Below are 72089 nucleotides of genomic sequence, written 5' to 3'. Positions count from 1 at the left end.
CCACGGCCCTCTTGTCTGAACCCGTATGATATCTGGTTCTCTTTAAGTTGGCTGTCCTGAGACAGAATAATAATACTAAACATAGTAGTGAGTAGTGATTTTGCAACACTGACAAATGATCTCATTTTGCTGGATAGACTTCTAAACTCACAAGTTCATGAATTTAGTCACACATTCATTCTAAAGGATCATACATCACAGATAGATGGAATTTGGGGGTTTGATGCTTCTCAAACTTGCTATCTTGCCTCCTATTTTAACTGTTCAAAGAGTATATGATTATAACCAGTGTTTTGAATGTGGACAATTACTTAGTGGTAAGCTATTTTTGATTTGAAAGTATTTTCTGAATTCTGAAGCCCAATTTCATTATATTCAGGGTCCAAACTGATTTTTGAAAGAATCAGATTTGCAATGTTATGATGCAATTTAATGGACAAATAGGACTCACCTTATGGAAATGATTTGTGGCCAATCTAACTCTAACATATTTGTTTGATTAAACAAGGGAAGTCTAAATTAAGATTCTGTTTGTTTTGGGATAGTGGTTGATGGTGTCAGAGCATCAACATGGATTAGGAAGCTGGGACCTGAGAGTAAAGGCTGAATCAGAGTCTTCACGAAATAAAAGCTGTAGTAACACTTACTGGACACAGACTGTGTCCTCTCCCACACAGGTACTATATTTCTATTTAACAAAGTTTAGAGGACTGAAGTGACTTGTCTAAAGCGTGCCACTAGCAATAAGTAGGATTTGAATCCAGGCTAATCCAGAATTCAATCACTTAATCATCATAGTAAATTTATAGGTAGTTAGGAACTGAGGGCAAATGTAAACTGAGATCAAGGTGAAGCAGAAATTCAGACACCAAGCAGACGAGCGAAATTCAGGGCATGTACCAAGCAACTAGGAGTCAGGAGACGTCAAGGGTCAGAACCCTTTCATGTAGATGAAAACCAGAGAGGGGGTCAAAACTAGTCTAATAAAAGGAAAAAAGTAAACTTGGCTAGACAAACAAGGGGGTTAGGAGAACAACTGTAAGGCCACAGCCACAGAGAAGCTTTGGCAGAAAGGTATTTTCCATCTTTGCCACTTGGCATCATCAGAGACAGGAACTACCTTAATGATGGACCCGTTAGGCCCAATCATAGGAGAAAATATGTCAGTACCTGTTGTTTAAGTAGACTTGTGAGGTCAGAAATAAAAACTGGTTTAAATTAATCTTGGGGGTCAAAGAATCTTCTTTTTTGTTACATGTCATCTAGCTCATTTCCCTACTCAAAACAAGAATCTCTTCTATGGTGTCTTTGACAAGTTGATCCAATCTCTGCCTAAACATTTCCAGCGGTGGTGAACTCGCCTAGTCAGATTCTTCCTCTGGTTACAGCATTCCAATTCTTGGAAAGCTCTGACTTGTGAAGGCTCAGAATTTGATCTGTCTGACTGCTATCCATTGTCCTGACTCTGCTCCTGTAGTCACACAGGAACACATCTACCCTTTTTCTACCTGACAATCTGTAAAATGAAGATGTTTAAAAGTATCTAAAACACAACATTTCCTAAGAGGTAAGAAAAAACAAGCAAACAAATCCAGAATTCATGAGCAAAAGAACTACAGGATGGAAAAGATGTCATCCCCAACAGCAGTCCATTGTTACTTTCAATTTTCATCCCAAGAAAATGTCACCCTCCCAGACCCCGCCACCACACCAAGTCTTAAGCAGTGCCCTGCTGTCTTTGCAGAATATGAGGAGTTAAGAGCACTTTCTTTTTCTTACTAGTCCTATGGAGATAAACTAGCATTTCTCAAAAATAAGTGTATTAAGAGACAGAATACAGAAGAAAGCTGATGAGCATAGCATGTGATCAGTAGACATAAGACACAGATTTGGCTGGTGTTTCTTTCAAGCCAGAGTGCCTCCCTCTCTATGCTCTCTACAGGAATGGAGAGTAGGAGGGTGCAGTAGAATCGCATCTTCCTTTTGCAGGATTATGGCAGTGTTACGATGTGTGGAGTAAGGGGAGCTGTGGTGATTTTGTGTTCTGATAGGTGGTGGAAAGCAAAGTGGTCCTTACTTCTACCGTACAAGGAGGACTAGGATAATCAGCATTTACAGAGTGCCTGCTATGGATCTTACTCCTCATGCTGCTGCTGCTGCTAAGTCGCTTCAGTCGTGTCCGACTCTGTGTGACCCCATAGATGGCAGCCCACCAGGCTCCCCCGTCCCTGGGATTCTCCAGGCAAGAACACTGGAGTGGGTTGCCATTTCCTTCTCCACTTATTCCTCATAGTAACCTAGAAAGAAGACAGGCATTACAAAACTCATTTTACAGACAGAAAAATGGAGGTTCAGAGAGCGTAAATTGCTTTAGGTACCCATAGCTAGTATTAGTAACTGTAATACACATAATGCAAATACAAATAAAAGTGACATCATTTACTGAATTTGTCATGTTACTGGTCACATATAACAGTCACCATTCTCTTCCATTCATTCTTTTATTTTACTTATTAGTTTTTTTAAATTAAATTTAACATAAATTTTTTATTGTGCTGCACCTAGGCTTGCTTTAGTTGCGTTGAGTGGGGGCTGTTCTCTAGCTGTGCTGTGCTGGCTTCTCACTGCAGTGGGTTCTCTTGTGGAGCACAGGCTCTAGAGCATGCAGGCTTCAGTAGCTGCAGCAAGCGGGCTCCAGAGTGCTCAGGCTTAGTATGCGAGATCTTAGTTCCCAGCCCAGGGGCTGAACCTGTGTCCCTGACATTGCAAGGCAAATTCATAATCACTGGGTCACCAGGGAAGACCCCATTCATTCTTTTAATCAACAAACATTTATCATGTAACCTATAGCCTACATGTGGCCAAGCTAGAATTTGAAAGCAATCAAATCTCAGTGCATAGAGATGGAAGGCCTATTGACAAACCAAGCCAATGCGAAGTGTGATATTTGATCAACAAAATACAATCACACTTTCAAGGAATTTACTGTTCAGTAGCTGAGATCAGCACACACAAAGGCAATTGCAATAGTGAGTGAAAATGCTGGTCTAAAGGGCATGTTCTTTCCCCTCCCACATATTGAGAAACCTGGACTCTGGGAAACAAATTAATGGCTGCTCAGGCTGAGTTCTGAAGAATTTTTCCTTTTAAAGTCTCTCCCCTGCTTACCTTGCACAGTGTAGACCCAGAGTGACCACAGAGGTGGCAGTGGGGTTCCTGGGAATGTTAGCAGGCAAGGACTTGGAAGTGGCCACTGGTCCACGTGTGCTGCAGGAGCTCCCAGACAGATTAGCCCTTCTCTGAACTTCTTGCCAAGGAAGGCCTGAGTGAGCCCTTCTGCAGGGCCCTGGAGGATTGGCTGGGCCCCCGGGGTGGGGTGAGGGGGAACTGGGGGAACTGGCCTGCCGGGGTCCACAAAGACAGCAACATAAATTTTTTTCATTAAAACAATCTTGAAATTGTTGGCAAGCCCATAAAAAGGATTGGTTAGAGCCGTCTTGGGGCAGCTTTTCTTTGAGTTCAGTTTATTAATGTAGGTTTTTACATGGCTTTTTATTAAGAAACATATGGTACTTTAGGCCATTTAACACCAAGGAAAAAGCTTCATAAAGAAACATTCTGAACACCAATGTAATGTAAACTTGTACTCTTGCATTTTACAGAAAAGCAAGTTATTGGGAGATTTGTGAATCATTTCTAATGTTCAATGACAAGATATTTAATCTTCCTTTGGAAATACATACATTAAGCCTTTCAACAGGGAAAAGAAGAATCTGGGTAGGAAAGGGTGCGTGTGCTAAAGGAGGATGGAAATTTGACAATAGGGGAGTTTATATGTATTTCCCCTCCCCCAAATGCCTTATTGACCCTTTGAGGTGTTTTCTTAAAGCAGCTGAGGAGGATGTCTTACGTTGCTTGAGTTTAGGGCAAGATTCCATAAAATGAGATCTTTCCAAAACTATTTTTTACAAAGAAATGCAGCCTAATTAGAAAAAGAGCCTTAGGGTTGACCTTATTTTCTTCTTCTTCTTCTTTTTTTTTTTGCCTGTTGCTGGGCCCTGGTTCAGAGTGCTAGACTCAGGCAAGAGGGGTCTCAAAAGAGCACGCCTAACCTCAACAAATCATCTGCTGGAAACATGGCCCTCTCATCTTTTGTTCTGTGTGGGGACCAATACCAATATCAAGATGATAACCTAGCCACCCATCCTAGAGGCAGCCACCCAGGAATGTTCCCATACCAGAGGGAGCTTGGGCACGACCCCAAAGACAACATGTAACTGATCATCAGAAGACTGGGACCAGTGGAATCTTAACAGGACAGGGCTCGTTTATACGGCAGTTTTGCCTGGAAAACCCCATGGACGAAGGAGCCTGGTGGGCTGCAGTCCACGGGGTCGCTAAGAGTCAGACATGACTGAGCGACTTCACTTTCACTTTTCACTTTCATGCACTGGAGAAGGAAATGGCAACCCACTCCAGTGTTCTTGCCTGGAGAATCCCAGGGACGGGGGAGCCTAGTGGGTTGCCATCTATGGGGTCGCACAGAGTCGGACACGACTGAAGTGACTTAGCAGTAGCAGTTACCTATGTCAGTGGTGCTCAACTGGGCAGAGATTTTGCCACCCAAAGGTATTTGGCAATATGTGCTGACATTTTGGGGTGTCACAACTGAAGTGGATGGTGCTATTGGCATCTAGTGAGTAGAAATCAAGAATTCTGGTAATTATCCTGCAAAGCCCTTATGATACCCTTACAATAAAGACTTATGCAGGCCCCAAAACCAATGGTGCTGATGTTGAGATACTAGTGCCCTCTGGGGATTAGACTGGTGTGCACTCATTGGAGTGGGGGTGTTGTTTTCACTTTTCTACTTTCCCAGAAAAGCCCCAGAAACTCATTTGGCCATACCTGAGAGTCCTTGAAGGCACTCAATTAACTCTACTCTGCCATAGGGGCAAGAGCTACAGACTTTGCTGATAATTGGGTCGTCACCTTAGGAGAGAAGACAGGTGGCTCTGTTGTATTTCTGAAGGCCCTAAAACAAGTTAGGAAGATCTCCTGGAGAAAAAAATGGCAACTCACTTCACCCCAGTGTTCTTGCCTGGGAAATCCCATGGGCAGAGGAGCCAGGCAGGCTACAGTCCACGGGGTTGCAAAAGTGTCAGACACACCTTAGCGACTAAAACAACAACAGAACTATGAAAGCGGAGACAACAGAGGCAGGTAGGAATGGGGAAAGATGATGTTTTGGGCTGTAGGTCCTTAAGGTGGAAGACTCCACCTTTTGGGATGGATTTGAGTCCAGTCTGGGAGGCAGCTGTGTCTGTGACCAAGGGGAGAACTGCAGCGGGAAACACGCCACTGTCCCAGATCAGTGGAGGAAGGCAAAGGCAGGTCCAGAAACTGACACAGGACACCCCCCACCCCAATAAGGTCAGCTGTGCTCTCCCAGCATGCCCCCTGTGGCCATGGTACAAGGTGTTGATTCGTTGCTTCCCTAGTTGATGTGGGGTTGGCATCCTGTCCTCAGGGGATGACCTAAAGTGGATGGTGTCCCACGAACTGGGAAAGAGGAGAGAAAATACTTAGTTCACACCAAGTTCAGATTTTCATTGTTCTCACTTAGCAATAAAAATTGCAAAGACTCATTCAGCTCTTGCCTTTAGTAAGACACTATCCTGGGTTTTGGGGGAGAGATATAAAGAGGAATGGACCACGGTCCCTGCCCACAAAGACTCATTCTTGTGGCTGAGAAGACAGACATATCTCCCACACCATGCAATATAACTGTAATAAAAAACAGATCATTGCAAGTGCTATAATGGAAGTAGTACAAGTCAAACGTGGTGGGACAACAAGAAGCAGAAAATAAATTTATTCCAACTGGAGGCATGTGGAAAGATCTGATGGAGAAAGTGGCATTTATTCAGGACTTTGAAAGTGGTAGGACTTTGATGGATGGAAAGAGTTGCATATGTCCAGAGGCAGGGGAGCATACGGCCAGTTTGAGAAATCACAATTGATTCAATACAACCAGAGCAGACAGAACATTCAGGGGGTACTGTAAATGACACCTACAGGAGCTGACCTCAGAGGACTTAGATACTAAGATGAGGAATTTGTGTTTTATCCTATCTCTAGCAGCAAACTATTTGAAGGTATTTGAGCAGGAGGATGATACGATCAGCTCTTTTCTCTAGAACGAGAATTTTGTTAGTAGTATGTAAGATGGAATGGAGAGATGGGAGTCTGGACAATCAGGCAGGGACCTTTGAAAGCAAAGATGAATCGGAAACTCCCAGCCAGTGTTTGAGAGGCTGGCAGTGGAGCGGGTAAGAGCAGGGCCACTGGAGCTCTATGCCACGTCCAATTCCTGACTGTCACTTGGTTATTGATTGATCTTGGTTAAGTTACTTAACCTGTTTGTGCCCCAGTTTGTCGTATGTAAAGTGTGGCTAATAAATACAATCTTTTTACAAGTTTTTCACTTCAAGTATATTACAGAAAATCACTTAGGACAGAATTAGAGCTAATTATTAAAATTTTAGGAATGTGGCAAGCCAGCCGATTTCATTTTGGTAGGCTGGTAGGCTGAAATAATTACACGATGGAAATTGGTAAATGCTACAAATGCCTGGGTGAGAGAAAGAGACAGGGAACTCATCCATGAGCTCTAGAACGGCCTCAAATATCACACCCAGAATCTTAAGCAACTTTGATTGTTTCGGGTGCTACTGAACACTTGATGGAAGAAAGGGGTCTCAAAATTAGGTATTGTAAGATAGTCTGCATTGTCTGCCTCATGAGACTCAATATATGTGGAAAATGGAAAAGTGGAATTTGAAGAGACTTGAGGAGTGAAGTCAGGTGGGTTAGCTCAAGCAGCAAGTGCTAGAAGAAATGCTTTATTGCTACTTAATCCTAGAACCACACAAAATAGATGACACTATGTTTTAACTGGAGATGAAATTCAAGGAAAACATAGCTAGTTTGGAAATCACACTGCTGCTAAGTCACTTCAGTCGTGTCCGACTCTATGCGACCCCATAGACAGCAGCCCACCAGGCTCCCCCTTCCATGGGATACTCCAGGCAAGAACACTGGAGTGGGTTGCCATTTCCTTCTCCAATGCATGAAAGTGAAAAGTGAAAGTGAAGTCGCTCAGTCGTGTCCGACTCCTAGCGACCCCATGGACTGCAGCCCCCCAGGCTCCTCTGTCTATGGGATTTTCCAGGCAAGAGTACTGGAGTAGGGTGCCATTGCCTTCTCTGGGAAATCACACTACTTGAGTCTGAATCCTTCTTCTATTACTTATTAGGCTGGTCAAGATATTTATCCTTTTTGTGCTTGAGTTTCCACATCTACAAAATAGGGAATTAATAGAATCTTTTGCAGGATTGTTAAAAAGATTAAATAAATTATAGTATTTTAATAATAGACTACACAGAACAGTGCTGGCCCATGGTAAATACAATAGATTCATCAGCTACTATTATTATATTTTCGAATATTAAGGATGCAAATTTCAGTAAGTCATGCAATTTCTTTGAGCCTTGGTTTTCTCATCCATAAAATGGAAATATTAACAACTAACTCATTTATCTTGTAGGGTTACTGTGAAGCTTGAATTAAATATGTTGAATATGAAAGTGCTTTGGACACTATAAAAAAAAAAAAAAACTAAAGAATCACCTTTGGTTATAAGAATAAATATAGTGCAGAGAAGTGGTCTTGGGATTCAGTTCCAGGGAATGAGATAGCTATTTCTGAGCAAAATCCACAGGCAGATTGTGGACATAAGAGACAAATTGCAACAGGCTGTGCAAATCAGGAATGCTTCTGCCAAGCACACATTGGCAGGCACCTGTGTTCAGCATGAAAAAGAGTCTGACCACACAATGGTCTTCTGGCTACAAACCTATAAACAGTTAGAAAACATTGTAAGAAGCACCAGCACACCATAAAAAAAAAAGTTCTTTGTCTGATTATATCTGAAACTGGAGGAGTTACAACATAAGTGAGTAATGTGATGTTATGAGCTCTAGGAAAGCTTCTAGGATCCCATTCCCTTCTGCCAAGCCCACCTACCTTAGCTGAATAATGTCTGACCTCAGAACTCAGTACATCATTCCTTCCTTTCTAGGAAAACTAACAGTTGAATCTCTTATCAGCTATTAAACCTCAGGGTGAATGAAGAATTAGAAAAGTATCTTCATCCAGATCTGAGCATGCTATAAATGAATACTCTTCACAATTCTTCTTCGCTCACTTCTCAGGTGTCATCTCTATGTTTGATAGACCAACTTCATCTTGAGATTGGCACCAGTTAAGTCTTTTACCCCCACTCCCACTCGTTAGCACTCTCTTTTACTTGAGTTCTGTAACATCACTTGGTTTTTCCCTTTCCTCTCCAGCCATTCTTTTTTCATTCCCTTTATTGATATCGCTGCTTCTTAAATGTTGGTATTCCTCTTGATGTATTTCTCAGTTCATCCTATAATCTCTTCTGGGTATTCTCAGTTATATATCTATGTCTCCCACATGTAAATCTCTGGCCCATCTCTCTCTGGTGAAATCACTCTTATTGTGGATGACTTGAAAGCAAGGCAAATGTTTAAAACCAAACTCAGTTTTTTTCCTCCTCTCCCCCAACTTTCTCTTCCAATCCTATTCCCAACCTTATCAACCATCGTCAGGTTTTTCAACATCTATTTAGTAACTTAAGAGCCTCACTATCCTGGATGATTTCTTCTTTCCTTTCATCCCACACATTTAAATAACTACCACCACACGTCTTTTCTCCTGCATATATATCAACAAATTCTCTTTCGATGCTTCTCCCTTGCTACCTTCATTTACGTCCTCCTAATGTTCTATTTTGCATAATTGCAACATTTTCTTAACTTGTTTTCCTAACTTGAACCTCTCTCTCCAGGGGAATTCATCTTTCCACAAAGCCAACACATTTTCTTTGTAAAGTGCAAATGTTGCTATTCCACTCTCCTCTTTGAGCCATTTGTTAAATTTTGAATGATGTTCAAACTATCAAATTATCCAGTCCCACATGCGATTCCAGCTTCCTCTCACATTGCTGTCCAAACATACACGCCATCCTCTAGTTGAAGAAAATTAGTGTTGTTCTATTAGGCTTACATGGCTATGGACATAAGATTCCAGCACCCTCTCACTCATCCGTCCACCCCCACAGTTCAGATAAATATCACCCTTCTGAGAAGGCATTCCTGCTTCTCTATCTCAGAGTTGCGGTCCACACAAAAATGGGTGTGACATGATCTGCAAATGATGGTTTTGCCTCCAATGTCACTGAGCAAATTGAAACAGTCACGAGTGAATTTCCCCAGAATCCTATCATCACTTCTTTCTACCATCACTATCTGCCCCCACATAATTAATACATTCTGCCTGCCTGCCACCATAGATTAGCACTGTATGCTTCTGAATAAAGTCAGTTCCTCGGTCTAGATCTTTGCTCCCACCCCACCCCACGTTACCTGCCAAAAGGTAGCACTCCAGCAACCCTTCCCCTCTGTCTAGCAGCATCAGATTTTTATTTTTAACTCTCTACTGGCTCACTCCTTTCAGCATTCAAACCAGCTGTTATCTCTCCTATCTTAAAAGATAATCCTGTTCTTTGACCTCAATTTCCTCACCAGTTTACCAGCTGATTTCTTTAATTTCTTTGGCAAAACTCCTCAAAAGAGATTTCTGTATTCACGGTTTTCTACTTATTTTCTCTAACATCCACTTCCATCTAGGTTCGGCCCCACTACTACCCCAAAACCACTCTTGTCGAGGTCACTAAGGAGGTAGCAGAGATCCAAGGAGGTCTTGGATCATTTTTTCTGTTTACACTCACTGTTTGGTGGCACATCAGCCCTGATGGATTTAAAGATCATCAGTGTGCTGATAACTGCTGATTTTTTTGTCTCCAGTTCAAACCTATCCTCAATTCCCAAACTCCACGCCACCTGCTTACTTGACAACTCCACCCCCATGTCCAATAGGCATCTCAGAGTGTGTCCAGAACCAAACGCTGATTCTCTGCCCACATCCTGCTCCCCATGCAGGAGTCTCCATCTCCGGTGACAGCAAATCTCACTTGCTAGTTGCTTGAGCCTAAAATCTTAGAACTGTGACTCTATTTCTCTGATATCCCACTTTCAATCCATCAGGAAACCATGCTGGAGGCGCTTCTAAACATTAAATACATCCAGAATCGGCCTGCTTCTCACTGCCTCCACTTCTTTTACCTGTCCTAGAGCCACTGTCTCTTCTTGTCTGGACCATCACAGTAGCCTTCTAACAAGTCTGTGGTTCTAACCTTGTCCCACTGGGGTCTATGGACAGCATCAACTGGAGTCATCCTCTTAAAATGTAAGTCCGACTTTGTCTCTCCTCTACTCAGACTCTGCAGCACCTCATCATTTTACCCAGATGAAAAACAAAGCCCTTACCCTGGCCAAAAGGCCCATCATGACCCAGGAGCTCTGGGCCCTTTGGACCTCCTCTTCTGCTTCCTTCCTCTTCACTCCCTTTCAGTCACTTTGGGCTCCACTCCTTTTCCTCAAAAGCTCTATGCATGTTCCCACCTTAAGACATCAGATCAAGTCTTCATCTACCTCCAGAGTTCTTGCCTAGATATTTCTTGGCTTCAAGCGCAGGAGTAGCTTACTTTGTCCCTTAGGGTACCTTTGCCGACAAAAGCCCATATAGTTAAAGCTGTGGTTTTTCTAGTAGTCATGTATGGATGTGAGGCCATAAAGAATACTGAGCACTGAAGAACTGATGCTTTCAAACTGTGGTGTTGGAGAAGACTCTTGAGAGTCCCTTGGACTGCAAAGAGCTCGAACCAGTCAATCCTAAAGGAAATCAATTCTGAATATTCATTGGAAGATCTGATGCTGAGGCTCCAATACTTTGGCCACCTGATGTGAGGATCCGACTTATTAGAAAAGACCCTGATGCTAGGAAAGATTGAAGGTAGGAGGAGAAGGGGATGACAGAGGATGAGATGGTTGGATGGCATCACTGACTCAATGGACATGAGTATGAACGAGTTCTGGGAGATGGTGATGGACAGGGATGCCTGGCATGCTACAGTCCATAGGGTCGGAGTTGGACCCGACTGAGTGACTGAAGAACAACAGGGTATCTCAAGTGCCCAAAACAGTACTTGTACATAGTACATAAACAGTAATTCTCTCTCTCCTCACAAATACACAGACACTTTCCCCTCTGCTCTTCCCCTCCCTTCTCTTTCTCTTCTCCTTCCTTTCTTTCCTCCCTTCCTTCCTCTCCTTCTTTCCAGACACCTTAAAACAACAAACAACCAGAGCTTCCCTGGTGGTCCAGAGGTTAAGAATCCACCTTCCAATGCCCAGAATGAGTGTTTGATCCCTGGCCAGGGAACTAAGATCCCATAGACCAAGGGGCAGCTAAGTGCACACGTGCAAAAACCGAGCCCACGTGCAACAACTGGAGAGCCTGCACACCACAACAAAGAGCCCGCATTCTGCAACTGAGACTCAGTGCAGCCAAATAAATAAAAAGTAAACTAATTCATTAAAAAAAAACCAAACAACTCAAGTGATCATGAATAGACATCTAACCAAAGAAGACAGAGATGGAAAATAAGCATATGAAAAGAGGTTCAAAATCATTTATCGTTAGGAAAATGCAAGTTAAAAGAACAAAATATTCCTATCTACCTCTTTTATTGTTGTTGTTCAGTTGCTAAGTCATGCCCAACTCTTTGCAACCTTATAGACTGTAATGTGCCGGGTTTCTCTGTCCTTTACTATCTCCCCGAGTTTGGTCAAATTCATGTCCATTGAGTTGGTGATGCTGTCCAACCATCTCATCCTCTGCCACCCATACCTCATGGAATGGCAAAAATCCCCAAACTGATAATATCAGTTACTGGAAAAGATGTAAAGCAGTGGGAATTCTCATTTATTGCTGGTGGGGATAGAAAATGGTAAGCAAATTTGAAAGACAATTTGACAATTTTTTACAAAGTTGAATGTGGTCTGAACCAACAGTTGTACCCCCAGATATTTGCCCAACCGATTAAAGAACTTATGTCTACATAAAAACCTGCACACAGATGTTTATAGCATTTTTATCTATAATTACTAAAAATGGGAAGCATACATGTGATATGATGAGAATGGCACTTTCCTTATGTGACCTTCCTATCAAAATCTTGTGACTCCAGTCTAATCATGAAGAAGAATATCAGAAAATCCCAACTCTGTAGAATACTAGTGCTCCTCCAAACTGTCAAGGTCACGAAAAATAAAGATTGAGTAACTGTCAAAGCCAAAAACAGCCTAAGAGACATGGTGACTAAATATGATGGAATATCCTGCATGAGTTGCTGGAACAGAAGAAAAGTTAAGCTAAGGAAATCTGAATAAACTCTGGACTGAATTAATAATAAAAATTAAAATTGATCAAGTAATTATGAAATGCACCAAACTAATGTAAGATGTTAATAAGTGATTTAGATATGGAGTATATGGGAACTTTCTGTGCCTTTTTTTTTTTTTTTTTTTTGCTATTTTCATTTTTAACTTTACAATATTGTATTGGTTTTGCCATATGTCAACATGAATCCGACACAGGTATACACATGTTTCTTTGTAAATAAAAAGCTAAAGTTAAATAAAGTTAAAGACTCTTTGTGACCACATGGACTCTAGCTTGCCAGGCTCCTCTGACCATGGAATTCTCCAGGCAAGAATACTGGAGTGGGTATTCATTCCCTTCTCCAGGGATCAAACTTGACTTAGGGATCAAACCCATGTCTCTCATGTCCCCTGCATTGACAGGCAGATTCTTTACCACTGAGCCACCTGGGAGGCCCTCAAATGTATATTTGTTAAAATCTCTAAAGCAGTCTCAAATTTACATAACACTTGAAAGTGCTTAAAAGAACTCTTTTATTTCCTAAACCATTTAAGATGATGCCCCAGATGCCCCATCACCCCCTGAAACACGAGTGTGTAATTTCTACAAACAACCACGTTCTTCTACATACCCATAATACAATCATTGGTATTAGGAAGTTAACATTGATGTATCACTACCATTTAATCAACAGACTCCATTCAAGTTCCACCAGTTACCCCAATAACGTCATTGATCACAAGGGAGCCAGTCCAAAATCACACATTACATTTAGCTGTCAAATCTCTTTAATATCTTTCAATTTGGAATATTTCTTGAATATTTTCCTGATTTTAAAAACTTTGACATATTTTGAAGATTGCAAGCCAATTATGTTGAATGTCTCTCAACTTGTTTGTATAATGTTTCCTTGTGATTAGACTCAAGTTATGCATCTTTGGCAGGAATATCACAGCAGCAGTAGTGTTCATATGACATGACATCAGCTGTGGCTTTGTCCCAATGATGATGATGGTCATCTTGATCACTTAATTTAGGGGGTGTCTGTTAGTTTCATCCACTGAAAAGTTGCTCTTTGTCCTTTAGTATCTAATAATTGAATGGTTGCCACAGAAACAAACAGAGATTATTCTGTCATTTTTGAGATTGCACCCAGGTACTGCATTTTGGATTCTTTTGTTGACTATGAGAGCTATTCCATTTCTTGTAAGGATATAGTGGTAGATATAATGGTCATCTGAATTAAATTTGCCCATTCTGGTCCATTTTAGTTCACTGACTCCTAAAATGTTGATGTTCACTCTTGCCATGTCCTGCTTGACCACTTTCAATTTACCTTGATTTGTGGACCTAACATTCCAGGTTCTTATGCAATATTGTTCTTTACAGCATTAGATTTTACTTTTACCACCAGATGCATCTACAACTTAGGTGTTGTTTCCACTTTGGCTCAGCCTCTTCATACCTTCTGAAGCTATTTCTCCACTGATCTCCAGTAGCATATTGGGCACTTACTGACCTGGGGAGTTCATCTTCCAGTGTCATATCTTTTTGCCTTCGTATACTATTCATGGGATTCTCTAGGCAAGAATACTGAAGTGGTTTGCTATTCCCTTCTCCAGTGAACCACGTTTTGTCAGAACTTTCCAACATGACCCATCCCTCTTGGGTGGCCCTACATGGCATGGCTCATAGTTTCATTGAGTTAGACAAGGCTGTGATCCACGTGATCAGTTTGGTTAGTTTTCTGTGATTGTGGTTTTCATTCTGTCTGTCCTCTGATGGATGAGGCTAAAAGGCCTGTGGAAGCTTCCTGATGGGAGGGACTGGCTGTGGGGAAAACTGGGTCTTGCTCTGGTGGGCAGGACCATGCTCAGTAAATCTTTAATCCAATTTTCTGCTGATAGCTGGGGCTGTGTTCCCTCCCTGTAGTTTGGCCTCAGGCCAAATTACCTCAGGAGGGGTAATGAAGGTAAAGGAGGCCTCCTTCAAAAGGCCTTAGTGAGAGAAAAAAAGGGCAGGCTACTGTCAATCTGATCCACACCTCCCTGGCAAACTCCTGGACATTCACAAATCTGGCTCAGTCTCTTGTGGGGTCACTGCTCCTTTCTCCTGGGTCCTAATGCCCACAAGGTTTTGTTTTTTGACCTCCAAGAGTCTGTGTCTCTAGTCCTGTGGAAGTTCTATAGTCAAATCCCACTGGCCTTCAAAGTCAAATTTCCTGGGGATTCTCAGTCCCTTTGCCAGATCCCCAGATTAGGAAACCTGTTGTGGGCCCTAGAACTTTTGCAGCAGTGCTAGAACTTCTTGGTATAATTGTTCTCCAGTTTGTGGGTCGTCTGCTTGATGGCCTTATGGTGGGGCTAATGGTGACCTCCTCCAAGAGGATTTATGCCACATGCCTCGCCTCCCAGGTCTGCGGCAGCCAGAGCCCCTGTCACCATGACAGTCACTGCTGACCCGGGCCTCTGCAAGAGACACGCAAACACTCAAAGGCAGGTCTGGCTCAGTCTCTTGAGAGGGTCACTGCTCCTTTCCCTGGGTCCTGGTGCACGGAAGGTTTTGTTTGCACCCTCCAAGTGTCTCTGACAAGTATGAAGTTTGATTTTAAATGCAATTTCATCCCTCCTACCATCTTGCTGGTACTTCTTCTTTGCCCATGGACATGGGGTATCTTTTTTTTGGTGGGATCCAATTTTCTCCTGTCGATGATTGTTCAGCAGCTAGTGGCAATTTTGGTGTTCTTGCAGGAGAAGATAAGTGCACATCCTTCTACTCTGTCAACTTAGTCTAGGACTAAGAGTCTTAGTCTGCCATCTTAGGGTGGCAAGAATACACAGAAGAACTATACAGAAAAGATCTCAATGACCTAGATAACCATGATGGTGGGATCACTCACCTACAGCCAGACATCCTGGTATGTGAAGTCAAGTGGGCCTTAGAAAGCACCACTATGAACAAAGCTAGTGGAGGTGATGGAATTCCAGTGGACCTATTTCAAATCTTAAAAGATGATGCTGTCAAAGTGCTGCACTCAACATACCAGCAAAACTCAGCAGTGACCACAAGACTGGAAGAGGTCACTTTTCATTCCAATCTCAAATAAAGGCAATGCCAAAGCATGTTCAAACTACCCCACAATTGTACACATTTCATATGCTAACAAAGTAATGCTCAAAATTCTTCAAGTTAGGCTTCAACAATACATGAACCAAGAACTTCCTGATGTTGAAGCTGGATTTAGAAAAGGCAGAGGAACCAGAGATCAAATTGCCAACATCCATCAGATCATTGAAAAAGCAAGAAATTGCAGAAGAATATCTACTTCTGCTTCATTGACTATGCCAAAGCCTTTGACCATGTGGATCACAACAAACTGTGGAAAATTCTTAAAGAGATGGGAACATCAGACCACCTTACCTGCCTCATGAGAAACCTATAGATAGGTCAAGAAGCAACAGTTAGAACTGAACTTGGAACAATGGACTATTTCAAAATTGGGAATGGAGTACATCAAGGCTGTATATTGTCACCCTGCTTATTTACTTATATTCAGAGTACATCATGAGAAATGCCAGCCTGGATGAAACACAAGCTGGAATTAAGATTGCCAGGAGAAATATCAATGACCTCAGAAATGCAGATGACACCACCTTTGTTGTAGAAAATGAAAAGGAACTAAAGAACCTCCTGATGAAGGTGAAAGAGGAGAGTGAAAAGGCTGGATTAAAGCTCAGCATTCAAAAAATGAAGATCATGGCATCCGGTCCCATCACTTCATGGAAAATAGATGGAAAAACAGTGGAAACAATGACAGACTTTATTTTCTTGGGCCCCAAAATCACTGCAGATGGTGACTGCAGCCTTGAAATTAAAAGATGTTTGCTCCTTGGAAGAAATGCTATGACCAACCTAGACAGCATATTAAAAAGCAGAGACATTACTTTGCTAACAAAGGTCCATATAGTCAAAGCTACAGTTTTTCCAGTAGTCATGTATGAATGTGAGAGTTAGATCATAAAGAAGGCTGATTAACTGTGGTGGTGGAGAAAACTCAGGAAATCAAACAAGTCAATCCTAAAGGAAATCAATCCTGAATATTCACTGGAAGGACTGACTGATGTTGAAGCTGAAGCTCCAATACTTTGGCCACTTGATGCACAGAGCTGACTCAGAAAAGGCTCTGATGCTGGGAAAGACTGAAGGCAGGAGAGGAAGGGGATGACAGAGGATGAGATGGTTAGATGGTATCACTGACTCAATGGACATGAATTTGAGCAAGCTCCAGGAGATGATGAAGGGCAGGGAAACTTGGCATGCTACAGTCCATGGGGTCACAGAATCGGACACAACTGAGCAGCTGAACAATAATAGTCTAATAATTACTGGGATGGATATACTTTGAGACAATATAGATATCTTTTTTCTCTTCAACCTTTTATTTGTATATTTCTTTATATCTGTTATCTTTGTGTCCTATGTATTCAGTGAGTTATACAATCCTTACTACCATTTTGAATATTGATGTGTTTGAATGTAAAATCGCTCTAGCTGTTGAGTTTTCTATTCTAGGGTCAGGACTCTTTAGGCTATAGGAGGTAATCAAACACTAAATCCCTGGGTTTCTCTATTGGGATGGGGAAGCTTTAAAGATATTGCATAGAAAGTGTCAGTTGTGTTACAGTTGATCCATTTTCAGCTCATACTCGAAGCAGGAAGTGCCTTTCCTACTAAAAGGATCTTAAAATTTCTCTTTTATTGCTATAGTACATATGGCACAGATGAGGCAAGAGAGAGAACCGGTCCACAATGGTCAGTTGTTCAGTAAGGGGCGAAGTCACTACATAGTCATTTTAGTTAGCAATTGAAATGTGTAGCAAACACAAAGTGCATAGAACACAAAGGCCCACAACACCTTCGGAAGAGACCATCAGTGAGTATTTAAAGGCTGGCTCTGGGTGTTCATTGGAAGGAATGATGCTGAAGCTGAAACTCCAGTACTTTGGCCACATCATGTGAAGAGTTGACTCATTGGAAAAGACTCTGAGGCTGGGAGGGATTGGGGGCAGGAGGAGAAGGGGACAACAGAGGATGAGATGGCTGGATGGCATCACTGACTTGATGGACGTGAGTCTGAGTGAACTCCGGGAGTTGGTGATGGACAGGGAGGCCTGGTGTGCTGCGATTCATGGGGTCGCAAATAGTCGGACACGACTGAACGAGTGAACTGAACTGAACTTGAGCAATGAGTAATCAAAGCTTAAAAACTTTCAAAAAATTAGTAGCAAGGGTCATAAAGCAAAACGTAGCCAACTTTGGTCAGGTCAGAGAAGCCAGACCATATTAGACCTTCAGTCACTGTAGGGGAAGGTTGTCACTAGTTCTTGCCTCAATATGCTAGATTGCCTCTCAGGAACTCAACCCTCTCTCTCTCTTTCCATTCTCTACCTTTTAGTATAGTAGTTGGAAGCCTGAAACTACATTTTCCAAATTCCTGCCAGCGGATTCTAGATTCTTTTTTTTCCCCAATGAGAGATATTAAGATGTAGATATTTCTGCTTTGTTTTTTATTCAGGTATGGTGAGACCAATAGATTAGGAGACAACTGTCATTGAAGACAGTTTGTTCTTGGAGATCCCAAGAGAATGGGGTACACCAAAGCATAGGGAGTCACCCAAGGAAGCCCCAAGTCGTCAGGAGGCAGAGGGAGTGGGGAAAAGGCGAGAAGAGCCTTTATGTGTTTCCATGGGAAGGAATGGAGATGCAGAGTAGCTCAGTTTAGGATTGGCTAATTTGAGTAATTTCAGTGAGCTCTAGGTCACAGGCTTTCCTGGTGGCTCAGACAGTAAAGAATCCACCTGCAATGTGGGAGACCTGGGTTCAATCCCTGGGTTGGGAAAATCCCCTGGAGGAGGGCATGGCAACCCACTCCAGTATTCTTGCCTGGAGAATCCCATGGGCAGAGGAGCCTAGCGGGCTATAGTCTATGGGGTCGCAAAGAGTGGGACTTGACTGAGTGACTAAGTATGGCACCAGGTCACAGGGGAAGTCCATAGTTGTCTGGTATCTGGCCTAAGGTGATAAGGGCAGGTAGATAGTGGCCCAGAGTATGAGAGCAAATAAAGGAGGTGACTAGGGGGTGTGGACTCTGGATTGGTTCATTTGCATATGAAAAGGATGCTCACAAGTGGTTAGTTTCCTGTCTCTAGGAATTAGCTTGTCCTGGGAGGGGCAGTCATTCCTGAGTTAGCAAGACCCCAAGATGTCCAAGCATCAGTAAATACAGGCATTAACATGAGACCTGGAAGCCTAAGCAGAAGCAGATGTCACATATTGTTATTCTGACAGCAGCTGGCAGACATGTAGATTTGGGCAGTGGTGAGATTTTGTGGCCACCCCAGAGACACTTCATGTTGAAACCACATCTTGGTGGTATGATCATTGCCTGGAATTTCTTGGATTCCTATAATTTCTTGACTCTCTAAAAGCTAATAGCACCCCTGAAATCTAGCAGTGGCCTCCGTGACCTTTCTTTTTGCATTCTTCTGGTGGTTTTCAGAAGAAAAACCGCTCAGTCATGTGTGACTGTTTGTGACCCCATGGACTGCAGCATGCCAGGCCTCCCTGTCCATCACCAACTCCGGGAGCTTACTCTGGTGGTTTTATAAATAACCAATACCCTGAATTAAGATCTTCCTGCTTGAAATACCTAGAGTGATTTTTGTTTATCTGACCAAACCCTGACTGAGATTACTGTGTACCTTTTATAATTCATTGTTGGTAAGTTTGCCAATTGAACTTCTATCAGGATTATTGTATGTAGAATTGGCAAAAGCATGTACACAATTTCCTTTCTGGAATTCTGCCTTCACAGAGTTCACTTTGCTTTGGTGAGCTGCATGTCACAGAGTCTTTTTATCCTTTGTATTTCAAAAGCACCGTGTCTTTATTTCTACACTGGTATGTTTACTTAGGACCATAATAATTTCTGTACAAAACTGTCCTTTCTGTAAGAATCTGTGAGCACCTTTAGGACAGGGGCCTTGTATATTCCTTACAGTGTAGCCTCAGCGTTTTGCATGCTTCTTGACACACTGCAAATGGATGGATATACGTCACAGTAAGTGGGTATGTCCAGTCTTGACTGTAAGCAGGGCGTGTACACTATTATCATAAAAATGGCTCCTATTTATTGGTTGTGCTATATGCTAGGTGTTTTGTGCTTGTCATACCATTTAATCCTCACAAAAACTGTGTAGGATAATGATATTTGAGACTAAGACTTTGATTTGATCTTGCTCAGAGTCACACAGCTGGCAAAATTGGCACAGCCAAGAGATAAACCCGGTTCTGTCAGTCTCCAAAGTCTGGCCTTTTCATTTATACCATTCACATTCCCTGACAACAAAGCAGGTGTCAAAAGCAAGGCAAATGGCAGTGATATTGAAACAAGGTGGAGACTCTGTAATCCATAGTCATCCATGCGCAGAGTGGGTGAGTAGAGATAATAGAGATAAGGAGCTAAAGAGTTCAGAGACCAGGTCGGTGAGCATGGGAAGATGGAGCAGAAACAACTGAGGGGGACTGAGCTACTTTTTTCTCCTTTTGTCCCATAAAGGATCTCAGAACTGCACGGTATTGGAAGGCCAGGTAAGGAGAGCAGAGGTAATGAGCAAAATTCCTCAAAGAAACACAGTTCTGCTCTCCCCCTACTTTCCTTCAACACTGGAAAACAAAACAAACAAACAACAACCACAACAGAAAAACCTTCAAGAAACAAAGTCCATGGAGAGCTACTTAAAACCAATTGAAATATCAACATCTTTGGAAAAAGAGTTTGGGGCAAAGTAAACTCAGTTACTCTTGGAGTGAGAACAAGGAAGAAAACAGCGAGCTTGGTGTTCAAGGATTTAAAAAGTTACACAGAAAAGCAAATTCCCAGCCAGGTAGAGATTTGTTTTCTCCAAGTATCTAAGATCAGGGCTCAGTGCCCCCGTGGTTCTGAAGGCCCTAAATGCTTCTTTTCACTTGGGTGGAACTCTTCTGGCCTGTTTGGAACTGGATGCATCTCTTTGTAAATCAAAATCTATCTTAGATTGTGGTTGCCTGCCTACCTTCCTAAGAGCTCTCTGAAGGAAAATGCAGGGTCTTATTCATCTTCGTATTTTCATCACTCAGCAGCACTCTTTCCGACTTGTGTTAGTTGAGGAAAAGAATGACGATTAACTAAATAAGCAAACACAGTTGAATACATGAGTAGATAAATGTGAATGAATTAATTTCCTTAGAATAGCTCTTATTTCTGTTCTATATGAAAAAACATAAAATATTTTTGTTTTAAACTTGCAAATATTTAATGGTAAATATTGGATAGGCTCTGGGAAATCTTCCTGGCAAGCAGGGGTGTGGACTGATAGCTTTCAAAACTTGAGCTGCACGACTATTTCCTGTTTGGTGGTCTGGCTATTAAGATCTCGAGATTGTCACAGGCAGGTGAGTTGATAGGACTAACGTGAAGTTTTCTCATCCAGTGCGGAAATGCACATGAAATCCAATCTCAGAAAAACGATGGGTACTGAGACTTGACAAAGGGAAAAATTCTACTTGCGGTGACCTTATTATTTTCCCCTAAAACTACAAGGATTATTTCTTCCCTTTACTTTTCCTGCCAACTTCTCACAGAGCAGTGTGCACACATTATCAAATTGTACAATACTGTGTATTGGTTTTCCAGGGCAGAGTATCAAAGGCCCTCATGAGGAAAGAAAAAGGTTTTTGTAGAATGACACTGGATACTCTAAACAGTCCCGTGTTCTTTGCCTTCCAAAACTGGGGCTCCTTTTTGATCAGATTTTACATTTGAATATTTTGAATATAAGACATTTAGGACAGAAGAACGGTGTTCTTATTCTGTTAACATTTGACGTAGTTGGGGGGAAAAGAGGGAAACAAGAAAGTCTTAAGGGAAAAAAGAAATCGTTCAGAATAATCAGTAGGGATTTCTTATTTTCCATTCTTTTATGTATAGAAAATTGGATATGTCAGTGAGTGATCTTGCCTCTATCCTGTTTATCACCTGTATTATTTCAGATCAATGGGTAACTCTGATAATGCCTCATCATTCTCTATTTAAAGTTATCTAAGTGGTTTATGGTTGAATCACTCCCACCTTTTCTTTGAGGACCTAGAAGAAAACAAACATCGCTTTGACTTTTTTAGTAATTTCTTTTTTAGTGGACTAGGCTAAAATGTTAAGTTTAAAAGATTTGTAGTTATTCACATTGACTCATGAATTTCATTCTGAAGTTCAATTCTACAAATTGTTTTTGAAGAACATATGCTAAGGCAACAACTTCTAACATGGCTCCTGAGAATGAGGCCTTTTGTGTTGATATTATTAATCTCTCACTCTATAGACTAGCAGTACTCTCCTTCTGACCTCCCTTCCTCAAGTCTCCCAGAACCGTCTAATCAGAAAAGAATAGCCCCAGAAACATGGTCTTGATAGATTGCTGGCATTCTGCAGGACACTTGTTCTCAAAGGAAACTTTCCAGATGTGAATTCAGAGCACTAACAGGCAATAGGCAGTTCAGAACATGAACGAGACTTAATTAATAAGTGTTCTTGTATGCTGAAATCAGAGTTTGAAATTGAGACCAGCATGCTTCTGTTTTTCCATTAAATTCATAAATAGCATTTTCTATTCACTTGTATTTGTTTTAGATGTACTTCAGCTTCCAGAGGTATTTAAGAGCATGAGTCTCGAAAATTAGATGAACTCAGAGGATCAAACAGTCTTGGGGTCTTTTTAAGCAAGAAAGTTAACAAATGCCAACTTTTTCAAATATTCTAATGCATCTATCAATATTTTTACCAGCTCACATTTTTTATTTTCAGTCTATCCCTCTAACTTTGTCATTTCTCTAAGCTTTTCTCCTGGAGCCACAGTGGCCCAACTCATAAAGAAAATAAAACCTTAAGTAATACCGACAGAGGATGAGATGGTTGGATGGCATCACCGACTCAATGGACATGAGTTTGAGTAAACTCTGGGAGTTGGTGATGGACAGGAAGGCCTGGCATGCTGCAGTCCATGGGGTCACAGAGTCGGACACAACTGAGCAACTGAACTGAAATACAGAAACATTTAACTTTCCTTTTTTCCTATCTTTTATGCACAGGGAGTATTTTCCAGTGAGTCCACAATAAAATATATTTCTGAGTTGTCTATTAATAAGCTAATACTAACCAAAGAGATTTCTTAAACTGGAAATCAGGGTAAGTGTCATCCTTGGCCTCTGCTCTCCAGAAGCTCTAAGTCTAGCACCTATGGAAAGTGGAAATGTACCCCTAGGCTATATATGGCATGTGGCAGTGAGTGGAGGGGCAAGTGCATGTTGTTGATGATAGGAAGAGATGGAGGGGGCAGAGAGCCCCTTCACAGAGGAGCTGATATTGAAGTTGAGTCTTCAATGACAAGGTGCTTGTTTCCTGTGGATGCTGTAAGAAAATATCACACATTAGGTGGCTTAAAACTGGCCCATGCTTTCTCTAAAGATTCTAGGGGAGAATCTTTCCTTATCTTTTCCAGCTTCTGGTTGTTGCTGACAATTCTTGGCAGTTCCTTGTGGCAGCTGAAGTCCAATTTTTGTTTCCATCAAAATGTGGTAGACTTCCCCTGTGTGTGTGTTTTTTCTGTGTCTCTCCTTCTACAAGGACACAAGTCATTGGATTAGGGCCCATCCTAATCCAGTATTGCCTCATTTTAACTTGATTACACTCTTTGAAGACCCTATTTCCAAGTAAGGTCACATTCACAGGTACCCCGTAAGATGTGAACATGCTTTTTGAGGGGACACAATTCAAACCAAGATGGTATCTTAGATCATGTTTCTTAGAATCTGAAATAGGGAATTCTGAGAGATGGATTTTGAAGAAAGTATTTTCAGGAGAGGGAGAGTGCGGTAAGCAGGTTGGGATGGGGCAGGAAGCCAGTCAAGAAAGTGGGCATAACTTCCTGCTGAGGCTGCTCCCATTGGCCCAAGGCAATCCTCAAGCAGGAGCCACTAGCAGCCAACATGCACAGCAACTGGGGACTGGGGCCTTCAACCTGGTGATGGGGACCTGGTGGGGCTCCAATATCATGCACTTCATTCCACCCCTGACCTTACCCAGAGATTTCGCCAGAAGTTCCCTCCATCCAGGCACAATTTCCTCCAGATTCTAATTGTTGTATTTGTGTTTTACATTAAAGCTTACAAGAATTAATGGTTACTGGCTGCTGTAGTTGATCCTGAGGCTGTACTTGATTCTCATAAACTCCCTCTCTCTACATGTCCTTTGCCTCTTGACTAGAGCTCCTGCTGGTCTAAATGGTTCAAAAGAGGGGATGGGTCTGAGACTTTCTGTCTACCATCTACTTGTAAAGTCTCGGTTGCTGTACTCAACCATTTACAGTGAAAGCAGCATGGGAACAGTGAGGGAACCAGTGAATCATGAGTGCCCAACATATTTCTTCCTACCCACTCAGGATGATCTGTAGTAACAACTCCTGCTCTTGTAGTGAGTTCGTTCTGTACCTGCTGGTCTACTGCCGCAAGCAGCTCAAAGAGATCAAGCTAGTCTTAGCTTTCATTTTAGTGGAACTCTTACTGTATCCCTTGATTGAAGCAGCTCTCTTTCAAGATGTGAGACTTTGAGAACCCCATAATCTAAAGTTCTGGAGATGGGAATCACAAATTCCCCAAGCGGGTCCCTGGGAGTGGTGGTCAGCTGGATGACTTCTTACTTCCATGTCTTGGATCTCAGACCTATATATTCTTCCTACTGGAGACAGCATCATGTGATGGTAACTGGTTTAAGATATATACCACATCCTTAAGGATGGCACCTCATCATTGCAGGCTCTTCTCTAAGCAGGAGCCTTAGCTGCCTCTTCTGGAGGCCATTTTGATGCTTGAAGCTTCTAGATGTTGCCATATATCACCCAGAGACCTGATACCAAATATGTGGGCTTTTCCACACCAAGCAATTCTCTAATTTTGGAAGGCACTGAGTAGATGTCTTACAACTTAACCAATTCTCCAAATACTTCCTTTAGATTTCCTCTCATATCTAACAGTACCTTTCCAGCACCATAATTTTGATCCCAAACCTCTAAATAGTGCCTTCACTGATTCCATTTTTAACTCATCCTCTAAACCAATTTTTGCTAATATATTAGGGCTCAAATTGATCATAGTGGCTTAAATAGAGGTTTATTTCACAGGTAGACAACTTATGGTTTTGATTTAACAGACCAACAATGTTAGAATTGACATTTATATTTTTTCTCTTGAATTTTCCTATATGATAGCAAAATGGCTACACTACATGTTCAAGGCAGGAAGAATGGAGAGATTTGGCCAGCAGCATCTATAAACTTCTGGGCTTCTCTGTTGGCTCAGCTGGTAAAGAATCCACCTGCACTGCAGGAGATCCTGGTTTGATTCCTGGGATGGGAAGATCCCCCAGAGAAAGGATAGGCTACCCAGTTCAGTATTCTTGAGCTTCCCTGGTGGCTCAAATGGTAAAGAATCTACCTGCAGTGCAGAAGACCTGGGTTCAATCCCTGGAAGATCCCCTGAAGGAGGGCATGGCAACCCACTCCAGTATACTAGCCTGGAGATCCCCATGGACAGAGGAGCCTGGTAGGCTACAGTCGATGGGGTTGCAAAGAGTTGTACATGACTGAGTGACTCAGTGCACGCACGCGTGTGCGTGCGCACACACACACATCTATAAACTTCTATTGAAATAAACACATCCCCAGTATCTCTACCATAGGTTTTTCCATTATTTTTCATTGGCCAGATCTGGAGGAAGGTTGGGCATGTGGGATTTGTTGACAGTCTTAGACTATTGCCATCTAACTCCTGGAGATGGGCATACAGCAGCTTTGAAAAATATTAGATTTTGCTTATTAGTAAATAAGGAAGAGATGGATATTTAAGTAGGTAACTAGCACATATGCAATCTTGAAAAGTGTTATAAGAGTAGCAGAGGACAAACATGATTTTCCTTTTTAACTGCCACACCATAGCAAAATTAACAATAATTCTTCAACATTACATAACAGTTATTCCATATTCAAATTTATGCAATTGCCTGAAAGATTTGTTTGAATCAGGATTCAAAATCCACACTTTGCACAAAATCCTCTTTTTCTTGAGCCAATTCCTTCCTGTCCTTTTTAAAAAGTTGTTGATTTGTTGGAGAAACCAGGCCATTTGTCCTGTTGGCTCTCTCCCTTGCCTGGATTTGGCTGGTTACTTCCTTGTGGTGGTATTTTACTTGACTCCTCTGTGTTCTCTACACTCAGTCCTCTGTATTTGTGGGTTCTGTATCTGCTCATTCAACTAACCTCAAATTAAAAATATTCAAAAAAAAAATCTCAAAATTCCACAATGCAAAATTGCAATTTGTGGTGCTCTGGGCAACTATTTGCAAAGCATTTGTATTAATTAGGTGTTATAAGTAATCTAGACATTATTTAAAGTGTACAGCAGGATGTGTGTAGGTTCTAAGCAAACACTATGCCATATTATGAGTTTCCCAGGTGGCCCTAGAGGTAAAGAACCCTCTGTCAGGGAGACATAAGAGATGTGGGTTCGATCCCTTGGTTGGGAAGATCCCCTGGAGGAGGAAATGGCAACTCACTCCAGTATTCTTGCCTGGAGAATTCCAGGGACAATTCCATAGACAGAGGATCCTGGCAGGCTACAGTCCATGGGGTCGCCGAGAGTCAGACATGACTGAGTGACTAACACACGTACCGATGGCTCAGCAGTAAAGAATCTGCCTACAATACAGAAGATGCAGGTTCGATCTCTGGGTTGGGAAGATCCCCTGGAGAAGGGAATGGCCACCCACTCCAGTATTCTTGCTTGGAGAATCCCATGGACAGAGGAACCTGGTGGGCTACAATCCATAAGGTTGCAAAGAATCGTACAGGACTGAAGCAACTTAGCATGTATGCACATGGCATATTATATAAGGGACTTAAGGATCAGAGGATTTGGGTATCCACAGGGCTGGGGTAGGGATTGTCCTGGACTAGTCACCCCCAGATATTGAAGGATGCTTATAATTTCTATAGATTGGTTGTTAGCATTAGGAACCTTATTAATCTTCCTAAAACATTAATTTCATCAGTTCCTCTTTTTCACTCCTGCTGAAACATCTTCAGTGGTCCTTGCTTAGAGCAACAATCCCAGACATGAAAGATTATCTCATTGGCTACTAGTGATTAACTCAACCTCCAACTTCTCTTCCTTCCCCTAAAGTCAGGGAGTGGGCTGAAATTTCCAATCCTCTAGTCACAAGATTGATTTCCCTGCAATGAGTCCCCCATTCATAGAGGCCTTCTGAAAGTCATCTCATTACCATAAACTCAGGTGTGGTTGAAAAGGAGGAGATGCAGACATAAAGGACATGGTTGGGGAAGGAGAGGGTGGGATGATTTAAGAGCGTAGCATTGAAACATATATATTACCATATGTAAAATAGACAGCCAGTGGGAATTTGCTGTATGATTCAGGGAACCCAAAGCTGGTGTTCTGTAACAACCTAGAGGGGTGGGATGGGAAGTGAGGTTTAAGAGGGAGGGGACATATGCTTACCTATGGCTGATTCATGTTGATGTATGGCAGAAACAATCACAATATTGTAAAATAATTATCCTCCAATTAAAAATAAAATTAAGGAAAAGAAAGGGATGTGATACAAATCACAGAGACATTCTTTTTACCTTTATCACTCTAGAGCTGTCTCAGGAGCAGGGGACAAAAACCAAATGGTATAACAAGAGATATTTCTATGAATCTTATCATTTAGGATATTACAAGGGTTTTAGGAACTCTAGCCAGAAGTAGGGAGAAGGCAATGGCACCCCACTCCAGTACTCTTGCCTGGAAAATCCCATGGACGGAGGAGCCTGGTAGGCTGCAGTCCATGGGGTTGTGAAGAGTTGGACATGACTGAGCGACTTCACTTTCACTTTTCACTTTCATGCATTGGAGAAGGAAATGGCAACCCACTCCAGTGTTCTTGCCTGGAGAATCCCAGGGACGGGGAAGCCTGGTGGGCTGCCGTCTATGGGGTTGCACAGAGTCGGACACGACTGAAGTGACTTAGCAGCAGCAGCAGCAGCAGGCAGAAGTAGAGGATGAAATCTAAAACATATTTCTACTTACATCATACTGTCATACTAGTGATAAAAAATAAAGCCAGTTTTAACTTTTTAGTCAATAAAATTTCACAAGTACTGCCATACATTTCCTACTACATCACATTATGATGTCCATAATTCTTAGTAATTCTGTCCATCATATCCTTTCTTTATCAAGTTGTACCTAATGGTTTTAGCATCCAGTGGTAATCACCATGGAGCCACTGTTTCATTAGGCGTGTCACAATGGTGATTCTCTAATTGTTTTTCCTTTTTCTATAGGCTGGAATTCCTCTATAAAGATGAACATTACCTTTTTCATCTATTTGGTATCTAAAATATAATTTCTAAGGGAAAGGCAGAATAAATGCTTTATTTCATTGATAAAGTTTCACAGCAAATAGTTGGATGTGCTGACATTCTGAATGATGTTCAATTAGGGTATTTATAGTGATACAAACTGATGGAATTTTATATTAATATATTTGATGTGCTACAAATACATTGCAGTCGTTATTTTTTGAAATAATCTTGTTATTGGGAATCCCTTTAAGTGATCTTTTTGATATGATCCAGTTAGTCTTTGATACTTTCTAGCTTCCTGGCACAAAACAATGCTTCAAATGAGAAATCATTCATTTCTTCAGAGATCTCTTATTTCTCTTTGTTGAAAATTATATTGCAGGCCATTTAATCTGGGTGCTAAGTATACTCACTATTACTGGATTGGTTTTGGGTATGAGCTTTTCCAGTAGACAGCATTAAGAAACATGTATTTTTTAAAAAGAGACAAAATTATGGGATCATTTTAATATTTCCAATTTAAATTTAATATCCTAACCCCTATACCATTAACCCTGACAGTTAATTTTGAACAAGAGTAAAATAATTACTACATGCAGGAAAGAGTCAATTGACATAGTGGAAAAGGTAATAAGAATCATGAGACCTGACTTTCTACTCAGACTTATCCAAGTTTTAATTAAACTCTCTGGATTTCAATTTCTCCTAGTGCAAAATGAATAGGTAAAAACAATGATCACTACACTCTTTCCAGTTCTAATGTTCTCTGTATCCATGAACTTAGACTCTTTACATAGAATATGCATTTTTATGCATTTAACAAGCACTTATTTAGGGAGTGAATAAACAATCTCTTTAAAAATGATGTTTTTATTAAACATTTTTAATTAATTAATTTATTTTAATTTGAGGCTAATTACTTTACAATATTGTAGTGGTTTTTGCCATATATCAACATGAATCAGCCATGGGTGTACATGTGTCCCCCCATGCTGAAGCCCCCTCCCATCTCCCTCCCCACCTACCACTCTGGGTTGTCCCAGAATACCGGCTTTGAGTGCCCTGCCTCATATATCAACTTGCACTGGTCATCTATTTTATGTATGGTAATATACATAAACATTTATTCTTTTTATTATTTCATGACTAATGAACATTTGTTGAACGATTTTGTTGGATTATTCTTGAGTATACTAAATTGTTTCAGGCATGGAGAAGAATTTAAGTAAAAACAAAGTGAGATCTTCTTCTCAGGGAAATTTGGGCCTCAGTAGGGAAATAAGACATGTCTGTGGACAATTCTTGGTAAAAACCTGTTGAAACCTAGGCTGTACATTAATCGAGGTATTATCTCTAGGACACAGCCTGGGTTTCAACAGGTTTTCACCCCTGACACGAAATAATGGGCTAGAATAAAATTATTTAAATCAAATTTTTTAGTAGGTAATTGTAGATAACTTGAACACTTGGGTAAATAATTTAACTTCTCTGAAGCTCAGTTTCCTCTTTTGTGTAATGGAGACAACATCTGCATCACCAATATTATTTCTGCTTCACATTTATTGGAAACTTACTATATGCCAGGCACAGTTCTAAGTACTTCACATCTAGACCTTCTAAAAACCTTACAAAATATGTGCTGTTAATATGTCCAGTTTCCAGATGGTAACTGGGGCACTGAGAGGTTAAGTGACTCAAAGGAGATCACACAGTAAATGGCAGAGATAAGATTCAGACTCAGGTGGCCAGACAGCTAGACGAGGTTATAGAGTTGTGTCAGTCATGTGGCGGGGCTCAGTTTATGATGATGGTGGTGGTGGTGGTGGTGATTAATAATGGTGGTTGTTATCATCACACAAGAAAACTATCTTGGGGAATCTGGGTTCTGAGCAAACACTCGAAAGAAAAATATTGAAGTATATAGGGTAACAGGGAAAACGACTTTAACTATTTTCCTGGCAAATATGGCAAGAACAAGATCTAACAGAGGAAAATGCTTCTGGGTGAGGGGAGCGTAGGGATAGAAAGTCAGGTTAAACTGATGTTTAGACAAGTAATTCAAAGCAGTGGCTCCTTTCAGCTCAAAGAAAGTGACAGGGCTGGGCCATTGGTGATTTACCATAGGATCCAATCAGGCCACGCATTCACAAAATGTGGGTCTTTCCACTGCTCTGCTTTACCATACTTCCTCTCCCCAATTAGGGGAAATACTCTGCTCATTTATGAAGTGGTTCGTGGGCATCTGCATGATCCCACCACTGAGGAGAACTGATGGGGTCATATCAACATGACCAAGGTCAAGTGGTCAAAAGTTATTTACTGCCCATTAGGCACCATTCATGTCAACCAGGCATATCCTGTGCAGCCTTCCTAAATGAAGTAAATATGCTAGATCCCGAGCTTTTCTGCATGGCTGTGTGGCCAGGGATGTTTGTAAGGTATCTGAGAAATCCAAACAGCAACAGCCAAAGCAGTGGGTCATAGTGTTCTAGCTGAGTGCTCATGGAGCACCGATCTTTTCCTGAGAAAGGATTTCAGAGAATCATCAAGGGTTAATTTTGGAAGAGACCATAATTTAATCCACTCACTTGAGAGGTGCATAAACTGACAGCTACCAAAGCAATAGGACTTGTCCATTAGTGTCAAAAGTCAGTATGCATATGTTTTACCACTTCTGTTTTGGCTTAGAATATGTAGTGATTCAAGATTACTTAATGCCATTGAAATAACTCAATACCAAATTGAGGTAAATCCTTTAGATTCACATCTTATACAACAAGATAAATTCCAGACTGATGACTTAATTACAAAAATGTTATCCCAAAGAAAACAGTAGGAACTATATTTATTATGTTTGGAGAAGCATTATGTCAGATTGAAGCAATAAGGTAATTTAACAGCTTGGACTACACTAAAAAATTCAACTGTACAATAAGAATAGCCAACGTGGAATCAAAAGAAATATCACAAATTGGGAAGCCAGGGATTGAACCTGGCTCTTCTGCATTGCAGGCAGATTCTTTACCGTCTGAGCCACCAGGGAAGCCCTTTTACTAATATAGCGTGATTTAAAAAGCTAACTGTCAAGAAACATAAATAGATCATTTGTCTGAAGAATATAATTACTAAACATAGAGGAAAATGTTAAACTTCATTAATAATCAAAGATATAGTTTAAACAAGTTACAATTATTATCTTTTAGATAAGCAAAAGTTTTAATTTTCTTGATAGCAAACAATGCTAAGTAGATAGTAAGGAATCATTTTCTGATGACATTATATATTGGTACAGCCACTTTAGGAAATAATTTGATGATATTATTAGCAACCATGTAATATTTTTATAACTTTGTTTCGGTAATCCCACTCCTGAGAATTCATCCAAAGTAACCTTTTGACTCATTAATGATACCCAAATCTACTGCTCAATTTCGTTACCATCTGAGCTACCAGGGAAGCCCTACTGCTCAATTTCTGATCCATGGATGTGCCTTAATTCCTTATTTCCAGTGCACCTCTTCCTAATACGTTAAACTCTTCCAGTCCAAAGTAAAACTTACCTTCTCTCCTTTCAACTGTGTAGCAAGTCACTTTTAATCTCTGCATCAGTAGCAACTAGCCCATGCTTGGCACATAGTAGGCACACAGTAAAGCTGAATGAAGGAATTACTCCTGTTTTCATCTTCCAGGCCAGGCTAGGAAGCTTGGGATTTATCTTGGACTGCTCTTCTCCTTTTTCCTTGGGTAAGACTCATCCGAGATTTTGCTCTTTCACAGTGTCTCCTGGCCTCTCCTTACCTCACAGATCCCACTTCCATCCAGGCTTTGCATGTTGTTCACTGGAGTAGCCTCCTGGTTCATCTTTTGATTCTCAGGTTTCTCTCTTTCCCAAACCAATCCACGAGAGTATAGTCTCTAATTTATCAATGTCAATTCGGAATCATTGTTACAAGCAACAGAAAGCAAATATAAGCAACAAAAGCATTAAAAAAAGATAATTTGGAAGGTTGGCAGGGAACTCACAGAATGGGAGGAAGAGCTGATCAATCAAGTAGCAGAAAAATCAGAAAGAAAGGATAGTAACTTATTTCAACAACATGAATTTGTATACTATCTCTCTTGGCTATTACCATTAGATGAATAGGTCCAAGTTATTTTTATGACAGTAATAACTTTTTCCTTTTATTTTCAGTCCTTCTGTTATCTTTGTTTTTATTCAGTTCTTCTTAAATTTTCTTTTTCTTTTTTTAAATTGGGGAATAGTTGATTTACAGTGTTGTGCCAATCTCTGCTGTATGGCAGAATGACTCAGTTATACATACATTCTTTTTCTACAATATTTTTTCCATTATGGTTTATTACAGGATATTGAGTATAGTTTCCTGTGCTATGAATAGGACCTTGCTGTTTATCTATTCTAAATGTACCAGTTTGCCTCTTCCAACACCAAATCCCCAGTTTATCCTCTTCCTCCCACACTCCCTACCTCCCTTGGCAACCACAAGTCTGTTCTCCATGTCTGTGAACTGGTTTCTGTTTTATAAATAGGTTAATGTGTACTATATTTTAGATTCCACATATAAGGGATATCATATGGCATTTGTCTTTCTCTTTCTGACTTATTTCATTTAGTATGATAATTTCTAGTTGCCTCCATGTTGCTGCAAATGGCATTATTTCATTTTTTTTCATGGCCAGGTAGTATTTCATTATATGTATGTACCAAATCTTTTTTATCCATTCATCTGTTGGTGGAGTTTGGGTTGTTTTCATGTTTTGACTTTGTGAATAGTGCTACTGTGAACATGTGTGTGTGTGCACTTAGTCGCTCAGCCGTGTTTGACCCTTTGCAACTCCATAGACAGTAACCCTCCAAGCTCCTCCGTCCATAGGGATTCTCCAGGCAAGAACACTGGAATGGGCTGCCATGCCCTCCTCCAGGGGATCTTCCCAACCCAGGGGTTGAACCAGGATCTCCTGCATTGCAGATGGTTTCTTTACCAGCTGAACTACCAGGGAAGCCCTGCAGTGAACATAGGGGTGATATACCTTTTTGAGTTATGGCTTTCTGCAGATGTATGACCAGGAGTGGGACTGTTAGATCATATGGTAGCTCTGTTTTTAGGTTTTTATGGAACCTCTATACTGTTCTCTACAGTGGCTGTACAAACTTACATTCTCACCAACAGTGTAGGAGGATTCCCTTTTATCCATACCCTCTCCAACATTTTTTATTTGTAGACATTTTAATAATGGCTGTTCTGTTTAGTGTGAGGTGATACCTCATTGTAGCTTTGATTTGCATTTTTCTAATGATTAATGATATTGATTTTTTCATGTGCTTACTGGCCATCTGTATGTCTTCTTTGAAGAAATGTCTATTAAGGTCTTCTGCCCATTTTTTTATGATTGAGTTGTTGGTTGTTGAGTTGTATGAGCTATTTATATATTTTGGAGAGTAAGCCCTTGGGTATTGCATCATTTGCAATACTTTTTCCCAATCTGTAAGTTGTATTTTTTTTTTTAACTAGTTTTCTTTGCTGGGCAAAAACTTGTAAGTTTGACTAGGTCACATTTTTTATTTTTTCATTTTCTTAATATATATATTTAATTGACGTATAGTTGATTCACAGGAGGACATATTGTTGATGTATAGGAGGAGAAGTGGATGACAGAGGATGAGATGATTGGATGGCATCACTGACTCGATGGACATGAGTTTGAGCAAGCTCTGGGAGTTAGTGAAGGACAGGGAAGCTTGATGTGCTGCAGTCCATGGGGTTGCAAAGAGTTAGACATGACTGAGAGACTAAACTGAACTGAACTGATAGCTGATTTACAATGTTTCAGGTGCACAACAAGTAGATTCCGTTATACATATACACATATATATTTTTCAGATTATTTTCCATTATAGGTTATTGCAAGATATTGACTATAGTTCCCTGTTCTATACAGTAAAACTTTGTTGATTATTGTAATAATATTATTTTCTGTTGACCAATCATGATACTATGGTATTAGGTGAACAGCAGTTACATAATCACAACAATAAAAGATGTTTATCAGTTTTCATAATCAATAGCCAGACAAAAAATAAAAGATAATTAAAATTGCAAGTCATAATGGAAACATGATTAACCTAATAATACAAAATAATTACATACATTTGGGGGGTTAAGTATAGTGATGTGGTTAGTGAAAGTGCATACGTGCACATGTTTTCACGTTTCTTTTGGTTGGTGCATTTATTCCATTTACATTTAAGGTAATTATCGATATGTATGATCCTATTGGGCTTCCCAGGTGGCTTAGTGGGTAAAGAATCAGCAGCCTGCAATGCAGGAGATGCGGGCTCAATTCCTGGGTTAGGAAGATCCCCTGGAGGAGGGAATGGGAACCCATTCCAATATTCTTGCCTGGAGAATCCCATGGACAGGGGAGCCTGGTCAGATACAATCCACGGTGTTGTAAAGAGTTGGACATAACTGAAGGGACTGAGCATGCATGCTCATGTGCACATGATCCTATTACCATCTTCTTAATTGCTTTGAGTTTATTTCATGTAGGTCTTTTCTTTCTCTTGTGTTTTCCTGCCTAAAGAAGTTCCTTTAGCATTTGTTGTAAAGCTGATTTGGTGGTGCTGAATTCTCTTAATTTTTGCTTGTCTGTAAAGCTTTTGACTTCTCCATCAAATCTGAGTGAGTCTTGTTGGGTAGAGTAATCATGGTTGCAGTTTCTTCCCTTTCATCACTTGAAATATATTCTGCCATTCCCTACTGGCTTGTAGAGCTTCTGTTGAGAAATTAGCTTATAATTTTATGGAAGTTTCCTTGTATGTTATTTGTTGTTTTTCCCTTGCTGCTTTTAATATTTTGTTTTTGTCTTTAATTTTTGTCAGTTTGATTACTATGTATCTTACTGTGTTCCTCCTAGGGTTTATCCTACCCGGGAATCTGAGCTTCCTGGACTTGGTTGACTATTTCCTTTCCCATATTAGTAAAGTTTTCAGCTATTATCTCTTCATATATTTTCTCAGATCCTTTCTCTCTCTCTTCTCCTTCTGGGACCCCTATAATATGAATATTGGTGCATTTAATGTTGTCCCAGAGTTCTCTTAGGCTGCCTTCACTTCTGTTCTTTTTTTTTTTTTTTAATATGTTCCATTTTGTGGCAATGATTTCCACAATGATTTCTGTCTTCCAGATCACTTATTGGTTCTTCTGCTTTTGTTATCCTGCTACTGATTCCTTCTAGTGTATTGTTCATCTCTGATTGTTTGTTCTTTAGTTCTTCTAGGTCTTTGGTAAACATTTCTTGCATCTTTTCTATTCTGTTTCTGAGATCCTGGATCATCTTCACTATCATCATTCTGATTTTTTTTTTCTGGGTTTTTGCTATCTCCACTTCATTTTGTTGTTTTTCTTGGATTTTACCTTGTCCCTTCATCTTGGACATTATTCTCTGTTTCTTCATCCAGATTAACTTTCTGTAATGTGGTTTTTGTTCTAGCTACTGTGGAATTACTGTTCTTCTTGCTTTTTCTGTCTGCCCTCTTGTGGATAAAGCTAATAGGAGGAACGGGGTGGGGAAAATTGGATCTTGCTCTGATGGGCAGGGCCTTGCTCAGTAAAACTTTAATTCAATTATCTTCTGGTGGGTAGGGTTGCATTCTCCCCCTGTTAGCTGTTTGGCATGAGATCTATGGTAGAGTTAATGGTGACCTCCAAGAGGACTTACACCAAGGGGCATCTTCTAAGACTGCTGCTATACTGCAGTGCCCCCATCCCTGTGGCTAGCCTGTGCCAACCCATGCCTCCATAGGAGATCCTCCAACACTAGCAGTTATATCTGCCTCAGTCTCTTGTGGGGTCACTACTCCTTTCCTCTGGGTTTGGTGTGTGCAAGATTTTTTGTGTGTGACCTTAAAGAGTGGAGCTTTGGTTTCCCCTAGTCCTGTGGAAGTCCTATAATCAAATCCCACTGGCTTTCTAGGTCAGAGTCCCTGGATATTCCCAATCCCTTTGTTGGATCCCCAGGCTGGGAAACCTGATGTGAGGCTAAGAACCTTCACAACAGTGGAAGAACTTCTTTGGTATTACTGTTCTCCAGTTTGTGGGCTGCCCACCTGGTGGGTATGGGATTTGATTTTACTGTGATTGTGCCCCTCATACCATCTCATTGTGGCTTCCTCTTCGTCTTTGGACACGGGTTATCTTTTTTTGGTGGGTTCCAGCATCCTCCTATCAATAGATGTTCACTAGTTAATTGCGATTTGGGTGCTCTTGCAAGATGAGTGCACATTTTTCCACTCTGCCTTCTTGCCTGGAAGCCCCTTTTTAAAATTTTTGCTTCTATTTCAATTGTCTTTGGCTTCCCTGGTAGCTCAGATGGTAAGGAATCGGCCTATCAAGCCAGAGACCTGTGTTCAAGCCTTGAGTTGGGAAGGTCCTCTGGAGAAGGAGATGGCAACTCACTCCAGTGTTATTGCCTCGGAAATCCCATGAACAGAGGATCCTGGTGAGCTACAGTCCATGGGATTGCAAAGAATCAGACACGACTTAGCGATTAAACAATAACAATTGTCTTGGGAGACTGAGCTAAGAAAAATTGATATGATTTATGTCAGAGAGTGTTTTGCTTATGGTCTCTTCTAGGAGTTTTATAGTATCGTGTCTCATGTTTAAGTCTTTAAGCCATTTTGAGTATATTTTGGTCGTGATGTTAGGGTGTGTTCTAACTTCAATGACTTACATGCAGCTGTCCAACTTTCCCTGCACCACTTGCTGAAAAGACTGTCTTTTCCCCATTTTACACTCTTGCTCCTTTGTCAAAGATTGACTGTGGATGTGTGGGTTTATTTCTGCACTCTCTATCTGTCCATTTTACCATATTCCTGTTTTTGTACCAATAACACACTGGTTTGACTACTGTAGCTTTGTTTTCCCTCACCTCTCCCCTGACCCCAGGATTACTCTAGCAATTCTGAATCTTTCACTTTCCATATAAATTTTTGGATTATTTATTCCAGTTCTGTGAAAAATGTTATGGATTTTATTATATCTGTAGATTGCTTTGAGCAGTACTGCCATTTTAACAATATTAATTCTTCCAATCTAAGAGCATGGGATATCTTTCCATTTCTTTTAATTCATTTTTATTTTCTTTATTAATGTTTTATGGTTCTCAGAGTATAAATCTTTCACCTCTTTGGTCAGATTTATCCCTAGGTATTTTGCATATATATATTATATATAATTATATGTTATATATTTTATATATTTATAATATATAAATTATATATTTTATATATAAACAAAATCATGTGTTTATAATATATCATATATAATATTATATATAACATATTATGTATATTCATTAATATAAATATATTATATATTCATTAATATCAATATATTATACATATTCATTGATATTTATGTATGTTAATATTAATCAATACAATAAATTATATAATATTTTATATATTATATAAAATAATATATTATAAATTTATGTTTATTTATATAATATATATATTTATTATATATTATATATTTACATATATACATGTCTATATATATATAGAGAGAGAGGTATGATTTTAAAAGGATTTTACATTCCTTTTCTGATATTTCATTATTACTGTAAAGGAATGCAACCGATTTCTGAATGTTAGTCTTGCAAACTGCTACTTTGTTGAATTCACTTATTAGATTTGGTAGTTTTTTGTGTGTGGAGTCCTTAGGGTTTTCTATATATAGTATGTTATCTGAATATAGTGAGAATTTTATCTCTTCCTTTTCAATTTGGTTATCTTTTATTTCTTTTTCTTGTCTGATTGCTGTGGCTAGGACTACCAGTACTATGTTGAAGAGAAATTGTGAGAGCAGACATCCTTGTCTTGTTCTAGATTTTAGTGGGAAGGCTTTCAACTTTTCACCATTGAGTATTATATTGGCTGTGGGTTTGTCATAAGTGGCTTTTATTATGTTGAGATATGTTCACTCTGTTCCCACTTTGGTAAGAGCTTTCATCATGAATGGACATTGAATTTTGTCAAATGCTTTTTCTGCACCTATTGAGATGATCTTGTGGTTTTTTACTTTTGTTAATGTGAAGTGTTACATTGATTGCTTTTCATGTTAATTATCCTTGTGAACCTAGGATGAATCCCACTTGGTCATGTTGTATGATCTTTTTTACACGTTGCTGGATTTGATTTGCTAATATTTTGTTGAGAATTTTTGCATCTATATTCATCAAAGATAATGGCCTGTAATTTTCTATTTTTAGTGTTGGCTTTGTCTGGTTTTGCTATCAGGTTGACAGTGGGTTTATAGAATGTCTTTGGGAATGTTACCTCCTCTTCAATCTTTTGGAAGAGTTTGAGAAGAATTGGTATAAGTTCTTTGCATGTTTGGTAAAGTTCACTTGTGAAATCATATGGTCCCTTTTTTGTTTGTTTGTTTTTACAGATTCTATTTCTCTTCTAGTGATTGGTCTGTTCAAATTATCTATTCATTCTTGATTTAATTTTGGTGAGCTGTATGTTTCTAGAAAGCTGTCTGTTTCGTTTAGGTTGTCAAATTTGTTGGCATATAATTCTTTATGCATGTGCTGTGTGCTCAGTCATGTCTCATTCTTTGTGACCCATGACTGTAGCCCACCTGGTTCCTCTGTCCATGAAATTTTCCAGGCAAGAATACTGGAATGGTTGCTGCTTCCTACTGAGGGGCAGGGGATATTCCCAACCCGGGGATCAAATCTGATTCTTGCATCTCTTTGTCTCCTATACTACCAGGTAGATTCTTTACCACTAACACCACCTGGGAAGCCCATAATTGTTTATAGTGTTCTCTTATGATTGTATTTCTGTGGTAGCAGTTGAGATTTCTTCTTTTTCACTTACTATTTCGCTTGAGTTCTCTGTCTTTTCTTCTTGGTGAACCTGGCCAGAGGTTTGCTCATTTTGTTTACCCTTTCAAAGAACCAGCTCTTGGTTTGTCTATTTTTTTCTTTTTTCTAAAATGTCCTATTTACTTCCTCCTTGATCTTTGATATGTACTTCTTTCTGCTACTTTAGGGTTTGTTTGTTCTTTTTTTTCCTAATTCTTTTAGATGATAAATTATGTTATTTATGTGAGATTTTTCTTGCTTTTTGATGAAAGCCTATATTGCTATAATTTTCCCTCTTATAACTGCTTTTGCTGCGTCCCATAGATTTTGTATGTTTGTGTTTTCATTGTCATTTGTCTCAAGGTATTTTTTTAAAATTTCCTTTTGGATTTCCTCATTGATTTTTTATCATGCTATTTAGTCTCCATGTAATCATTTTTTCCTCATTTCTTTTCCTGTGGTTGATTTCCTGTTTTGTACCATTTTGGTCAAAGAAGATGCTTGAAATAATTTCTATATTCTTAAATTTGCTGAGGTTAGTTTTCTGCCCTAGGATTTCGTCAAACCTAGAAAAGATTCTGTGTGCACTTGAAAAATATATATATATATATATATATATATATATATATATATATATTCTGTGTTTTCTTTTTTTGGATTAGTGTCCTGAAAATATCAATACTATTGTAGCATTTAGGACCTTTTTTGCTTTATTGATTCTCATGTGGAAGATCTGTCCATGAATGTGAGCAGGGTGTTAAAATCTATTATTATAGTATTCCTATCAACTTCACCATTTATGTCTGTTGAATATTTGTTTTATGTATCTGGGTGCTCTCATATTAGGTCTATATATGTTGCTGAGTATAAAATCCTCTTCTTGTATTGATCCTTTTATTATTATATAATGTCCCTTTTTATATTTTATTAAAAATAATCTTTGCTTTAAAGTCTATTATGTCTGCTATGGGGATTGCAACTCCTGCTTTCTTGTCATTTCCGTTTGCATGAAATATCTTTTTCCATTCCCTCATTTTTTTTTTTTCCATTCCCTCACTTTTAACTTTTAATCCGTGTGTGTACTTTGCTGTAAGGGGGTCTCCTGTAGGCAGCATATTGAAGGCCCTTGGTGCTTTTTTTTTTCTATCCAGTCTGCCACTCTTTGTCTTTTTATTGGAGCATTCAGTCCATTGACATTTAAGGTTGATATAAATACATTCCCCTGGAGGAGGAAATGGCAACCCAGTCCAGTGTTCATGCCTGGGAAATGCCATGGACAGAGGAGCCTGGTGGGCTACAGTCCATGGAGTCACAAAAGTCAGACATGACTGAATGCATGCTCACATTATGCAATGATACATATGTGTTTATTCCCATTTCAGATCTTTTCCAATTGATTCTTTCTTTCTTTCTTTTTTCTTTTTCTTTTTTGTGGTTTGATGGTTTTATTTTATGCTCCTGTTCTCTTAAGTTTTTCTGAAGTTATTGTATGTTCTTGATTTGTAGTTGCCCTGTTTTTCAAGTATGTTCAGTTCAGTCAGTTCAGTTGCTCAGTTGTGTCCAACTCTTTGTGACCCCATGAATTGCAGCACGCCAGGCCTCCCTGTCAATCACCAACTCCCAGAGTTCACTCAGACTCACGTCCATTGAATCAGTGATGCCATCCAGCCATCTCATCCTCTGTCATCCCCTTCTCCTCCTGCCCCCAATCCCTCCCAGGATCAGAGTCTTTTCCAATGAGTCAACTCTTTGCATGAGGTGGCCAAGGTACTGGAGTTTCAGCTTTAGCATCATTCCTTCCAAAGAAATCCCAGGGCTGATCTTCAGAATGGACTGGTTGGCTCTCCTTGCAGTCCAAGGCACTCTCAAGAGTCTTCTCCAATATCACAGTTCAAAAGCATGAATTCTTTGGCGCTCAGCTTTCTTCACAGTCCAACTCTCACATCCATACATGACCACTGGAAAAACCATAGCCTTGACTAGACGAACCTTTGTTGGCAAAGTAATGTCTCTGCTTTTCAATATGCTATCTAGGTTGGTCATAACTTTTCTTCCAAGGAGTAAGCATCTTTTAATTTCATGGCTGCAGTCACCATCTGCAGTGATTTTGGAGCCCCCCAAAATAAAATCTGACACTGTTTCCACTGTTTCCCCATCTATTTCCCACAAAGTGATGGGACCAGATGCCATGATCTTCGTTTTCTGAATGTTGAGCTTTAAGCCAACTTTTTCACTCTCATCTTTCACCTTCATCAAGAGGCTTTTTAGTTCCGCTTCACTTTCTGCCATAAGGGTGGTGTCATCTGCATATCTGAGGTTATTGATATTTCTCTCGGCAATCTTGATTCCAGCTTGTGTTTCTTCCAGCCCAGCGTTTCTCATGATGTACTCTGCATAGAAGTTAAATAAGCAGGGTGACAATATACAGCCTTGATGTACTCCTTTTCCTATTTGGAACCAGTCTGTTGTTCCATATCCAGTTCTAACTGTTGCTTCCTGACCTGCATACAGATTTCTCAAGAGGCAGGTCAGGTGGTCTGGTATTCCCATCTCTTTCAGAATTTTCCACAGTTTATTGTGATCCACACAGTCAAAGGCTTTGGCATAGTCAATAAAGCAGAAATAGATGTTTTTCTGGAACTCTCTTGCTTTTTCCATGATCCAGCGGATGTTGGCAATTTGGTCTCTGGTTCCTTTGCCTTTTCTAAAACCAGCTTGAACATCTGGAAGTTCACGGTTCACATATTGCTGAAGCCTGGCTTGGAGAATTTTGAGCATTACTTTACTAGCGTGTGAGATGAGTGCAATTGTGCGGTAGTTAACCCTTCTTATATCTATTTGCTTTAGATTGATAGTCATATAGACTCAAATACATTTTAAAAAAAGAAGAATCTTCATTTTCTTAATCTCCTTCCCCACATTTTATGATTTGATGTCCCTTTTTACATCCTCATATTTATCCTTTTGCTGTGCTTTCACAAGTAGGTATTGTGCTTGTTTTTCTTTTTGATCTGTATACTGGCTAATTTAAGTGATTTACATTCCAATTGTTATTTCTTCCTTCCTATTTCTTCTTGCTTCTTTTCTATTTAGAATGCATGCTGTGTGTTAAGTCCCTTCAGTTGTGTCCAACTCTTTGAGACTCTATGGAGTACAGCCCTCCAGGCTCCTTTATCCATGGGATTCTCCAGGCAAGAATACTAAATTGGGTTGCCTTGCCCTCCTCCAGGGGATCTGCTCAACCCAGGGATTGAATCCACATCTCTTATGTCTCCTGCATTGGCAGGTGGGTTCTTTACCACTAGGGCCACTTGGAAAGGCCGCCATTTAAAGATGACCTTTCAATATTTCTTTTAAGATAGGTTTAGTATTGCTGTATTCTTTTAGCTTTTTGCTTGTCTGAGAAATTCTTTATTTTTCCTCCTTTCCTAAATGGCAGTCTTGCTGGGTAGAGTATTCTAGGCTGCAGATTTTTCTCTTTCAAGACTTTGAATATATTCACCACTCCTTTCTGGCCTGCGGTGTTTCTGTAGAGAAATCAGCTTGATAACCTTATGGTTTCCCTTGTAAAAACTGCTTTTACCTTGCTGCCTTTAAAATCCTCTCTTTAACTTTTGCCATTTTTATTATGTCTTGGTGCAGGTCTGTTTGGGTTCATCTTGTTTGGGTCCCATCCTGATTCCTTTCTCTCTCTCTTTTATTTATTTATTTTTTTCTTTTGCCCTACCCAGTTAAGTGGAGATTTTCTTGCCCTTTGGAAGTCTGAGGTCTTCTACCAGGGTTCAGTAGATGTTCTGTGAGAGTTGTTTCACCTGTAGATGTGTTTTTAATATATCTGTGGGCAGAAGGTGAGCCTCACATCCTCTGTCATCTTGATCTGGTCCCCAGGGCAGTAATGATTTTCCTAATGTTTAAGGTATGTTTTCTTACCATCCTGTAAGTTCAACAGCAAAGATTATGTAATTTATTTTGTAGTCCTAGAGTATTGGGTGCAGAGTATATACCTGACAGACACAGACCAATGAGAGAAAAGAAACATGAGCTGACTTGTGGCAGAGTGTAGCACAGGACACTGGGGAAAAGTGACTCCAGTGGAAAGTCTGGAATTCCAGTTTGCTGATCCTGACCCATATCTACCAGAGCTACAGTCTTCTTTTCTAGGTCTCTGAAAGAGAGCAAGTCAGCATGATAATCCAGAAAAATGTTCCCTTGTTATTACTAGTTAGTACTTTGGGTCCTGGAGGTGGAAATGGAAACCCACTCCCAGTATTCTTTCCTGGAGAATCCTATGAACAGAGGAGCCTGCTGGGTTATAGGGCTGCAGTCCATAGGGTCGCAAAGAGACACAACTGAAGCAACTTAGCACTGCAGCACTTTGGGTCCATGTTATTTTGTGGCCTTCCACTCTGATAAAAGAGTTGGATCAACTATGAAATGGGAGACTTCTTTAATCCTTTTTTTCTCCTGAGCCATCCACTGGGCTGTTCAGAGGCCCCTAGGGCCTCTGATCTCTGACCTTAATGACCACATCACCATGCCATAAGGAGGAAAGAGAAAGAAAGAGCCCCTTCAAGTAATTCAATAGAAAAGATCTTCAGAAGGACGAGGTCATCCTCCAAAGAGCAATCCTAATGGAAGTCGGAACTTTGCTCCTACCACAAACCCCCTTCTCTTGGCCCTGGTCTGATTGTGAGCCTTGGGTGCACACACGTGCTCCTCTTCTTACAGGGAGGGAATCATGCTGATTTCACTCTTCCTAGTACAATGGCTCCCCAGTCTGACTGATCAGAATCACTTGAAGAGGTTATTAAAATCTGAGTAGAATTCTGGGAAAAAATCTAGGACCTACATGGAGACAAGTTCCCCAAGGGATTTTCAGGCAGTCAGCATGGCACTGGAGCATGGCTTGCTTTTAAGGAAATACTTACCTAGAAATGGGGCAGTGCCATTACACATCACATTTTTTTCCTTCTTTGGTCAATCCAAGGATATCTAGATTCCATGATCAATCAGAAATGTGAGTGTCTTTTTCCATAGAGGAGAATCACCAAAGTATTAGTAAATTCCTACATATGACATTGTAAAGACATTTTTTCTTCACCCTTGCTCTTCAACCTTGCTCTTATGTATTCTGCTATAACCAATGAAGTTAGCATATTGTTAGAAATTATGATCTCTTGGCAAATTCTAGAACATATGCATTTACATGATCAAAATGTATTTTCCCTTGCAAAATGAATTTAGATTAACTTTCAAAATGTATGATACAAAGTACTATAATAATTTAGAATTATATACACAATGTATTTATAAAATTAAAGTACATTTTCAAGCTAAACAATACACTTAACCAGGTTTAACCTTCCAACTTTATCTGTCCTCCGTCTTTGATTTTCTGAGGCTGGGAACAACAGCTAATATTTAGTGAGCATTTGCCGTGTGTCAAGCACTCTTCCAATGTTTTACAAGTGTTATCCTATTTCATTCTTACAACAACCCCATGAAGTATGTACAACTTATCCTTCTGTAGATGAGGACACTGGAACAGAGAAAAGTTAAGGAGCTCATTGCAAGTCATCTAGCTAGTATGTGGTGATGCTAAGATTCAAACTCTGGCAGTCCTGAGCCCAAGTCCTCATTAGCTAAGAGCCTTTGTAAACTCTTCTACATTAATAGCAGCACAAACCTCTCTTCTGGGAAATGCCCCTTTTCCTACTGAAGTAGATCCTATATGTTCCTTCTGGATTAATATGTTCATCCTTCAGCCCTAGGGATTCAATGGTGAGTTAAAGAGACCAAGGAGAATTGAGAAATCAAATATCCTGCCCATTTACGAAACCAAGATTCTGCAGGTGATCTGGCTCTGAATCTAGAACTGGGCTCTTGCTAACGCCAAGACCAGATTCCTGATGATATTTGTGAAAGTCCTCCAATAGTCCATGTAACTGCAATTATAGGTAGAGAATACCCGTTAGTAGCAGACTCATTTTAAAGTCTCACCCATGGCTTCTCTGGGCCTTCATTCATGAAAAGACAAGCTGCTCTGGCTCTAGAATGAATGATTATCCCTGATGATACTGAATTACTTTCTCCAGATTCAGTCTTAGTACAGGAGTCTTACTTTCCACCTGGGAATTTGTCCTGAGAGGTTGGGCGGTTGCTGTAGTGTATTGATGTTGAGTGGACCTACCACCAAGATCCTGGTCTCCATGCCTATATTTGTCCTCATCTGCTGGACTTGTCAGATACTCATTATGAGGAGGGTGGCAAACCTCCAGAATCTGTAGACCCTCAGCCAGCCACCTTCAAAGAGAATGTACAAAGAGGACTGCACACACATGAACATTTTCTGTGTGGCTCAAATTAACCTGGAGACCTGTGTAGTTCAGTCTCAGAGCATGGCTGAGTCCCAGAAACAAACTCAAAGCCTAAAGTAAATAAAATGGAGTTTCTACATCCAATGCAAACTAATTTAAAAATTAATAAAAACAGAAATTCAGATTCCCCCCTCCAAAATAATGGAGTTCCCATCTTTGTTCATGCAGCTGCTCCCCAGTCTCCCTTCCAACCTGCATAGTCCTTTGCTTCTCCTTGTGTCCATTCCTGTACCTCCTTCTAACACACCTTATTAAGTCAATCAACTTAATCTTGCCCTCCCCCACAAAGTAAAAAGCCTCCTTCTTTAAGAAGAGAGAAGAGGCTTTGGAAATTGAGCTGACAAAGGATTTTTTCTAGTGGGAAGGCTGGAATGGTTGGGAGGGTTGGGGCTAGAGTCTTGGAACACTGCTGTATTCCTTTACTCTCCTTCTGTTTCTCTCTCTCTTCCCCTCCCTCTCTTTTTCCTTCTTTTCTTCCTTCCTTCCATGCTGTACATTACATGCTCACAACTTATTTATTCTATAAATGGAAGTTCGTGCATTTAACCAACCCTGTCTCCCTTTCTCACTTCTAAACTGTGGGTCAGTTTGAACACCTTCTCCACATTACTGAGATAGTAATTGAACAAAGGGTGTAGATGTACAATTATGACCTTCAAAAGAGAAGAAAAAATATTTTAGGCAGGTAGGGAATAAATGGTCACACCAAAATCAGACTATAACATTTTGTTAAGCAAGTTTCTGTGTTTTAAATGTTTTCTATTTCCTGAATAATCTCCAATAATCCACACTCCCTAAAATGTAATAAAAACTAGTATGTTTTCATAATAGTGATTTTTTTTTGAAAAATTCTGTGGCAAATATATTTCATGTGGTGTTGCCATGTCATTTTATTTTTCTTGCTGGGTAAGTCCACTTTATGAATGTTTTATAAACATACCCCAGGAAATCTGGGGTAAGTCGTCTGTACTAGCAGTCAGAAATTTAGAGGCTCTAAATTCTTTGTTATAATAAATCTCTTGATGTACAGGGTACCATATTAATGATAATTAATTTATAGCATAATTTAAACTTGTAGAAATAAAATGTTGATTGCCTCTGTCTGACCTTTCCCTGTCAGACCTAATTCACTTAGCCTAAGGCCCTCAAGGCCCATTCATGTTGTCATAGATAAGATTTCATTCTTTTTATGGCTGAATAATATTCCATTATATTTATCTATCTCTATCTATATACATATATATCTTTATCCATTCATCCATCAATGGACACAGGTTGTTTTGTATCTTGGCTAATGTAAACCATGCTGCAATAAACCTGGGGATGCATATGTCTTTTTGAATTAGTGTTTACATTTTCTTTGGGTAAATACCTCAAAGTGGAATTGCTGGATCATACATTAGTTATATTTTCATTTCTTGAGGTACCTCCGTACTGTATTCCATAGTGACTACACTACCATTTATCTTGTCACATTACTAATCAGAACTTTTTATGAAATGCTTCTCTGATCTCCTTTCCTCATAAGCTAGTTTAGACTGTGTTTAAACTGGGAGGATCCCTCTGCTTAGACTATCATAGAAGCTATACAGCCAGAAAGAGGAAGAAAAAAGTGAAACCATTTTTAGAGCTTTTTTTAAAAAGGCTAAGAGGACAAGGGAGATTCTCAAAGGAGAGGGAATCCTGGTGAGTACTCCAGGCAGGAGGAGAGCCTTGAACCTCAAGGTTCCTCTCACCAAAGGCTCCATCCCAGACACCTGGGTCCAACAGGACTGAGTCCTCCACACGTCACAACAGAACTCTTCCTCTTGAGGATCTGGGGACTTGAACTCCCTCTAGAGGCTGAGGTGTGACACTTAAGGGTAAGGAAGAGTACATAATGCTTAGGGGTTGAAAGGAAGCCAAGTGTGAAAAACTGTGAGATAAATGAATTTACTAAGTCTAAACTAAATAGTAAAATAATGAAGGCTTCATAGAGAAGGTGACAGAAAGAAGGAGCAAGTGATTGAATAAATGAGCATCAGGGGGTTTTATTGCTTTAGTTTATACTTGATTGCCCAAATTTTCTCATTCTGAATATTTGCAAATTTGCAGAAGCTATAGAATACATATTTCTGTTTGGGAAATGAGACATTTCTTAATTCTGTTTATGGAATTTCTCTAGGTTCCTTCTTGTCATCCTACTTCCCAGCCTGGCTGGCTTCTGTACAGGAATGTTTGGCTCTTCCTGGGATATGCTGTATGATAACAGTCTCTTGGAGTCTCTGCTGGGTAGGCATAGCTTCAATTTATGTCTGCACTCTTCCAAAGGGTTTTGAAGCTTTCCGAACTTCTAAATCCAGGACCAGCTATTTTGAAATAGAATAAAGAGACTTAAACAAGCAAACTGAACTCTGTCTTCCCTACCTACATTTCTTCCATGTTAACTTTAACCAGGGTGACAGTATTCAGGAGAGAGAAGCCACCCAGTAACACAGAATGATTCTTTTCTTTAAACTGTGCAAAATCATGGGTTTGCTGTGAATGCTGTATGCTGGTAGGCAGGTGATCCTCAAAGAGTTAAACCACTTTCCAAGTTGTTTTGAACTAAACTTTTGCCCCAGGGTTTAAGAAATCTCCCTCTCTAATTGAAGTCTTCAGTCAGTGGCTGCTTATAATCAAGAAGATTGCACTTAAAAGGTATAGAAGTTGGTCTTATTATTGGCATTAGAAGATTTTGCTTTGTAATTACAAGCCAGGGAGTCTAGAACCAGTAGATCTTATACAGAGAGAATGGCAGACATTTCAGCTCAAACTGCATATTCACCAAGAAAAATGGTGCTGAGCTGTTTGTGACAAGAAGTACCATTGGCTTTTCATCTTTTGAGCTTCTGATATGCTATTCTATTTGTCTTATAATGAAATTAGTGGTTATATTCATTCATCAAGTACTTACTGCTTAATAATATGTGCCTGGTGTTTGTACAGAAAGCTTTGTAAACAATGAGTAGAGAATACAGATTCAGGCAAAGAAACAGACTATTAAGTTTAAGGAACATGATCAGGAAGACTTGGGAAGGACATATATCAGTCATCAGCAAAGTTTTTTTGTTTTAATTTGAGGAACAAATTTGAGAAACAAAGCAGCTGACAGCTTTATTGCTTTGGAGAGGGGATAGTTGGTTCAGGAGCTTCTTGATGGGGTGGGTCCACTTCTTCTTCACCATCACAGACTTCTGGTTGCACAGGATGGCTCTGGCTCTGGGGATGGTGGCCATGCACAAATCTGGGTGGTACTTGTTCTTCCAGATCATGTGCCAGATGCTTCTAAAGGTGACCTGAGCATTCTTGCTCACGGTGGTTCGCACATCGGAAGTAACCAGTTTGTGCTGGCCAGATCTCCGGCACCATCACGACCCTTTTGTCATCGACTGCCGGCTGCATGCCCACAGTCTTGCTGTGAGTGAGCCCATTATAGTGGAAGAAGTTGCAGGCCGTCAGGTTATTGGGTTTGGGGCTGTTGTTCAGTCACTCAGTCGTGCTCGACACCTTGTGACCCCATGAACTGCAGCAGGCCAGGCTTTCCTGTCCTTCACTATCTCCCAGAGCTTGCTCAAACTTATGTCCATTGAGTCAGTGATTCTATCCAACCGTTTCATCCTGTCGTCCCCTTCTCCTCCTGCCTTCAATCTTTCCCAGCAATAGAGTCTTTTCCAATGAGTAAGCTCTTTGCATCAGGTGGCCAAAGTATTGGAGTTTCAGCTTCAGCATCAGTCCTTCCAATGAATATTCAGGGCTGATTTCCTGTAGGATGGATTGGTTGGATCTCCTTGCAGTCCAAGCGACTCTCAAGAGTCTTCTCCAGCACCATGGTTTGAAAACATCAATTCTTTCATGCTCAGCCTTCTTTATGGTTCAGCTCTCACATCAATACATTACTACTGGTTTTTGGAAAAACCTTAACTTTGACTATACAGACCTTTGTTGGGAAAGTGACGTCTCTGTTTTTTAATACACTATTTAGGTTTGTCATTGCTTTTCTTCCAAGGAGTAAATGTCTTTTAATTCCATGGCTGCAGTCACTGTCCACATTGATTTTGGAGCCCAGGAAAATTAAATCTGACACTGTTTCCACTTTTCCCCCATCTATTTGCCATGAAGTGATAGGACTAGATGCCATGATTTTCATTTTTTGAATGTTGAGTTTCTAGGCCAGCTTTTTCACTCTCCTCTTTCACCTTCATCAAGAGGCTCTTTAGTTCCTCTTCGGTGTTGTAAGTCTGCTCGTTCCTCTTGATTGAGAAGCTGGAGCAGTTCTGCATGACCATACATTATAGATACATGGACAGGGGGGTGGCTCCGCTCACTGTGGCCGCCCGAGATGGAAAGAGCCAGCAAATATTTTTCATTAAGGGCTAGACAGATAGTATTTTAGGCTTTCTACAGTCCTAATGCTCTCTGACACAACTATTCAACTGTACTGAAAGTTGAAATGTTGAATGTGAAATTGACCACAGAAAACACATAAATGATGAACATGGTTGTCTTTTAAGTTGTGTTTATTTATGGGCATTGACATTTGAATTTAATTTTTATGTGTCACAAAATATTCTTTCTTTTTTTTTTTTTTTTTTTCAGCTGTTAACAGATGTAAACACCATTCTTAGCTCATAGGGCTTACAGAAACAGGAAATGGAATAAATTTGGCTCATGTGCCATAGTGTGCTGACTCCAGACATGAAATAATCTCTAGGACCATCTTGCCACCATTTGAGAGGTACCTGACTGCATGGAAGAGAGAGCAACCAGTGCATTCTTTTGTCTTAGGTGTGACTTTATGTAGCACTCTTACAAAGGCATTAGAGTTGGTAAAATATTTACTTCTATTCTAAATACTGGAAGGACATTTTGAGGACATTCCCTGCACTCCACTCCTCCCTGTATTAACTGTTCCAATGTGTAAAAACCTTCATTTGAGAATATTCTTCCCAATGTCCAAACTCAATCAGCTGTGCTAGTCAGCTGTGCTAGAGGGAAGGTTGTATCACGAAATGAAACCAAACTGCAAACAACACTGAATAGTTGAAGCAATCTGAATAGTTTCTCTATAGAGCTCCATGGGCTGGGAAGAGCTTAGCTATAGATAATGGTCACAAACAGGAGGGCAGTATCTGCAGTCTGGGTTTAGAAGGCGAACATATTAGCCTTACTGCTGTCACCTGGAAAGAACCTTGTCAAATTTAGAGTCCATTGTACAGTAAAGTCTGATGATAGAGTGAACTGCTTCCAGAGACAGGGAAGTCCCTGTGTTGAAATTGGGTAAGGAGGAGTTAGAGGTCAATTAGTGATAATAGGGAGAAGGTGATGTGGGATCTGCAACTTGAAATTATAAATTCTAAGACCATCACAGATGATGGCTTTGTGGCACATGTCATCTTGCTTCAGTTGGAGAAACAACATGAAAAAAAGAGACTAAAATGAATTTTGTTGTCATGTACCGTATTTTACATTTCAGATCACACAGGCCCAACCAGACATAATTACCAAGACCCACAGGTCCCTGGGTCCCTGGGATGGGCAATTGATTCCCAAACAGGTGAGTAGTTTAAACCCAGGTTGGGTTTTTCTCAGTCTTGTGAGCAAAGAACCAAGCATTTTGGTAAAAGTGGATGAAAAAGTGAAGGCGTTCCATTTCATTTTATAACCCAGGCTAACGTCCTCTCCCCTGTTGATTTCTGATCTTAGAAACCAAATACTTGCTAAGGGGAATGAAGTCTGAAAAGGGGGAAAAAAAAATAAGCTAAGCTTTAAGTATGTCCCAGTGGCAAGCATTTAAATTAGAGCAAAAGAAAAAAGCTCTCTGAACCAAGTGGTGAAGGCTCCCCCGACCTGGACTCTTAGGGTCCAACCCTAAGAGAAAGGGCAGGTCCCCCAGGCAGCTGTCTCTCGCGCCAGTTGGGTGAACTGCTTTGTCAGCAGCACCATGCATCATTAGCGGATCTGGAAAAACTCCAGCTGCCTTCCTCTTACACTCTCTCTGTACCTCTCACTTTAAAAAAGCTTTCATCGACATCATCCCAAACATCTTTTGTTTTCCCAGCTGGAGAAGGCTTTCTTTCTGTTTGCATCCCCTTCTCCAGCTAACTAAGTTCTTTTGCCCTTAAGAACCACGACCATGAATCAAAGGGAATCATCACCTGTAAACTCTAAAGTGAATCTGGGCGCTTTGGGATTCCATAACTCATCTGTCTTCTCGGAGCTGCCATATTTAGTTACATTTTCCTTACGCTGTTGGTGGTCATTATCTTCCCTGCTTTCCATCCCCCATATTAGAGACAAAATATGAAGCCCCTCACAGCAATATTTTCTTCTGAGGTTTAGCTCCAATGCAGCATAATCCTCTTTGCTTGGGTGGGGGGTTCCCAATCCTTCTGTCAAGCTGGGGTGAGATACATGTCTAACCTATGGCTAGAGTTATTTACTACATAAAATGATCTCCTGTTCTGGGGTTTAACATGAATTTTCTGCAAATGGCTTTATAATAAATCTCAGGAAGGAAATCAATGTGTTTTTAAAAAAATTTTTTTTAAAGATTGATACCCATTTCTTGCCCATAAAACCTCACACAGAATTCTTGGCTTTCATACATTTTTCATGCATTTTAATCTTTACATCTAAAGTTAAATGGAGCTTTGAAAGTCATTTGTTTATCTTTCTGTCTCCATAGATGACACTATGCTCTGATTTTAAACATTGTAAAGGTATGAGATTCTGCTGTCTCGTTTTGGAACCCTGGTACCACAGGAATACTTTCCTACAATGATTATCCCACCCATTTTGTGTTATTTTGGGTTATAGTAGAAAGGGTGAATAGACCATCATTATTTTCTGAGAGACATAATTTGATGTAATGAAAATATTTACTCGATGAGTTGTTTCCAGGCTGGGGAGTTACTGAGAGTTCACCACCGCCTTGCCTTTAATACTTTGCCCCTTTCTCTAACCCTTACTTTTTTCTTCTTTTTATATTTGGAAAATCCAGTGCCCAGATCACAAGAGGACCAGTTTCTGGGAACTGGGCACTGTTCAATTTAGATACATGCAAAACTGTTAGTGCACAATTTGTTGCCCGCCGAAAGATCTGAGGGCTTCCTAAGCAGCACTGGTGGTGAGGAATCCGCCTGCCAGTGCAGGTGACCCAAGGGACGAGGGCTCGATCCCTGGGTGGGGAAGGCCCTCTAGAGGAGGGCATGGCAAACCACCTCAGTATTCTTGCCTGGAGACTCCCATGCACAGAGGAGCCTAGTGGGCTACAGTCCACAGCGTTGCAAAGAGTTGGACATGAAGGAAGCGACTTAGCATGCATGCAAAAGATCTTAAATATCCACATAAGTGGGTTTTGAATGAGATTGAAAACTTTCCCTGGTCCATGGAAACGTCTCTGGATTTTTATTCTCAAATAAAACTTCAAGGTATCAACTGGTTACCTTCAGATGCTAACTTCCTAATGTCAAGCCAAAAGCATTTGGCTCTGATTGTGTGGGAACCCTCTATGACACTCCCAGATAGTTTCTGCAAAATAGGAAGGAAAACAGGGAAAGAAAGTGAAAAGAAAGTGAAAGGAAATTGATATCAAGGTGCTCCTTGGAAGATGGGATTTTGTGTGTGTGTGTGTGTGTGTGCGTGTGTGTGTGTGCGTGCCAGTAAACCTAAGGAAAAACTGCTGACATGGCAGTAGTATTCAAGTCCCTGAGCTTCGTGGACACGCAGCTTTCACAGAGATCAGTAAACTTAATGCCTGAAGAGGTGATGCTATTAGGCAAGACTGCAGAGCTCATAAGTGGTAAGACTCAAAATGCTCATCTTCTAACAGCAACTGATATACAGCTGGTGATTACAGGTGTATGCACTGGTTGTTAAAACATTAGAACACTTCTACCTAGTTAGTAAACAGCTGTTTCCTCGAGTCCCTGCTGCACTAGCCCTCCAAGCCTTTGTCTGGGGACTAACCCTCCCTCAAGCCTCCCTCATAACCCTCCCACTAAAGGTTAGCCCTGGACACATTCATAGCATCCAGGCCCTGCTCTAGCTTTGTGGTGGCTGATATTCATAGTAGTTTGTCAGTGCCTATAGTATATCATGGAGAAGGCAATGGCAGCCCACTCCAGTACTCTGGCCTGGAAAATCCCATGGACCGAGGAGCCTGGGAGGCTGCAGTCTATGGGGTCACGAAGAGTCGGACCCGACTGAGCGACTTCACTTTCGCTTTTCACTTTCCACTTTCATGCATTAGAGAAGGAAATGGCAACCCACTCCTGTGTTCTTGCCTGGAGTCTCCCAGGGACGGCACAGCCTGGTGGGCTGCCGTCAATGGGGTCGCACAGAGTCAGACACTACTGAAGCAACTTAGCACAGCAGCAACATAGTATCTCAATTACACATTTTAAACATCACTCTGTGCAATTTTGCCTCATCTGTACGCTGTCACGTGTGTGACCACACCTCCCGTCATTGCTCCCTGTTAAGTCTATGAATCTCAGAACCTGGATTCTTGATCTCTTGACGAGCCTGGGCATTCTGAGAAGGTATAAAGTGCTTTTGTAAAACTTTGGGTTTTGTTTAGGAATCAGAATGGGTTGTGGACTGAGTTGTGTACAATCCAAATCCCAATTCATATGGTGAAGTTCTAACCCCTGATAAGTTACAATGTGATACGTTTGTGAATACATCCTTAAAGAGATAGTTAAGGCAAAATGAGGTCATTAGGATGGGCCCTACCAGTATGATTGGTGTCCTTTTAGAAGAGGAAATCTGGACACAGGCAGGTATGGAGGAAAGGCCACGTGAAGACGCATGAAGTAGATGGCCATCTGCAATTCAAGGATAGAGGCTACAGAAGAAACCGACCCTGCCAACACTTTGATTTCAGGCTTCCACCATCCTGAATTGTGAGAAAATAAATTTCTGTTGTTTAAGCCACCTGGTCTGCAGTACTTTGTTATGAATGTGAAAGTCACATCTGACTCTTTGTGACCCCATCGACTATACAGTCCGTGAAGTCCTCCAGGACAGAATACTGGAGTGGGTAGCCTTTCCCTTCTCCAGGGGATCTTCCTAACCCAGGGATCAAACCCAGGTCTCCCTGTATTGCAGGCAGATTCTCTACCAGGTGAGCCACAAGGAACCCCAAGAATACTGGAGTGGGTAGCCTATCCCTTCTCCAGCAGATCTTCCCAACCCAGGAACTGAACCAGGGTCTCCTGTGTTGCAGCCAGATCCCTTATCAACTGAGCTATGAGGGAAGCCAGTACTTTGTTATGGTGGCAGACTAATACAGTACCTCTTCCTGAGCGTTTCATTAATTAAAGGATAGGCTTTCTTTGCAGCATTACGTTCCTTTGCCAAAGAACATTGCAGTTGGGGTGATCACATATGATAATTTATCAGGATGGTTCCAGTTTATGCCTGCTGACCTGGCATAATGTTTACAATGCCCTGTTATCCTCACAAAAGTATCTCGGTTTGAACAATAAATTGTGTGCGTGCTAAATCGCTTGAGTTGTGTCTGACTCCTTGCAACCCTATGGACCACAGCCTGCCAAGCTCCTCTGTCCATGGTATTCTCCAGGCAAGAATACTGGAGTGGGTTGCTGTGCCCGCCTCCAGGAGATTGCCCCAGGGATCAAACCTGCATCTCTTGTGTCTCCTGTTTTGGCAGGCAGGTTCTTTATCACTAGCACCACCTGGGCTCGTGAGGTCACCACAAATTTGTCTAACTCTTGAGTCTAATATTTGCAGTTGTCTCTTACAGTCTCAGTCTCTTTCTTGTCAAGTCCTTGTCACTTTCTTCCAACCTCAGTATTTGCTGGATGTCCCTCAAGCAGTCCAGCTCACAGTCTAGCCCATCAAACCATGGTATCATCCCGTGGCTATGTGCTGTACACAGAGTCCTGAGCAAGTTTCTGCAGAGACCAGTACAGGAGAAAGACTCCACTCCTCCCCTTGAGGAGTGGTGACCCAACATGAGACATAAATGACCCAACTGTGAACATAAATCACAGTCATCCTGTGTCATCTGTCTGCCCCACACAAACCATTATTGTGTACTCGAGTACTTTTTTGGAAAATGTTCTTGAATGCTGTTTAATCTCTCCATCCAGAGTCACTGCAGTGGATTTATGGCAGGCTTCAGAATACAATTAATGCACACTTCTCTCCTATCCCATCCTGTAGCTGGCTGTGGCAACATAATGCTTTCTGGCAAGCTGGCTGAAGAAGGAGGGAAAAGAAATTCTGTTTTTCAGGGAAATGTTAGTGATAAGCGAATTGGCGGTGTTTCAAATGGCACTGGGAAGCTAGTTTATGGTACTACAAATGTAGTTTTACCCAGATGTCTCCACTGAATCGCTACAGTAAATACCCTCTCTTCCTTGCCTCCCATTGTTTGAAATTAAAACAATAATAATGATAAAAATCACTGCATTAGCAGCTGAAGAAGTCATTAATCTACCAGGTCAGAGCAAACATAACGTGTAATGCTTGAAGGTTATGACTGAATCATGAAGGACCAGAAGACAAGAAGACAGGAAATTCCTTCTTTCCTAGTTCCATGGTTGTTGTTTTTTTTTTTTTGCCCCTCCCCCACCCCCGAAGTAGATTAGCTGCACGAGGTAAAGGGTGGTGGACAGTGTTTAGCAGGCTCTATTTTAAATCAAGTTTAAGATTTCTCAATGGCAACATTCCTCTAGAGGAAGACCAGGTTGCAATCTTGCTCAAGGTCCATTTGGCTAATGAGGATATACCCCAGGAGTCCCTTCAGCTCCATTTCTAAACAGCTTACATTAACCTGGATACAGGATACCCTCAGTTTCACTATCAGTACAGTGGGCACAGTGACACCCAACCACCCATTTGAGTGGGATGTATGAGTGCTGTCCAGGTACCAGTGAGATTTGCTGTGCATATCTACATGGGCCATGGACCCTGAATGATCTTGTATGCTGATGATTCTTCTGGACAGTTTCCCACAGACAATATTTTCTTCGTCCTTCCACATATGGATCTGGAAAGCTATCCTTTTGAAATAATGACTGGTGTTTCCAGACCCAGAAGATAATTTATATAATCACTATGAGGGAAACGAACAGAGCATAGGATGGTTTCCAGCCTCCATGTCCTGTATTTTGTCAAGAGACAATCTGGCAAACTTGTTTTATTTTTTTGTTTTTTTTTTTGGTAACATTGCTATTTGATATTACAAAAATTAAAGAAAAATTATTATTCTCTATTAGAGAATTAAAGAAACCTGCTTGTCTGGGCTCCAAATATATTTGGAAGGAAATGCTGTAATTGGATGTCATCACTGTCAATTATATTGAGTGTAAAAGAGGGAAGTAGGCCATAAGAAGAGGAGAAGAAATAAGGAATGACTAGAACATGTTCGTGGGTGATGCTCTTTCTGCCTGTCTAGTCCAAGTCTTGATGGGATACATGTGGGCCCAGGGAGGTGTTCTTAAACCTCTGCTCAGAGCTCAGAAACATTTAGGGATGCTGTTGGAGGGCTAAGAAACCAATATGGTCAAATATTTTATTACTCAATACTGCTATGATTTAAAAAAAAAAAGAAATGAAGAGATGATTTGGATGAAAAATCTTTTAGATTTAGATCTATTCTTAGAGCTCTGTATCTTTCACTCAGATATATTTTTTAAAAACAAAAACAAAAAAATAACCAAAAAGAAAAGAATCTAGTTATAACTCTGAAGACCTGGTAGGAAGAAAAGAACTTTCATATTTTTTTTTTTTATGGGAGGGGGCAAACATATCCTGAAATACACTTTGAGATGATCAGTTCAGATGTTCAGAAATTCCACTCTCACAAAAGCCCATGTTTTAACCTCGTTTGACTTCAAGGAGCATCCATTGTTCTGAGGTGGTCCATTTCATTTCTTCAAACAATGAAAAGACCTTGTAAGAGTCCTCAACACACAAACCATGGAACTTTGCACTAAAGGACAGAGGTGCCATGACTTATCCCAAGGCTGTCAGGACCAGCCTTTCCCCACTTTTCACACCCCTGAGATGGGGCGCTAGGCTCTGCCTGCTCTGCTTCTGCCCGGGTCTCATGAGGACCTTGGGTTTTCTATGTTACTGGAAAGGTAGGGGAGACACTTGTCTTCATCCCAGCTGAGCTTGTTCTGCTCTTCCTTGCCTTGTTTTGGGAATGAACCAGTAGTTTAATTGACACTAGTAGTGATTCCAATTCGTTCATCCAAAAACTGCATTTTGTCCCTTCTCATGGGACCAGATGACCCTTTGGTTCTCAGTGACTGCCCTGGAACTGGATTGATTCAGTTCACTCTTAGACTTGCTCTTATGACCCTCTCCCCAGGGCAACCAAATACCATGGGAGAAATAGCAAGAGACTCTAGGATGATGGAACTAAAGCTTTTGGCCAAAGAAAGGAAATATGAACTGCCTCTGGTCCCTAGGGATAGAGTGATGGTGCCCTGAGAAGGGTTTGGTGATGGTCCAAGGAGATTGTTAGGAAGGAAATTCAGGGTACTGGCATTCAGATACTTCCAGGCTGTTCTCTGGGAAACTCCACAGTTTCCCAGTAAAAGTTTATTTTTTACAAAGCTACAGAGAAAATGTAAAGAGTTTATGCCAGTTAAATGCTGAAAAAGCAATGGTTTTTAACTCTAGGAGGGAGGACTAGATCTCTTGCCTAGAGGACAAGCATCCTGGGAACAGCAATTGCAGAGGATATGGGCAGCTCTCAAGAAGCAAAAAAGAGTTCAGCCACCCCAGACTCTCCTGCAAAGGGATAGGACTGAGGATTTTGGAATTCCAAGTTGGAATTCTACTCCACTGTGACTTGTCTCCAAAGTTGATTGACAGGAAAATAAGGATCACAGAAGGACAGAATTATTTGATTTAATATCTGAGAATACACTTTGGGAAGTACACGTGCTTCATTTATATCTATGTCATGTGTGTATAGAATATATATAATATATGTATAGTAGGAAGTCACTCAATCATGTCTGACTCTGTGACCCCATGAACTGTAGCCTGCCAGGATCCTCCATCCATGGGATTTTCCAGGCAAGAGTACTGGAGCGGGTTGCCATTTCCTTTTCCAGGGGATCTTCCCCACCCAGGGATCGAACCTGGGTCTCCCACATTGTAGGCAGACACTTTACCATCTGAGCCACCAGGGAAGTCCAGTATATATTCATCTAAATAATATATAGTATTATGATAGTAAAAATATATATACTATAATATATATATATTATATACTATAACATATATACCATGATATATAGTATATATTCATCTAAATGCATATCAGTTCAGTTCAGTTCAGTCGCTCAGTCATGTCCAACTCTTTGAAACCCCATGAATTGCAGCACGCCAGGCCTCCCTGTCCAGCACCAACTCCTGGAGTTCACTCAGACTCATGTCCATTGAGTCAGTGATGCCATCCAGCCATCTCATCCTCTGTCATCCCCTTCTCCTCCTGCCCCCAATCCCTCCCAGCATCAGAGACTTTTCCAAAGAGTCAACTCTGCATGAGGTGGCCAAAGTACTGGAGCTTCAGCTTCAGCATCAGTCCTTCCAAAGAAATCCCAGGACTGATCTCCTTCAGAATGGACTGGTTGGATCTCCTTGCAGTGCAAGGGACTCTCAAGAGTCTTCTCCAACACCACAGTTCAAAAGCATCAATTCTTCGGCACTCAGCTTTCTTCACAGTCCAACTCTCACATCCATACATGACCACTGGAAAAACCATAGCCTTGACTAGACGGACCTTTGTTGGCAAAGTAATGTCTCTGCTTTTCAATATGCTATCTAGGTTGGTCATAACTTTTCTTCCAAGAAGTAAGCGTCTTTTAATTTCATGGCTGCAGTCACCATCTGCAGTGATTTTGGAGCCCCCAAAAATAAAGTCTGACACTGTTTCTACTGTTTCCCCGTCTATTTCCTATGAAGTGATGGGACCGGATGCCATGATCTTCGTTTTCTGAATGTTGAGCTTTAAGCCAACTTTTCCACTCTCCTCTTTCACTTTCAAGAGGCTTTTTAGTTCTTCTTCACTTCCTGCCATAAAGGTGGTGTTATCTGCTTATCTGAGGTTATTGATATTTCTCCCGGCAATCTTGATTCCAGCTTGCGCTTCTTCCAGCCCAGCGTTTCTCATGATGTACTCTGCATACAAGTTAAATAAGCAGGATGACTCCTTTTCCTATTTGGAACCAGTCTGTTGTTCCATGTCCAGCAGTTCTAAATGCATATGAAACACTATTAATAAGATTTATTTTGTCAAGTCCCTAAGTAAAAAAGATTTAAGCTCAGAACTCACCTATTTCAGGAAGTCTTCCTAGATTAATCTCATTCAACTTCCTACATGTAATAGGCATTGATTAGTTTGTGGTTTACTCTTTCATTCAGTCCGACTCACTTAATGAAGTTGACAATTTTGATTCTGTTTATTGTTCTTGCTTGAGGCTCCTTAGCAATACCATGGTCCCTGAAGTGTGATGCAAGAAGTTATATACAGCCTGGCTGCTGTTCAGCCTTGCTTCATCCTTGGAAGCTAGTGCCTCACTGTCCCTTGAGTTTATAAGATATTTTGTATGCACTTGTACCTCCTCATCACAACAATTTCATTAATTCATTCGTTTAGTATCTATTAATTCAGCACCTGTGCATGTGAGCATGTGCAGTCACTCAGTCATCTCCAACTCTTTGTGATACCATGGAGTAGCAGAGTAGCCTGCCAGGCTCCTCTGCTCATGGGATATCCCAGGCAAGGATACGGAGTGGGTTGCCATTTCCTACTCTGTATTTAGCACCTACAAAAGGCCAAATACTATATTTGTTCTGGGTTTGTCATGAAAACTGATAGACCCAGTTTCTCTCTCCATGTTCTCAGCCCAGCCTACCAGTCTACCCTAGAACCATCCCTATAAGTCAATCTATCTATTTTTTCCCAACTTTATTTCATACTTTGGAGGTTCAGTGAAGACCATGGCTGGCTCTGCCATCACTGCATGCGCCTAGGCAGGTCATGAGTTGTTGATGCACATGTGGGTGTTGTTAAATACATTATGATCTGGACTCTGTGATTGTTTATTTTTCTAAATCAAGAAAAAATACTTTGCAAACTTTCATTCTGTTGGTTGTCCCAATTAGATTATACAGTGTCTTAAAAACAGGTATTGAAGGCATTTCTTTTAATTCCTGCAGCACTCAGCATAGGGCTTTGGATATATAATGTATGCTAACTAGTTGAATGGATAAATAAATGAATGTACATCCTATATAATATCTGCAAGCCTGTGGTTAAAAGTGTCATTTGAACAAAGTGATGTTTTTACTTGAGAGGCAATGAAAACTTGCATCAGTAAAATTCTGACTCAATTGGGGGTTCACATTAGTGAGATGAAAATGTATTTGAGTTTATTACCTTAGTTCTGTCTTTTACTCCACTTTAGCTGCCAAATTTCATGAGATACAAGACATCAGGAGGCTAGGGAAAGTCTGCAATGACATAATAATAGTGTCAGGATTCTATTGTGCATTTTTTATAAACTCCCTATGATATCATAATGTCCTATTTATATCAGTTCATGGAATCTCCTGCTTGAAGATCCCAAGTTTAGTTCAGTCATTCAGTCAAGTCCAACTCTTTGAGACCCCATGGACTGGCATGCCAGGCTTCCCTGTCCATCATCAACTCCTGGAGCTCACTCAAACTCATGCCCATCGAGTCAGCGATGCCATCCAACCATCTCATCCTCTGTCGTCTGTTTCTCCTCCTGCCTTCAGTCTTTCCCAGCATCAGGATCTTTTCCAATGAGTCAGCTCTTCGCATCAGGTGGCCAAAGTATTGGAGCTTTAGCTTCAGTGTCAGTCCTTCTAAAGATTATTCAGAGTTGATTTCCTTTAGGATTGACTGGCTTGATCTCCTTGCAGTCCAAGGATCCCAAAGTTTCCCTTAATTCTTGGACTATTCCAAGAATTATTTACATAATTTAGTTCCTGCTAATGCAAGTCTGTGACATGCCTGTTCCATGCTTGCATGTTTTTCGTGTAGATCCAAAGAGTTTCCTTAAACAGAGAATTAAAGTGAGAACTTACCTCGAGCTGGAGGCTCCAGAAATCTGACAGAAGTATAACTACTGATACCCCTGTGTATCTTTTAGGGTTTTCAGAGAAAAGAGAACCAGCAAGATAGTTTATGTTACAAAAAGAGACTTATTATAAGGAATTGGCTCATATGATTTTGGAGACCAGCAAGTCAGAATCTGCTGTATGGGCCAGCACCTGGAGACCCAGGAAAGATAATGGTGTGGATACAGTCCAAAGACAGTCTGCTGAAGAATCTCCTGGTGCTTAGGGAGGCTGTCTTTTTGTTCTATTCAGAATTTCAACTGATTGGATGAGGCCCACCCACATTGTGGAGAACAGTCTGCTCACTCAGTGTTCAACAATTTAAATGTTAATCTCATCCCCAAACACTCTCCAATTGGACACATACAACTAACCACCACATACTGCATGATACAGTCTTGAAGAAGGAAAGAGCTTCCAGGAAGAACAGAGTGTTTGTCACAGGCAGCTCTGGTGCTGGCTGGCATGGTTAGATGCCCAGGGTGGAGTCGGAGAGGGAGGTGAGCAGACAGAACACATCTGCACAAGTGTGCCATGCTCGGCGCCTCTGTGAGGGCTTCAACGTCTGTGGACTCCTTCGGCTCAATATATGGGATAGACCTGGGGACTAGTTATTGAGGCCAAACCCAAATGCCAAAGCTTGTTCCTAAGAGAATGAGCCTGCACTAGGCTATTGCCCTCTTCTTGGATTCCATGGAGTCGGTGAGGACGTTAGACAGAGATTCAGTTTAAGACTGCCTGGGTGAATTCGTGATGACGGTCACCTCAGGTCACCTTTGCAGTAGCCCAGAGGAAATACTCAATTTAGGCAAATGTATCAGACATGGGTTTCCCTTTATCAATCCATGCTGACTGACCTTTAATGAATTAGACAGAAATCTATTCCACATTGCCTGGATAAAGATGTAAGGCTGATGCATAAATCTTGACTTTAAGAAGAGGCAAATTCAAACCAGAGTTTGGAGCTCGTGCCTTTCGAGGCCATAGCAAGGGTATTAATGACTCACCGTTATGTAATTATTTGAGCCTATTTCTATCTCAAGAACCCTGAACGCCATTTCTTTTGCTATTCATGGTATCAATTCAGACTTTCCGCGTTTGAAGTATCAGTGAAACCCACTGCCTCCCATCCCTGTCCTGTTCCGAGTTTGTCACTGCAGTGCTCTGTTGCTCAGAAGTCTTTGGCTTCCTTTATTCTCTTGTTTATTTGTGTTCATTTGGTGGAAGAATAACTCATTCATCCCTCACTGAGCCACTCTGATTGAAAAAAGAAGCACAGAACTTGTTTTCAGTCTGTTCCTTTTAAAACTGTCCCCCCGCTCCTTCATCCCAATTCTGCTCTCAAGAGATATGACCATTGTGGAAATTAAATTATAATTAGGGTCAAGGACTTTGAAATAATGACCCCCAGACTGACCCCTCTGTCTATACTCTTAAGTGTCTCCTGGTGGTGCACCCAGCATTGGGTTCTGGGCCATTTTAAACCTGTTTCCAAAATTGCCACCTGACACTTAGCCATCGCACAATGGTTTGCCTTAGTAAATGCATCTGTTATATGGTACAGCCCTAAATGCTTTCATGCAATCCAGATAAATTATGTCTGCTGTTTTGGTAATGTGGCCCAAGAATTCAATTTAGGTGAATTTATCAGACATGGCCCTTTCCTTTATCATTCCATGCTGACCGACCTTTAATAAATTAGAGAGAAATCCATTCCGTATTGGTGGATGTACAATCGGAGGGGAAGAGTAATCGGCACCGGATCTACAAACATGCCCCAGCCTAATTTCCTGCCCTTAATGTGCTCCAGTCTGTGACAGGGCAGGGGGAGGCTCATTCAAATTGCTTCAGACCCCAAAGAGGCAAGTGGGATGGGAAGTTGGAGGAAACGTGAGGTTCTTTATGCTCAAGGAGTACAGGGAGGGGGAGCACAGCTTGGTCATCTTGGTGGGCTCAGCAATTTTTGGCTTCTGAAAAAAAGGGGATGTGTGATTTTAAGGTTCTTCCCATCTCTGAGCCTCAGTTTCTGAAGCGATAGGCTGATGTTGCTGGGAGAGGTGATCTCTGATCTCTGAAAGGCGACCTCTCCCCTGTCACCTCTAAGAAAGCTTTCAGTTACCTGGAGATAGAGCAAGACACAATGACTTGTACACCAAGGCCAGATGAGGCTGGCATTCAGATCGGCATTCAGATTGGTATTCAGATGGCTGGCATTCAGATGCTTGACTGGGATCCTGAATGGGGATCAAGCTGACTGGGCTCTAAAGAAATGTATACAGTTTCAAAGATCAGAGGGATTCGGAAGCAAGCAATGTTAGAGTTCTCTTTCATCCTAGATGTCTTATGAGAAGAAAGAAAATTTGAAAAAGATGCCAGAGATGTTCTTTGTAAACCTTGTCCTTGTAAGGATCCATTTTAATTTCAAGACACTGATACCTGCTGAGTTAGAGAAAACTTAAGCCAACCTGAACTTGAATTTGACAAGATGATCAACAAGAAAATGGTCCATGGTGAAATAACTCCTCAGTGGTCCAAGACTAAACTCCACCCCATGCACAAATTCTTAGATTCACAATCCTGCTCAGACCCCATAAAGGATTTAAAAAGTCCTGCAATAAAAGAATCTCTTTAACTTTGTGTAACACAGGAGTTTGTAGACTTATTTGCTATCAGGATCCATTTTGTTTGCTTTTTTTTTTTTTTTTAATTTAATGCAATGCCTATTCGAATCACTCAGAATGAATATTCCACAGAGGACACTCTGGAAAACGCCTATATGATATTTCCAGGGATCCCCCTGTCTGCTGATGTGTTATGATCTTTAAGTACATTTTCATTCTTTGGAGGAGTGTCCATCTCCAAAGTGATTTTCAAATCATACTCATCTTCAGTCCTTAGAGAATGTTTCCCAATTTGGCTCTACACACCTATCTGGGTGAGATTCATAAAAACTTGCCAAATGTGAAAATCCTTGATTAAGCTTTTGATATTTTAAGATATGAATTTGATGTATAAATAACCAGAAAGGTAAGCATTTACTTATGTAAAGACCAAGGGTTGTTAAATAAAGTTTCCCAGAGCCCCAACTTCTTTGGAGAAAAAGAGTCTGGATTGACAACCCGGAGGAATCTTTGATACATTGAGTTCTGCACTCGCTGAGCAGCAGACATGCCAGCTGTGTTGTGGGGTGCCATGCAGAGGCTGCAGGGCACTGCGCTGAGGCTGCAACCCAGAGTGCAGCCCTGAGAAGGTGAGAGTGACTCCTCTAAGCTGGTCCTGGCATGCACACAATAATTGCTAACAGACTACATTTTTCCTCACTCTTTTTCCTCCCCTGCCCCAATTCCTAGCATGTTAACAGCATACTTTATCTCTGAGTTATTAAAAATTACATCTTCCTTATATTGATTCTTGACAGTTGCCAGCTGACCTTTAATTGGTTCCAGGTCTGAGGTTTCAAATTTACTGATTTCCCTTTTGATATTTTAATCTTTCTTCAATTCCCTCCCCGTCCCCTTCTCTGCTCATTGCCTTGTCTTCAGCAGCTGTGAGGACTCCAGCTCCATATTTCCTGTGACACATTTCTTTATAATCTTAAGGGAAATTGCCAACCAGGAAGATGGGTTTTGCCTTGTCTATACTTCTTTGCTCTGCTTTGAGCAACTGCTTTCTACACCAGAGCAAGGGGACCGTGAACTCTCCAGAAAAGTAATTTGTGGGTGTGGCCTTTCCTCTTGTTCTCAGATGATGCTTGGGGAGCATTATCTAAATTTAGAAAATGCATCTAAATTTGGATGAGCACATCTGAATTTAGCATTTAGAATTTGACATTGAACCCCAAATAGATCATAAGATAAAATGATGTATAGAAATGTGTGAATGCATTCTGACTACTTTGGGAAAGTGGGGTTGGGACTGATGTGTGGGAAAGTGAACCCACCAGTTCAGGCACATTGGGCTTTGAGATGACAGTGAGCTCAGTGAGATTAGAGAATGTGTCTATTTGTTAAGTGTTATATCCTCAGTGCCTGGTACAGCTTGACGCCAACAGTAGACACGGAATAAACATCTGGTGATCTGAGTATGGGTTTTCTTCTTCCTTGTCATGCGTCTGATCAACAATCAGAGTTTGGGACAAAATTGGAAAATAAAATCTAACAGGAAACTTCCACATTTCTCTCAAATGACTTTCCCACTCTTTGTAGCTCAGCTGGTAAAGAATCCGTCCACAATGCAGGAGACCTGGGTTTGATCCCTGGGTTGAGAAGATCCCCTGGAGAAGGGAAAGGCCATCCACTCCAGTATTCTGGCCTAGCGAATTCCATGGACTGTATAGTCCTTGTGGTTGCAAAGAGTCAGACAAGACTGAATGACTTTCACTTACTTACTTAGCACTATTTTAGCAGTTTCTTTCTTTGGCCCAAGAAAACATTCCTAAAGTGATATCAGTAAAATTTTCCTTTAAGAATACATATTCTGAGTATACAGATCCATAGACTGTTTGGACTTTAGAGGCAGGTAGATTCAATGCTTTAATTTTTCAGTGCCACAGTGATGTTCTTGGAAGTGAAATAACTTCCTCAAGTGAGTCCTGGGCTGCAATAGAGCCTGGGTGAGCACTTTACCCACATTTATCTGAATGTCCACTGAGAGCCTACTTTGGGCAAGACCTACTTCTCAGTTCAGTTCAGTTCAGACGCTCAGTTGTGTCCAACTCTTTGCGACCCCATGAATCGCAGCACAGACAAATAAGGGAAAATATGACTCATCCCATGGCCTATATTGTCTTCTAAGCACTTATTCAACCTGCTAGGTTAACCAAAATTTAACAGTTTGGGGTTTTTGTATTTACAGGAGTTAAGAGATTCTCTTTTCAAAATATCAAGGGAAGAGTGAAAATAAAGTGCAGAAGGCAGCACTTGCCTCAATAAGAAGAGTTCCATCAGACCCCTCTTTCCTCGTGGTCATGGACTATTTCTCATATGACGTGATGTTCCTAGCACCTTTGTCAGTCCTTTTTACACAGAAATGACTCAAGAAGCATCCCAGAATGTGACAATGAATGTGAATTGACAATATGGTGGATTTTTTCCATTTGAGCCCGAGTTGTGTACACGCTGGATCCAGACATTAATTTAGGCAAGTCTGGTGGGTCTATGAGACCAGCCTCCTTGCAATTATCTGGGCAAAGGGGTCTATAGGAAGGTTCTATGATCCTGACAAGAGGGATGGAAAGACAGGGTATATGGAAAATAGCATATTGGAAGTTATCCAAATCAGCCCTCTGGGGTTTGAAAAAACCGCTTTGACTTGGTGCCTTGGTTTGGTTTCCCAGAGACTGATCCTGAGATTTAGGTGCAAGTAGTTTATTCGAATGGTGAAATTAGCATCAACTGAAGAATAGGGAAGTGATTCGGGGAAGAAGGGAATCCCTGCTGGCTCAGCAGTAAAGAGTCTGCCTGCAATGCAGGAGACACAGGTTCAATCCCTTGATCAGGAAGATGCCCGGGAGAAGGAAATGGCTACCCACTCTAGTACTCTTCCTTGGGAAATCCCATGGACAGAGAAGCCAGGCAGTCCATGGGGTCACAAAGAGTTGGTCATGACAGCAACTAAACCACCACAACAGAAAAGGAAGGGCAGCTAATAAAAGGAAGGATATTAAGCTGACAACCATGGTGGATAACTTGAACTTTGTCCTGCAGGGAAACTCTGGCAACAGTGTAAAACTGAAGCCTAGGATTATCCCTCATGGAGGAGAAGGATAGACCAAGCCTTGAGAGTCAGTGGTTGAGAGCTTCTGGTGGTTGTTACCGTCTTCTGGTGGTACCAGGGATGGTACCTCTGGCCTGCTGCATGCGAGGACAGAGAAGACTTTTCCAGTTCTGAAAAAAATATCCTCTAGTCACAGAGATGCAGATCCTGGTAGCAAGAAGTTAGCTGGAGTGGAGTGAAAGTGTTGAGGAACACAGTTAGGGACGCTGATAGCACTTGCTACACTTAGTTCGGTGCCAGTGGTAAAGAATCCGCCTGTCAATGCAGGAGTCGAAAGAGATGCTGGTTCGATCTCTGAGTCAGGAAGATTCCCTTGAGGAGGGCATGACAACCCACTCCAGTATTCTTGCCTGGAGAATCTCAGGGACAGAGGAGACTGGCGGGCTGCAGTCCATGGGACTGCAAAGAGTCGGGCACCCCTGAAGAGACTTAGCATTCACACAAGCACTTCGTTTGGGTGGGGACGATAAGCAGCTTTTCAAAATACGAGGAAGAGAGTGGCAGGGAAACATGTAGCTCTGTTTCTCTGGCTTCAGATTGGAAACGCATTGATTCTTTAAACCCTGAGATTTGGAGTTTGAGTCCTGGGACATTATTGCAGGGGCGCTGATAATACAGATGCTGATGAGGCTCCTTCTCTTGGATGAGTCACAGGCGTTAGCATCTGTGCTGGTGTCAGCAAGGGGGTGCCAGGGCAGAACACAAAGGAGTCTTTTGTAACATCATCTCAAACACTCCTGGGGAGTCCCAGATTGAATTACGGAAGTTTTTGAAGTGGGTCTTACATTACACCAATGGGAGCATAACCTGTGAAGTCTGAATTATTTTTCAAGTGAGGTTGTCAGTATACGTATAATCAGTATAACAGACTAGTAAGACCCAAGGAAACTCTGGATATGAGAGTAAGTGGAGTAGAAGGTGCAGAAATAAATATAATTCCCCATGGGGGTTCCATATGCTCCATACCTCCTTTTCCCACTCTTATTCAAGATCAGGGACATGGCCAGGACTTGGAGAAGAGGTTGTAGAAGATTGACTCATTAGTCTCCAACTCTTCAAGCATCTCTATGTTAGAATCACACATCCATGCCATTTGTCATACAAATTTCCTTTCTCTCTCCAGAGGAAGAGTATATTTTCCTGCTCCTGGATCTTGGATTTGGCTATATGATTTGCCTTGGCCTGTGTGGAATGAAGTGATCTGAGCAGAGGCTTGAAATGTATACTTATTGGCCCTCTTGAGCTTCTTCCATGTGCCATTAGGACAGATCTTAACATACCTGCTGTTCCCAGTAAGCAAAAGGACATGGGGGGTGGCTACCTCTGAATGGAACCCAATGATGGAGCCAACCCAACAAGCTTGCATCCCAAAATACAGCCACTGAGTCATTGAACTCAGATCAAATTAGCCAAAATCTAGTCCATGAGAACTGTACTGTCAAGCCATAAGGTCAGAGATTTTTGAGTTTGTTTGTTATTCAGTATAAACTGACTACTACAGATGTAAGGTGTGTGAACAAATTCTGAAAATGTATGCCAAAGGGCAAATCCTGGAGGTTACGACTGTGCAGGATAACCAAATTTGACCACCCAAAATCTTTGACCGCGTAATTAGCAGAGGCTTTGTGAGGAAGCCAAAGTTGGAAAGAAGCTTAAATGAACCAGCAGTATGGGTAGAGGTGGGCCAGAAATTTGAAAGGGAAGCAACAGGGCTTTGCAACACTTAAAGCAACCAAAATAAACAGTTGTGAAACCAGGAAAAGGCAATCCCCAGGCCCAGGGTCTGCCGACGGCTGCCTCGGCTTTGGTACATTTAATCTATCGCATTAACACAGCTTTTAGAGTTACAATCCCTCAAAAAGATTTGGACTCCATTTCTATCAACGTTGCCAGGGTCTAAAACTGTCAATTAGAAAACCATTTACCCATGTAAACCCCTCCACTGGCTGTCAGGTGAAAGTTATTACTCCAACTTTCATCTTGGCCCTTTCTTTACATGCAGGTCCAAACTCCAAATTTGCCTCACTATTCAAATCACATTCCCATGGCATATTGCCGAAAGGAATGACTGAAATATTTTGCAACTATGTAAACGTTAGTCCTCACCCCTTTGTCTCTGAGAAGGTGTGACGCAGGGTTTTCGTTTGGCGTGGAGTTGGGCAACCTTTTCCATGACTGCTTTTCTTGACTTAAAAAAAAAAAATCTCAGCTTTAGTTTCTTGTTGATTGAATAAAGTAGGTTCCAATGACCCTTCTAGTTCTCTAGTCATACTACTTTCATGCTTCTTATGGACAAGTGATAAACACAAGGTCCCTTCTAAACATGGCTCCTCTAGCCTGGGATGCAGAAGACAATTGCTGTTCCTTGCACTCCTCCCTGATATGTGCCACCCCAGGGAGAAGAGAAGATAACCTTCTGCCTATGTTATCTAATCTACTCCCACAGCCTTCCTGAGAGGAGGGCTCATTAGTTCCACTTCACAGAGGGAAACACTGAGGCTGGAGAGGTGTCATGATGGAGCTGGGATTCCAACACAGCCTGACTTATTTGAAAGCCAGCTACTCTCCTCTTGGGCTTCGCTGTAGCTCAGATGGTAAAGAATCTGCTTGCAATGCAGGAGACTCAAGAGACACGGGTTAGATTCCTGGGTGGGGAAGATCCCCTAGAGAAGAGAATAGCAAGCAACCCACTCCAGCATTCTTGCCTGGAGAATTCCATGGACCAAGAAGCCTGGTGGGCTACAGTCCTTGGGATCTCAAAGAGTCAGACATGATTGAGCGGCTATCACTTTCACTTTCACTTAGCCTCCCCTTTACATGGTTTGGAGAAAGGAAGAGTGCTGTTTGGAGACAGGAAGAGTCTATAGGAGAAGATCCTGAGGTCTGTTCCCAAACGTCTTGTAACAGACTAAGGCCCTCTACCTCTAGACCTGTGTTTAGGCGTGACCAAGCAAGAGGAGTTCTCTTTCACTGTCTGCAGATGGTCACTGGATTAAACTTTAGGTGTGTCGTATGTCGTGTTGAACCTGCTAACCTCCTGCTTCCACTCTTGCCTCCCTGATGGTCTTCTTTTCCTCACGAAGTGACACAGCAACCAGCAGGGTGTTTTTAACCCCTGACTTAAAACCTTCCATGATGCTCCCATCTCACTTAGGGTCAAGTCCAAAGTCAGGTTTTGACCTACCAGGTTCTACAGATCTAGCCCTGCTCCTCCCCCTAGCCCCACCCCATCTTGCACTGGCAGACCAAGATATTCATTAAGCACAGGTCACTCCCTAGGGACACTTCTGTTCCCAGTCCATGCCAGATTTTCCCTGGCCTGAGGCTTTTGCTGGCCCTTCTTCCCAGAACATTCTGGATGCCAGACTTTTGCTCAGGTGGAGTTTTCTGTCCATGTACCCTCTCCTCCACCACTCTGGTTAGTGTAGACCTATCTGTTTGCTCGATCCTAGTCACTTTCAGGCTCATGATATACTTTAATTTCTTCCATAGCCCATATTACTCTCTGAGTTCATTGTATTGATTCATTTGCTTGTGCACTCATATCATCTAACTCCTCTCACAAGAGTATGGGCTATTGGACAAAGGGCAGACCTTTGTCAAGCTTGTTCACAGCTCTACTCCCAGGGACCATGACAGTGCTTGGGGCATGAAAGGTATTCATCAAAGGTATTCATTCAACACTTCATTGCATTAAGAGAAATGTGTGAATGTGCTTTGTACGCACCTTGTTCCATTATCATTTATTTTAAGTCTTATTTGGGATACCCTTTGAGCTGGAAACATGATAATCATAGTTTCCAAACTAGAGCTGCTGCTAAGTCACTTCAGTCGTGTCCGACTCTGTGCGACCCCATAGACGGCAGCCCACCAGGCTCCTCCGTCCCTGGGATTCTCCAGGCAAGAACACTGGAGTGGATATGGATGAATGTGGGAGTCTGAAGCATCTCTGAACCTTCAGAGGGCTCAAACATTGCTTCCATGGCCATTATTATATCCCTGTGCCTAGCACAGTGCCTGGCATATACACAGTGAGAGAAAGAGGAAGAAGTTCAAGGATGAATGGAGTTTCTTAGTGGACCCATTATGGAATTAGCCCAGAATGGAATTTTAGAGGAAGAAACAAAGGGATTATGTATACAAACAAATGAGAACAAACAAGAACAGTATCTCCCTTCTCTCTTACATGCTGTGATGGAGTTCTGGCAAAGTGATAGTGGAGCAGGAAGGTGCTGTCAGCTTAGAAGTCCAGGCAAGGCCAATGTGGAACACAAGCACAGAAAACTCAGAACAAACCTCTTTGTTCTGCCTCTGATCTAGGGCAAAAGATGCTAAAGAAATGACACGGACTTTTAGAACCTCACATGGTAGGAAACCGGAGAGAGATTTGGGAATGAAGCTCCCACCAAAGTGTGAATGTGCTTGGAGTGTCTTTCAACGTATAGTTTCAGAAGCCTGGTGGGAGAATTGGGGATTATGTGGCAATTTGGAGTTTGGAGATTTTGGCCTATTTCTATTGACATCAATGATATTTGAAAGCTATCAGTGGAGAAGGCAATGGCACCCCATTCTAGTACTCTTGCCTGGAAAATCCCATGGACAGAGGAGCCTGGTAGGCTGCAGTCCATGGGGTCACAAAGAGTCAGACATGACTGAGCAACTTAACTTTCACTTTTCACTTTCATGCATTAGAGAAGGAAATGGCAACCCACTCCAGTGTTCTTGCCTGGAGAATCCCAGGGACGGGGGAGCCTGGTGGGCTGCCATCTATGGGGTCACACAGAGTCGGACACGACTGAAGCGACTTAGCAGCAGCAGCAGCAGCAGTATGAACTTTCTGAAATATGTTTTCTCTCAGAGAATGGAACTATCTGTTGGTTTAATAAATTACATAGGAAGATAAAGGAAGCTTGAGCAATATAAATGGAAAGTT

At 41.1% G+C, this 72089-nt stretch overlaps 1 pseudogene; it reads right to left on the bottom strand.

The window, feature by feature from the left end:
* Positions 1 to 48312: 48312 nt before the first annotated feature.
* On the bottom strand, positions 48313 to 49608 carry LOC102397413 (annotated as a pseudogene).
* Between the last annotated feature and the right edge of the window lie 22481 nt (positions 49609 to 72089).

This window comes from Bubalus bubalis, chromosome 15, assembly GCF_019923935.1.
Source record: "Bubalus bubalis isolate 160015118507 breed Murrah chromosome 15, NDDB_SH_1, whole genome shotgun sequence".
Lineage (NCBI taxonomy): Eukaryota > Metazoa > Chordata > Mammalia > Artiodactyla > Bovidae > Bubalus > Bubalus bubalis.
Note: the sequence above shows the minus strand (reverse complement) of the source record. Positions and strands in the feature narration are given on the sequence as shown.